Source organism: Ovis aries, chromosome 26, assembly GCF_016772045.2.
Source record: "Ovis aries strain OAR_USU_Benz2616 breed Rambouillet chromosome 26, ARS-UI_Ramb_v3.0, whole genome shotgun sequence".
Taxonomy (NCBI): Eukaryota; Metazoa; Chordata; class Mammalia; order Artiodactyla; family Bovidae; genus Ovis; species Ovis aries.
In genome coordinates this window covers 32,322,143-32,373,245 of record NC_056079.1, presented here as the reverse complement: position 1 = coordinate 32,373,245, position 51,103 = coordinate 32,322,143, and the positions used below count along the sequence as shown (strand labels likewise).

The following is a 51,103-nucleotide window of genomic DNA, read 5'->3' as shown; positions in this document are numbered from 1 at the left end:
GGGATCTTCTGGACTCAGGTATCAAACCCAGGTCTCCTGCATTGCAGGCAGACTCTTTACTGTTTGAGCCACCTGGGAAGCCCATTGTTTCACCGTATAAAATAATTATTATTTTAGATGAAATTAATAAGTTTAAGAAACAATTATTTTGACTGATGTCATTTCTGGACTTGTTTTTGTTTTTGGCAGTGCTGCATGCCTTACAGGATCTTAGTTCCCCAACCAGGGGTGAATCTTTGACCACTGGAGGATTCCCCAAATTTCTGGACTTGAGAATGAAAAAGGAGATAAAAATAAAAAAGCAGTATTACACTGTGATCCTACTTTTGTACGTATTTGTTGGTATGCATATGCACGCTCAGTGGTGTTCAGCCCTGCCGCCATCACTCCAAATGTTGCCTTTAAAAACTTCTTCCTGAAAAGCATCTGGGAGTGTGGGTCTTTTGAGCCCAAACCACCTTTTCTCCTTGCTGGGCCCTGCAATAGACCTTTTCTGCTCCACACTCCAATGTCTTGGTTTGTGTGGCCTCACTATGTGTCAGGCACATGAACTTGGGTTCAATGACAGTACTTCTATTATCTTTAGAGCAGAAAAAAAGATGTTTCAGACCCTTATGGAACCAAAGTTTACTCATTTAAAAAAAAAACACAGGGAATTCCCTGGTGGTCCGGTGATTAGGACTCCATGCTTCCACTAAAGGGCACACAGGTTTGATCCCTGGTCGGGTAACTGAGATCCTGCAAACTGCATGGTCCAAAAAAGAAGAGATATGGATTCTAATTCTGCAGAAACGGACCCAAATCTGTGTCCATTTTATGTCTGTCTATCAGCACCCATGGGCTTGTAGTAAAGAACCTGCCTACCAATGCAGGAGATGTAAGAGACACAGGTTTGATTCCTGGGTTGGGACAATCCCCTGCAGGAAGGCATGGCAACCCACTTCAGTGTTCTTGCCTGGAGAATCCCATGGACAGAGGAGCCTGGTGGGCTATAGTCCATGGGGTTGCAAAGAGTCAGATACAACTGAAGCAACTTTAGTGTCAGCATACATGCATACATACATACATACACACACACACACACACACACACACACACACACACACACATCAGCACCCATACTCAGCCCTTGCATGAATATTGTCTTGCTGAGCCTTCAAAGAAGAATGAAGGTTTCCAGAAAGTCCTACAACTTAACAACCTGCTTTTTGACCTTCTTCCTCCTCCCAGGAGCCTGCCCTTAGCAAAATAGAGTCATCCTTTGGAATCTGATGTGGGGATGGTTCCAGGACCCCTGAGAAAACCAAAGTCTTCAGATGCTCAAGTTCCCTTAAATAAAATATAATATTTGCATATAACCTACACAGATCCTCCCATATACTCTGAGTCGTCTCTAGATTACTCATACCTAATACAACATCAATGCTATGTTAATAGTTGCTGGTGCACAACAAATTCACATTTTGCTCTTTGGAAGTGATGAGTTTCAGGAAAACGTTTTTAAAGGGCAAGGTGAGGGACGGGAAGTCCCAGGATATATGGTCAGCGTGTGCACAATTCACTAATTGGTTGGTGAGGTAATAGGGCAATGTCAGGGCTTAACAGTTCTTAGGCTCCTGTCGATCTGGGCGCTGTGTGTTCATGGTCATCAGTTCATTTCTTCCCCTGGGTGGTGGACAGAGCATCTGCAAAAGAACTCAGGAAATGTGCATCAGATACTGTGATCTAGGTGCCGCAGAGAGGAGCTAAAGCAGAGGATATGGGGGAAGGCCTGTTCATCCTCACACCGCCCCCCAAACCCCTGGAAGGCCCCATGGGCTCCTGCTTGGTTACCACGGGGCTTTGTATCAAGCTCACAATATGGCAGATGTAGTGGAAGAGTTTCTGAAGTAGTAAATTTCCCCTCTTCTCCCTGTTTAGTCTTCTACCAGTTTCCCTCCCTCTCTCCCTCCCCACAAAGTGCTTAACCCTGGCTTTGCATTAAAATCATCTTGGGAGCTTAAAAAAAAGACACTGCCCTTTAAAAAAAGACAGTATAATTGAACCCTGTAAAAGAGGGGTCCCGGAACTGATAGAGTTAAGAAAGATTCCTACATGGTTCTACTGTGCCTTGCTGCCTCCAGGAGACAGGGCAGAGGGAAAAAGAAATGGCCTATTATATCTGTTCCTTAGAAGCCCAGAAAGGGCTCAGAACATAAGTAGAATATTTGGGATAAATGCTTTTCCTTCCCCATGAAGAGACTATCCAGGAGATGAGAAGGGGTGGGCCATGATTGTGTAAAGTCTAGGTGGAGGTAGCCTGGGACTCAGCCTTGCAGACACCTTGGTGCCTTGGTGTGGCTCAGATGAGGCAGGAAGACTCCTGTGTCCTCTAACCTGGCCCGTATGTAGCAGAGGGAGTAGCAGGAGCTCAAGGATCAAGGCTCCGAGGATGCACAAGGGCCCATAACGGGACACCAGGTGGGGCAAGGGAAGGCTCGGTGGATGCCCAAGTGCGTAGGTAGCATCAAACACCAGCTGCCCCCGCCCTGAACACTGGAATTCCTGTCCCTAGAGACTTAAACACAAACTCCTAGGAAGAGAGAGGAGCCTCAAATTAAACGGATATATAGCCCCCAACAGAATACAGTTCAAAAGAAATCCTGTGTGGGATTATATGAAGAAATGTAAAGAGAAGGTAAACAGGAAATTATGTTCGATCATGTAGAAGAAAAGATGTCACCTGCCATATCAGTAAACAAAGGACGTTGCAGCCACCACCATCGCTACTAGAGTCACCCTGAAGGTGCACCCTGATGGGACTCAGGATGAGAAAGGAGGATGCTAACCTAGATAGTTAAGATGCATATCAGTTCAGTTCAGTTCAGTTCAGTCGCTCAGTCGTGTCCGACTCTTTGCGATCCCATGAATCGCAGCACGCCAGGCCTCCCTGTCCATCACCATCTCCCGGAGTTCACTCAGACTCACGTCCATCGAGTCCGTGATGCCATCCAGCCATCTCATCCTGGGTCGTCCCCTTCTCCTCCTGCCCCCAATCTCTCCCAGCATCAGAGTCTTTTCCAATGAGTCAACTCATTGCATGAGGTGTCCAAAGTACTGGAGCTTCAGCTTTAGCATCATTCCTTCCAAAGAAATCCCAGGGTTGATCTCCTTCAGAATGGACTGGTTGGATCTCCCCGCAGTGCAGGGGACCTTCAAGAGTCTTCTCCAACACCACAGTTCAAATGCATCAATTCTTCAGCGCTCAGCCTTCTTCACAGTCCAACTCTCACATCCATACATGACCACAGGAAAACCATAGCCTTGACTAGACGGACCTTATTCGGCAAAGTAATGTCTCTGCTTTTGAATATGCTATCTAGGTTGGTCATAACTTTTCTTCCAAGGAGTAAGCGTCTTTTAATTTCATGGCTGCAGTCACCATCTGCGGTGATTTTGGAGCCCCAAAAAATAAAGTCTGACACTATTTCCACTGTTTCCCCATCTATTTCCCAGGAAGTGATGTGACCAGATGCCATGATCTTCGTTTTCTGAATGTTGAGCTTTAAGCCAACTTTTTCACTCTCCTCTTTCACTTTCATCAAGAGGCTTTTTAGTTCCTCTTCACTTTCTGCCATAAGGGTGGTGTCATCTGCATATCTGAGGTTATTGATATTTCTCCCGGCAATCTTGATTCCAGCTTGTGTTTCTTCCAGTCCAGCGTTTCTCATGATGTACTCTGCATATAAGTTAAATAAGCAGGGTGACAATATACAGCCTTGACGTACTCCTTTTCCTATTTGGAACCAGTCTGTTGTTCCATGTCCAGTTCTAACTGTTGCTTCCTGACCTGCATACAGATTTCTCAAGAGGCAGGTCAGGTGGTCTGGTATTCCAATCTCTTTCAGAATTTTCCACAGTTTATTGTGATCCACACAGTCAAAGGCTTTGGCATAGTCAATAAAGCAGAAATAGATGTTTTCTGGAACTCTCTTGCTTTTCCCATGATCCAGTGGATGTTGGCAATTTGATCTCTGGTTCCTCTGCCTTTTATAAAACCAGCTTGAACATCAGGGAGTTCACGGTTCACGTATTGCTGAAGCCTAGCTTGTAGAATTTTGAGCATTACTTTACTAGCATGTGAGATGAGTGCAATTGTGCAGTATTTTTGAGCATTCTTTTGCATTGCCTTTCTTTAGAATTGGAATGAAAACTGACCTTTTCCAGTCCTGAGGCCACTGCTGAGTTTTCCAAACTTGCTGGCATATTGAGTGTAGCACTTTCACAGCATCATCTTTCATGATTTGAAACAGCTCAACTGGAATGCCATCACCTCCACTAGCTTTGTTCATAGTGATGCTTTCTAAGGCCCAGTTGACTTCACATTCCAGGATGTCTGGCTCTAGATTAGTGATCACATCATTCATGATTATCTCGGTTGTGAAGATCTTTTTTGTACAGTTCTTCTGTGTATTCTTGCCACCTCTTCTTAATATCTTCTGCTTGTGTTAGGTCCAGACCATTTCTGTCCTTTATCGAGCATGAAATGTTCCCTTGGTATCTCTAATTTTCTTGAAGATATCTCTAGTCTTTCCCATTCTGTTGTTTTCCTCGATTTCTTTGCATTGATTGCTGAAGAAGTCTTTCTTATCTCTTCTTGCTATTCTTTGGAACTCTGCATTCAGATGCTTATATCTTTCCTTTTCTCCTTTGCTTTTCGCCTCTCTTCTTTTCACAGCTATTTGTAAGGCCTCCCCAGACAGCCATTTTGCTTTTTTGCATTTCTTTTCCATGGGGATGGTCTTGATCCCTGTCTCCTGTATAATGTCACGAACCTCATTCCATAGTTCATCAGGCACTCTGTCTATCAGATCTAGACCCTTAAATCTATTTCTCACTTCCACTGTATAATCATAAGGGATTTGGTTTAGGTCATACCTGAATGGTCTAGCGGTTTTCCCTACTTTCTTCAATTTAAGATGCATATGGAAGGGATGAATTCAATGAGCCTGTGCTAAGTTGCTTCAATCTTATCCAACTCTTTGCGAGCCTAAGGGCTGTAACCTGTCAGACTCCTCTGTCCATGGGATTCTCCAGGTGAGAATACTGGAGCGGAGGCCGTTTCCTCCTCCAGGGGACCTTCCCCACCCAGGGATAGAACCTTGGTCTCATGTCTCCCGCACTGGCAAGCAGGATCTTTACCATTAGCACCACCTGGGAAGCCCTTTCGATGAGCCCAGAGTCTTGCACCTTCCGTGCACAAAAAAGTGCACTAAATTCCTTAACTTGAGGTGTCTGTTTTCCTTTCATTAATAGTAATCTTTTCATGCTCCAACTACCTGGTTTTCATTGCAAAAACTATATATCCTGGCTCTTCCCTTACTTTTTTCAGAGCAGCCTTTCAGAGCTGAGAGACCGTCTTTTGAGCTTAAGTTTTGTCCATGAAATAGAACATAATTCTCAGCTTTTAGGTTGTGCTCTTTTTTTTTTTTAGTTGAGAATTATAAAAAGAAAGATAAATTCCTTGCCAACTTGAGCTGTGGCCCAAGAATCTCATCTGTGACACTGGTCAAGATGAAAGTGTGAGCCTCCGAAAGAACTGTATTTGTACTTTATAGAGAGGATCCTGGGCTCCCAGAAGTCTTCAGCATCTGAGAGAGAGAGATTGTATGGACTCAAGCATGTCCCATCCCTGAACCAGCCTTGGCCAAGAGTCTCCGGACCCTTTCCTAAAAAAGAGCATCTGGTTAGATGCCCAGAACTCTACAGATTCCTAGGGCTTCCCCCTGCTCACCCCATCCCCACACCAGCCCATGCCCCAATGTTTGTATCATCTATAAAGCAAAACAAAGCATTTTGTGTTCATTATAATTGTCACAAAGATGGAGATAATTATTGTGGTGCTTCATCTCACTGGGGCATTCCTTTAGTCTCTGCTGGAGCTCTTGGTCCTTAATCTCTAGTGTGTATAAACTGCTTTGACTAAAGACTCATGATTACTTCCAGTAACCAGATACCTGGGTCCTTCTCAACTCATTTTAAGAAAAGAGTTCTACTCTTCCTTTTATTAGAAAGAGGTAAATCTCCACGTGGGCAGGGATTATATATATATAATATATATAATATTAACAAATTATTAATACATGTGACTATATATTAAATATATTAAATATACAATATATTATATAATTATATATACTATTTAATATAATTATATTATATACAAGTAAAATATTTAATATATAATATATTAATTCTATAGAGATAATTATATAATTCTATGTAATTAATATGCATTATATATTATAATACTATATGTTATTTAAATTAAAATATAATAATTATCCTATAGTATTATATAACTCTATAGAATTTATATTGAATGATATGTTATTTATAGTTCAGTTCAGTTCAGTTCAGTCGCTCAGTCGTGTCCGACTCTTTGCGACCCCATGAATCGCAGCACGCCAGGCCTCCCTGTCCATCACCAACTCCCAGAGTTCACTCTGACTCACGTCCATTGAGTCCGTGATGCCATCCAGCCATCTCATCCTGGGTCGTCCCCTTCTCCTCCTGCCCCCAATCTCTCCCAGCATCAGAGTCTTTTCCAATGAGTCAACTCTTTGCATGAGGTGGCCAAAGTACTGGAGTTTCAGCTTTAGCATCATTCCTTCCAAAGAAATCCCAGGGCTGATCTCCTTCAGAATGGACTGGTTGGATCTCCTTGCAGTCCAAGGGACTCTCAAGAGTCTTCTCCAACACCACAGTTCAAATGCATCAATTCTTCAGCGCTCAGCCTTCTTCACAGTCCAACTCTCACATCCATACATGACCACAGGAAAAACCATAGCCTTGACTAGACGGACCTTAGTCAGCAAAGTAATGTCTCTGCTTTTGAATATGCTATCTAGGTTGGTCATAACTTTTCTTCCAAGGAGTAAGCGTCTTTTAATTTCATGGCTGCAGTCACCATCTGCAGTGATTTTGGAGCCCCCAAAAATTAAGTCTGATACTGTTTCCACTGTTTCCCCAGGAAAGAGTGAGAATACAGGAGACCTAGGTTTGATCTCTGGGTTGGGAAGATTCCATGGAGAAGGGAGGGAATGGCTACCCACTCCAGGAATCTGGCCTGGGGAATTCCATGGACTCTATAGTCCATGGGGTCGCAAAGAGTTGGACACCACTGAGCAACTTTCACTTTCACTGATGATGGAGTTCCAGCTCTTGGCTCCCCTGATGACCTGGGCCTGGCATTTTTAGGTTTCCCAAAGTCTCCTCATTAACTTCCCAGAAGACACCTTTATTACTCTCATCACAGGAAATTCCAAGGTTATCAGGAGCTCTGTGTCAAAACTGGGGCAAAGACCAAATATTTGTTCATTTATGCTGCACCGCACAGCTTGCAGGGCCTTAGTTCCCCGACCAGGAACTGAACATGGGCCATGACAGTGAAAGCAGTGAGTGAGACCTAACCACTGGGCCACCAGGGAAGCCCCTATATTTATTGAAATCACAGCATCCAAGCAAGATGCATCCTTCCTCCTACAGCTCCCTTGGGAGTCGTGATAGAGCCTGTTGAGAATGCCTGGGTCAGGCCCTGGGGAGTCCTCATGGAGAGCTTTCTGCAGGAGACCAGGAAGGTGGGCCGGGGGAGTGAGGGTAAACTACGTTCCCCTCACTCTAGCCCTACCAAGTTCTGCCATGACGTCGCAGACGCTCCTTCTGTTGGAACTGTGGGGGATGCGCCGCAGTGAGGAGCTGAGTGTGAAGGAAGCTGCATGGTGCAGGGCCCCCGTCTATCTGGGGAAGGACAGCAGTTGTCAGAGACTCCAGTAGGGAATACCTGACAGCAAGCTGGCCTCATCCTGGGGTAAGAAGAGACCTAAGGGTTTTTTTTTGTTTTGTTTTTTTTAGCCATGCTGTGCGGTTTGTGGGTTTTTATTTCTCACACCAGGGATTGAATCCAGGCCACAGCACTGAAAGCTCAGAGTCCTAACCACTGGACTATCAAGCAATTCCCTTTTTTTAAGTCTTTTTTTTTTTTTGACCTGGCTTTTAGAATCTCAGTTCCTCAACCAGGGATGGAACCAGTGCTCCCTGCAGTGGAAATTTAGAGTCCTAACCACTGGACTGCCAGGGATTACTTTTTTAAACATTTTTTGGCCGTGTTGCATGGCATGTGGGATTTTAGTTTGCCAGCCAGGGATTGATCCCATGCCTTCTGCCTTGGAAGCAGTCTTAACCACTGAACTGCCAGGGAAGTCCAAAGAGATGAAATCTTGACCTGTTTCCTTTCCCCTTCTCGACAAAAGGAAGTTTCTGAATGAACCATCAACTTGCATGCAGTTACTCCAGGATTTAAATATTCATGGTGCAGGCCCAAGAGCCAGGGTCCTCTGCTACCCACCCCACACCAGACCCAAATACCCCTCTGGTCACTACAGAGTGTAGCATCCATGTGTAGTTCCACACATGCAGGTCGGCTATCTCACGGGTCAGGATCAACATTGTCCCTCCTGTTCTCAATAACCCATGCTCAACCCTGCAGGAAGGCAGTTGTAAGTCCAGGGACGGAGTTAAAGTCTCCAGGAAGCATTGGCTGAAGGTTCTGGGTGGAGGTGCTAAACAGGACATCTTGTCAAGGGAGGGACTGTCCATTCACTATTGAGTAGTATTTCCAATTACATTCTTTTTTTTTTTAAGCTGCACAGGGCAGCATGCAGGATCTCAGTCCCATGGCCCGGGATCAAACCCATACACCCTGCGGTGGAAGCAAAGAGTCTTAACCACAACACCACCAGGGAAGTCCTCAGTTAAATCTTGCAGAAAGTGAAGAACTAAAGAGCTTCTTGATGAAAGTGAAAGAGGAGAGTGAAAAAGTTGGCTTAAAACTCAACATTCAGAAAACTAAGATCGTGGCATCCGGTCCCATCACTTCATGGCAAATAGATGTGGAAACAGTGGCAACAGAGACAGACTTCATTTTCTTGGGCTCCAAAATCACTGCAGATGGTGATTGCAGCCATGAAATTAAGACGCTTGCTCCTTGTAAGAAAAGTTATGATCAACCTAGACAGCATATTAAAAAGCAGAGACATTACTTTGCTGACAAAGGTCCATCTAGTCAAAGCTATGGTTTTTCCAGTAGTCACATATGGATGTGAGAGTTGGACTGTGAAGAAGGCTGAGTGCCGAAGAATTGATGCTTTTGAACTGTGGTGTTGGAGAAGACTCTTGAGAGTCCCTTGGACAGCAAGGACATCCAACCAGTCCATCCTGAAGGAAATCAGTCCTGAATATTCATTGGAAGGACTGATGCTGAAAGCTGAAACTCCAATACTTTGGCCACTTGATTCGAAGAACCGACTCATTGGAAAAGACCCTGATGCTGGGAAAGATTGAAGGCAGGAGAAGGGGACGATAGAGGATGAGATGGTTGGATGGCATCACCGACTCAATGGAGCTGAATTTGAGTAAGCTCCAGGAGTTGCTGATGGACAGAGAGGCCTGGAATGCTGCAGTCCATGGGGTTGCAAAGAGCTGGACACGACTAAGCAACTGAACTGAACCGAACCGAACCGAACTTATAGCGAAGTGGTGGTGCCGTCTTGTTCCTGTAGGGGGCGCACTTCCATACACACGGCTGAACAGAGGGAGGGGCGAAACCCAGGACGCTCACTCTACAAAGTGCCCACCCACGAAGATCTCTTTTTCCTCTGTGCAGGGGGATGGCTCCTCGCCCGGAGAAGGCTGATCTGCCATCTATGGAGCTAACCGAGAGAGGAAGTCATACTACTCTTTCTCCAACTCAGATCAGCTCCACACTGGCACAATCGGTCAGTGAACTGAGTAAAGAAAGGTGTGGCAAGTTCATCGGGGTGCAGAATATTTGGGTGTCAGTGTCCCTCTGTTGGACACGGCGCTTTCTAACACGCTGTCAAGGTTCCTCATCTGAGTTAGAGGCTCAGCTCGGGAGCTGTTGGGGGCTCCCGGGTGGTTCTCAGAGGGCTCAGAAGCAGAAACTGTCCCAGGAGCTGGGAGATTACCTGAAAGACAATCACACTTGTATCCACGGTTCCAATGCAAAACAGAACCGCTGTTGTAGAGACTAAGAAGTTTCAACAGTTCCAAGCCCTGACTGTCCTTTGGAGGACAGTCTTGCTTCTCTGGTGGTTCAGATGGTAAAGAATCTGGCTGCAGTGCAGGAGACCTGGGTTTGATTCCTGGGTCAGGAAGATCCCCTGGAGGAGGGCATGGCAACCCACTCCAGTACTTGTGCCTGGAGAATTCCGTGGACAGAGGAATCTGGCGGGCTACAGTCCATGGGGTCACAACTGAGCGACTAACGCTTCTCCCAGGTTAGGGCAGAGGGACCAGGAGTTTGAACACAGGCACCACTCTCGGTATCGACTCAACGGACATGAGTTTGAGTAAGCTCTGGGAGTTGGTGATGGACAGGGAGGCCTGGCATGCTGCAGTCCATGGGGTCGCAAAGAGTCGGACACAACTGAGCGACTGGACTGAACTGAACTGAACCACTCTTGGCTTTTCATCTAAGGGAATTGTAATGGAGTCACTTGGAGAGGAATGGTCCCTTGTTTTAACAAAGCCTTCCAGCAGGAGGCAGCACTGAGCCAAACACAGCAACTGGAAACTCAAACATGCCTCTTCAGAACCTTTGAGTAAGAAACAAAAATAGATTGGCGAAGGGGACCGTCGCGGGGAGAGGAGCCCTGGAGGGAGCCGATTATACAGAGTGAAGTAAGCCAGAAAGAAAAACACCAATACAGTATACTAACACATATATATGGAATTTAGGAAGATGGCAATGACGACCCTGTATGCAAGACAGGGAAAGAGACACAGATGTGTATAACGGACTTTTGGACTCAGAGGGAGAGGGAGAGGGTGGGATGATTTGGGAGAATGACATTCTAACATGTATACTATCATGTGAATTGAATCGCCAGTCTATGTCTGACGCAGGATGCAGCATGCTTGGGGCTGGTGCATGGGGATGACCCAGAAAGATGTTATGGGGAGGGAGGTGGGAGGGGGGTTCATGTTTGGGAATGCATGTAAGAATTAAAGATTTTAAAATTTAAAAAATAAAAAAAAAAGTAACTTAAAAATTGAAAAAAAAAAATAAAAATAAAGGAAGTTAATCCTCAAAAAAAAAATAAATAAAATAAAAACTGCAAAAAAAAAAAAAAAAAGAAACAAAAATAGCAGCTCCAAGTCTTCCTTTTAGAACGGTCTCCCTGCACGTAATAACTTTTAACTCAGAATTACCAGTCAAGAAATTTAACACGCATACTTCTGGAGGATTTGGTTTTCTTTTGTCCTGTTTTTCAGTTTCTTGGTCTTTGCTAGACTTTTTTTCCTGGAGAAATGTATTATTTAAAATATGAAAACTTTCAAGATAAAGATTTTTATATTTGTTATTAAAAGCACACTTTAATAAATTACTTAGATTTACCTCATCCAAAAAAAAAAATCTGTCTCCCTGTCCTCTGACTTCTGAACAGTTGGGGGGAAGACTGCTGCACCTCCACTCTGGCCAGGGGGCTTCCTCTCTGCAGGATACATTTAAGTCCTACTCTTTGGAATGTGTGCATCAAGAGAACCTAATCTGTAAGGGCCGTACTTTTCCCCAGTTAATCTGCAGTTTCCTTACCTTTTCATATGCATTTAATTGGCTGCAGAGAGAAGGGAGGCTTTATTCTAGTTAATTCCAGAAACTGAGGTGTCTATTGCCCGTCATTGGGGTGCTGTCTCTTCCACTCGAGATGAATTGCCCTGAGGCAAGGGGCACAGTCCTCTGCTTAGGGGAGTCAGGGAGGGCTGTACGTGTTAAGTTCTGAAACTCAAAGCACTGATTTTGTCAGTATTTACAGGATTGGCCGATGTGTGGAAGCTGTGTCAGTGCCATGAGTTAGGAACTAAACTTCAGGGAGAAGGGACTTGGTTGGACAGGTAGGGTTTTGATGTAGGGAGGGCCTTCCTGGATGGTGGATGACCTGAGGTACAGGGGGCGCCAAGAGAGCATGTTAGACGGAGGAACATCGGAACAGTTGGATTTTCTAGATGAATGAAGAGGCTGCCCCAGGGCAGTGGACTTGGGAAGAGGTGCTGTCTCTGATCACTTGGTGAGGTGCAGGAAGTCATGGAGGTTTCTGGTCTGACCACACAGGAATCCGGGGCATTAACACAGCTTCCACGCAACGGCCAATCCTGTAAAGAATACTTTAAGACATTTCTGGGTGTCCTTCTCCAGAGTAGTGCTTGTCTCCAGATCAAGTCAAAAGATCCTTGGGACACACACACCGTAGCTTAAAACAGTTCCTTGTCCTTTCCTAGCTCATAGCGTGTGGCCTCTGCCCCATAGCTGTCCCTGGGTTTTCCCTTGACTACAAAATCAGAGCTTTGGGTGATGCCTGAGGCGGGCAGGCCCAACTGTGAAGGTTTCTCAGAATATTCCTGTGGATGCTAAATTGGACCACAGGAGCTTATCTCCCCAAGATTTTCCGTTCCCTGAGGACCAGGACTGTGTCACAGACCTTTCCCACTCCACAGCAACACAGCCAGGGTGATGCTCAAGAAATACCTGGGTTTTCCAGAGGAGATACTTCTGTTCAATGGGAAAGGCTCACAACACGTAAACAAATTTCTTATTGTCGGAGAGGCCAACTTTCTACCCTTGGACACTGGGATGTGACCAAGGAGAGGACTGGACTTGTGATCATGGCCTCGGGCTGGACATCAGAAGGGGAGAGAGTAAGAGGTTTTTAGGGGAAGTTGTGCCAATCTCTAGTTTGATCCTAGTTGGGGCTTTATTTGTTGTTGGGTTGGTTTTATTGAATGGTTTTTTTTTTTTGGCCATGCCATGCAGCACGTGGGATCTTAGTTCCCTGACCAGGGCTTGAACTCCTGCCCCTGAATTGGCACTGCAGTCTTAACCACTGGACCATGAGGGAAGTCCCCTAGCTGGGGCTTTAGTTGTTGTCTTTGCTCTGGTGGTGGCTCCTCCAGTCTCACTTCCTATCCATAGGAAAAGTACATGCTGCATGCCTGAGTCAACCTGCCCCGGATCCTCCCACACTCTGTCACCAGGCACAAGGCTTCCAGCTGCCGTTGCAATCCAGGGAGAGGAGGAGACTCCAACTCAACTATAGGGAAAAAGAAAAGAGGAAAAAACAGGCAAGGGACTCAGCCACTAAGGCCTTCTGCTCCCCAAACAGCAGGCTGATGAGTGCGCTGAGTCCAGAACTGGTGAGCTCCGGGTTGGCCGTGGCCTCTTGGTCAAGGGCCATCCGCCCTTCAGCACACCCTGTATATGAGATGAGAAACACCTGCTGCTTCTCAGTGGGCCCCTCCGCCTGGCATCTGAGGCCCTTAGAAATCTGAACCCCTTTGTTATTTACGAAAGGTATCCCCACCCTCACAAACTGCCTGCTCTGGCCAAAGCAGGCAACTTGATGCCCTGTCCTGGTACAGCCTGTTTCTCCAGGACCACCTGCCCTTGGCCACCCGGGCCCCAGCCTCCTCCCAGCCAGGTATTCTCAGGACCCAGCTGTAGCATCAGCTCCATGAAGCCTCCCCTATGTGGACCACTTGCTGGAAACCAATTCCTATGCAGTCTCTTTCATGCTACCTTTTCTATGGGCAAATCTTACATTTCAATGAAATCCCCAAGGCAGGGAGCTTCTTCAGGGGTCTGTGACCCGCTAGCAGTCACACAGGGACACTTGACGAACACCGGGGGTCAGGCCTTTGATGCTTGCAGTGTGGGGGCTGCAGAGCAAAGGGGACTGTGCCACTGGACACGTTTGGGGGGGGGGCACCCAGACTAGAAAAGAGGCAGCCTCCAGCACCAAAAAACAGCAGACGAGAGTAGCATAGCTCAACCCTTGCCAGGACGACACCTGTGATGGAGTGTGTGGGGTTCACTTCCTGGGCTGGACTGCGAGGGTAACCCATGTCCTACTCACCCGCCCCTCAACAAGGGTCCCTCGACCATCAACTTGAGAGGCCAACAGGAAGTGCTTGAGAAGCATTAGCCATCCATACAGAGTTGAAAAGAGCTCAGACAGGGGCCAACTCTTGGCCCTAGGGCGAAGGTGGCTTTTATTTCCTTTCTCAGGAAGGGAGGGGGTGGGGAGCTTTCCCCACACACCAATCTAAGTTGGGGGGGTGGGGGGGGGGGGCGTGGGTGCTCCCCCAGAAGAGGGGGCCGGGAGAGCCGGAGGACCATTCAGAAGGCCTCCTCCGTGTCCACTTGCCGACCCTGGGCTGCGGGATGCGCCCGAGGTCACTGCCCTCCAGGTACTAGTTCCTGCAGAGTTGGAGGCACATGGAGGTATGTGCTGGTGTCCACGAAGAAGAAGGGGGAGCAGGGGCCCTGAGTGAGGGAGCAGGGGGCTGGGGTGGCTGGCCCCACGCCCACCGCCTGCCCAAGATGGTCACTTGCATAAGGCCTGGCTGGTGTGGCTTCTCCCAAGAAGGGCCGCTGGGGCCCGGAGGCATGGCTCGCTCTGATGGCTGGCCCTTTAAATGTCCATCTCAAACTGTGACTCTTCACCTGGGGAGAGAAGGGGCAGAGGACCAGGTGAGCCATGGGCAAATGGTACGGCTGAACCTTCGAGAGGCCGGGAGGGGGTGCTGTTTCCCGTTCTGTCGTTCCAACAGGGAGAGCAGGGGCCAGGGGCATGCCGCGGAGGATAGCGGACAGAGGGCAGGCCCAGGAATTCCCAAGCCACACGTCCAGCTGTGCTCGCTCCCCCGATCCCAGAGCAGAGACCACGTCTCCCCACTGGACAGCTGACAGCCCTGTGTTCTGGATCACTTGTATTTTCTTTAACAAGAGTGAATGGCTCCTTGTGATTTGAAATGAATATAATTTCACAGACACATACTCCTTAAAACATAAAACCTTTCTGAGCACGTGTCCCAACTTCTGGGTTAGGACATGGTACCGTAACCTCCTCTGCCTACACCCGATTCCCCAGAGAAGAGCCTGACCCTGCAATACAGTAGCTATTTGGGGAATTCAGCTGCTCACTGCCGTCGCCCATCTCTCACCATTAGAATTTCCAAGTAATTCACACAGCGGCACGTTGTTTTCCTTTTTAATGAAACTGCCTTGTGCCTGACCTCCTGGCCAAGGCTGCTCCAAGGTTCTGGAGGGCAGAAGGCCTGCTCTGACCCCCTATGGGGGAACAACCGCCCTTGACTTCTGGTTATGTTGACACAAATATGCGTGTCCAAGGGCAGGAGCCTTGGTTTCTTACATCCAGTGAAGCAACATGGAAAACCACGTGCCTCCTCCTTCAGCCCACCCCATCCCAACAACCGTGTGGCCTATGAGGCTGCCACGGTGGGGTCAGAGCCTTTGTTGTGGGCCAGTACGGCTTGAGAGGCTGGGAGGGGCGAGGGTATGCAAGTGCAGGCGGTGGACAGCCTTCAGGTTGTGTTGACAGCCCCCATCCGCAACGGCCAGTCTGGTTTAAGGGGAAAGAGGAGTGGAGCACCAACCACACGACTCTGTCCATCCTTCTGTCCTTTTAAAAAATACTGGTCTCTTTATTTTTGGCTGTGCTGGGTCTGGGTTGCTGCTCGGGCTTCCTCTAGTTGCGGCCAGTGGGGGCTCCTCTCTAGCTGCAGGGCTCACGCTTGTCTCTCCAGTGGCTTCTCCTGTTGCGGCTCTGCGCGCACGGGCTTCCGGAGCTGAAGCATGTGGGGGCATTAGCTGCGGTTCCTGGGCTCTAGAGCACAGGCTCCCTAGTTGGGGGTTCATGGGCTTACTTGTTCTGAGACATGTGGGACCCTCCCAGGCCATGGATCAAGCCGGGTGTCCTGCATTGGCAGGCAGGGTGTCTACCACTGAGCCACCAGGGAGGCCCTATGCATCACTTATCACAGGGCAGGGAACCTCACTGCCTGGGCCGTCCTTCCTGCTGGGCTCTGTGGGTCCGTGTCCACCTCTCTTTTGCCCATGGATCTCCAAGTGCGGCCCGCTCTGGGAGGTGGGGCTCCTGACTTCTTGATGAACCACAGCCTGCAGGCCCCAGGGAGCTGGGTTCCATGCTGTCAGCAAGACCAGCCAAGCTCGAGGGCCCAGCTGCTTCCTGTCTGGGCTTGGTTGCTGCCTTCAGGTGAAGGGTTAGCAGCTTCCAGGCTCTGCCAGTGCTTATGGTCCCTCCTCCCACCAGCAAGAGCTCAGATACTCTGGCCAGCGGGTCCCTGATGCTTGAAGATGGTATTCAAGCACCTCTGCGGGGGTGGCTGCTCTGATTGATGGTGGGGGGGGGGGGGGGAGGAAGGACCCAGCCTCCCCTTGTCCACTACAGAAACAACTGGTTGCACTGTTTCCACGGCCTGATCCACTAGGACACCTGACATCCCTGTCGCCTTTCTGATTCCGCTGCTGCTGCTGCTGCTGCTGCTAAGTCGTGTCCGACTCTGTGCGACCCCATAGATTGCAGCCCAACAGGCTCCTCTGTCCCTGGGATTCTCCAGGCAAGAACACTGGAGTGGGTTGCCATGTCCTTCTCCAATGCATGAAAGTAAAAAGTCAAAGTGAAGTTGCTCAGTCGTGTCCGACTCCTAGCGACCCCATGGACTGTAGCCTACCAGGCTCCTCCATCCACGGGATTCTCCAGGCAAGAGTACTGGAATGGGGTGCCACTGCCTTCTCCTCTGATCCCGCAGACGTGTAATTTCCTAGAGGGCAAGGACACTGTGCTTTTGATAAGCAGCTTCCTGCACAAAAACATCCTGGGTGTGTTCCAAATTGCTGCAGACACACAGAAATGCCTCAGGGACAATTGTATAAAGGTTATCCAAGGGCTTATGAAAGCGGCCGCCTGGATGCCATCTCCTTTCAAGCAAGCTCCCCGCTAATGAGACTATCTGATGAGGCTGAATGGCCTTGCCTGGACTTCCTGGGCCCCTTTCCTGGGGAAAGTGGGTTCCAATGAAAGTGCTGCACCCCAGACCCTTCCCTCGCCCTCTGGACTGCTCCACGGGGCAGGAGGATCCTCGTGCTCCCTGGACCACCCACCCCCACGCCCGCTCTTCCGCTTCCTGGAGGGAGAGCCCAGCGGTTCCCAGCCACTCACCGCCTGCCGGCTTGTCCTCGGGGCTGCTGCGCAGGTGATTCTGGCTGGCTTCCGTGGGGGGCTCATCGCCTGTAGGGCTAGTGACCCCGGGAATGGTGGGCAGGTCCCGCGGGGGCGTCTTGGTCACAGGTGAGTTTCGACACTCCATCAGGAACTTCCGGTCATAGATGATCCTGGTACCTGCAAGGGGGCGGGGACACGGATAAAGCCACAGACAAGGCCCTGGCCTGCTTTTTCCCCGAGGCCCGGCTCCAGCAAAGGTGGCAGGCTTTCCTGCAAAAGCCCGGGCGGAGGTGTGAGGCTCACTCACTGCCTCCTGCAGCCCCGGACTCTGCTGTCGCCAAACCGCCCCATCTCCCCGGGGTCAGCGGGTACTCTACGGAGAAAGTTTTTGTTTTGTTTTTTTAATTTTTGGCAGCACCCTACCAGTGGCTTGTGGTTAATTCCCTGACCCTGCCCCCTGCATTGGAAGGCTGAGTCTTAACCACAGGATCCCCAGAGAAGTCCCCAAAGTGGGTTTTTTATGCGTTTTTCAATTCTGTCCTTACACACCGTTGGGGAATATCCAGCATCTTTTAACTCCATTTGGCAAAGAAGCCAAGAGAAAAGTAAGTGATTTCTGCACCCCACCGCCCCTCTAACCACTCCCCACCAGTTAAATATGAGAACTCCTCCTGTCTGGTCTTTGTGGAAAAGAGTAACAGGGAGCACCCCCAGCTTCACCGCGGCTCTCTCAACTCAGTCCACCTCTGCGGAGACGCCCTGCTCCGCCCAGCATCCGGTTATCCATCCTCTGTTCAGGTGTCACCCGAATTCAGGGTTTCTCCTCAGTCTGCCTTCCATTCCTTTAATTTTCACTCTCCTTTCTCAAGTGTCACCCTAGGGTGAGGGACCACGTCTTACAGAATCATTCACTGTCCTTAAGCCTCCCAGGAGCCCTCCTATGAGGGCAGCTGCCTGAGAGATTCCTTAAAAAAAAAGGAGTGTGTTCTCAAGCACAGGAGCCAGGGAGGAGGCCTGCTGATTCACAAATAACGGTGAGGAGTGAGAAGGTGACTCCCGTTGGGCCCCTGTCTAAATCCTGATCATCTCTGCAGCCCCACTGTGGTCCTAGTAACATAACACCTCCAGAACATTCGCTAGTGGCTCCCTTCTCCACAAGGAGCAGGCCCCAGGCTCAGCCTTCAACAGGCAGAGGCATCTAGCTAGAATTTAAAACTGTCTTCTTATCATTATGTTCTTTTTATAGCTACTTCTATTTATGGCAAGTGACTGGTTTTCCATATATAGCTGTGATAGCAAACTCCCTTTTAATATATACAACAGGATATAATTGAATATGGTAATGGTACATGTTATATATCACATAACCTGTAATCTACATAATAAAAGCTAGGGAATTCCCTGGCAGTCCAGTGGTTGGTTAGGTCTCTGAGCTTTCACTGCCCAGGGGGTGTGGGTTCAATCCCCGGTGAAGTGAAGTGAAGTGAAGTCGCTCAGTCATGTCCGACTCTTTGCGACCCCATAGACTGTAGTGTACCAGGCTCCTCTGTCCATGGGGTTTTCCAGGCAACAGTACTGGAGTGGATTGCCATTTCTCGGTAGGGGAACGAAAGATCCCACAAGCTATGGGGCTCAGCCAAAAAAATAAAAAACAATAGATTTTAAAGGAGAGGTGATACAAAGATAAATATTAAATATATGTACAAGTAGAATGCAAAGTATGATAGACTGCAGAAGAGGGGGAGGGATAATGAGGAGTTTGGGATTAACACATACACACTACTATATAGAAAACAGATAACCAACCAGGACCTACTGTACAGGAAGAGCAATACTCAATGGCTGATAATAACCTACTGCTGTTGTTTAGTCGCTAAGTCCTTTCCGACTCTTATGACCCCATGAACTGTAGCAAGAATGATTTTCCAGGCAAGAATACTGGAGTGGGTTGCCATTTCCTCCTCCAGAGGACAGAGAATCTGAAAAACAATAGATTTAGACATATGTATAATTCAATTACTCTGCAGTATTCCTGAAACTTAATATTTAGTCCTGAATATTCATTGGAAGGACTGATGCTGAAGCTGAAACTCCAATATTTTGGCTACCTGATGCGAAGAACTGACTCATTGGAAAAGACCCTGATGCTGAGAAAGATTGAAGGTGGGAGGAGAAGGGGATGACAGAGGATGAGATGGTTGGATGGCATCACCGACTCAATGGACATGAGTTTGAGTAAGCTCCAGGAGTTGGTGATGGACAGGGAGGCCTGGCATGCTGCAGTCCATGGGGTCGCAAAGAGTCGGACACGACTGAGCAACTTAACGGGAGCCAGCATGAGGAATTCCACCCGTGACAAGGTCAGGCGGCAGAGCTCTGATGGCAAGGCTAATCAGACCTCAGGTTTTCCCCCTGGAATTTCCTGAGCATCCACCCCCCAAAAATAAGAATCTGCCTGCTTTTCCACTCTTCTGACATTCTCTGGAAAAAGTCAATTCAGGGCTTTAGTCTTCTGCATTTGAAAGAGTGTTTCAATCCAAAAACCCTCTGATGGCTTTCTAGCCTGCCTGCAGGACTCGCACAGCTGCGCATGTGATTGTTTGAGGCCTCCTGACCGCAGGAGGCACAGGAAGCTTAAACATCCTAGGAATGTAGGGGCTTCCGAGGAGTCAAAGTCACTAGAATAGGACTGATTAAAAGTTTCATTTGTTGAGCCAATACTTGCTGCCAAATTTTCACATCCTTTATTTTTAGATATAGTTGGTATATAGAAAAACAAGTAGTAGACCTGGTATTAGCAACATTAGATCTTTGAGTTAAGTACCTTCTTTGTTATAACCCACTGCGCCTTTGTTCTATTGAGATGTAACTTTAGTGCTTTAAGGAGATGCAGATTAAAGAAAAACACTTAGGGGAAACGGAATTAACATTCATTAAGGAAGAGAGCCAAAGAGAGTTAACAAGCCTCTTGGCCAGAAGATAATGTAAATCACCTGAGACCTTTTGCATACAAAAAGATATACAGAAAGAGTCTGGGCTGCTAACGCTACATAATTTTGTATTACCCATTGATCTCTATGTATAATCAAAAGTATAAAAGGCCTTGAAGGACATTAGAAGGAGAGCCAGTCGCTGGACTGGTTTCCCCCGTGTCTCCTCTTTACTCTAATTTCAGGCTGAATTCCCATCTGGGACGTGGAGGCTCACTATGTCTACTTACTTGTCCCGGCTTTTAAGATCCGCAAGAGAGAGAGCCCAAGGCGGGGTACTCTTCGATATTCAAACAGGCGCTGGCGGCCTAATGTAGATGGTGCAAGCTCCTTGTCTGGAACTTTGTTGGTTTTCCACGTAACCCAAGTTAATCAGCCTCTTCTCTCCACTTAATTTTCCTACTACACTACAAAGTTTCATCAGCTTCCCATTTTATACTTATTTATAATGGCCATTGTTTTTTTTACTAATACTGTAAAACTATGAAAATGAATAAAGTACTAAAAGTTTCATATAAAAAAAAAAAAAATGAAGACTAGGAGGATGGTGAATGGCCTCAGTTTAGAAACCAGGACGCAAGGACTCCAGGAATGCCCATCCTCATCAATAGCTCTGAAATATGTCCCTCATTTAAGGGCTCTGCTGATCGACATTCCAACAGCTGACATTCGTTTCTCGATGTTGAGCACTGCCTGTCTACTAACCCCGGAGACAGGAGAGAGATGGATGGGCTTGCATCTCTGAGCTCTGATGTGAGTTAAGATTGGGCTCCTGGTGCCGAGGAGGACCCATGATGCTGAAGAGCAGGGGTTGGTGAGAGAGACCCAAGGATGAACTTTGCCTCCTTGCTCGTGTTGGCCTGGTCTAACCTCGGCCTGGGCCAGGCAGCCACCTGGGCTTGCTCTCCTGGTCTGGAGCAAATAATGCTGAGGTTGGCAGCCCTGCCCCTCATCACCAGGAGGACTACAGTTCAGAGCTCATGTTTTTAAGGGGGAGGGGTGGACAGCAAAGGACACAGACCTGGGGCTGTATTTTAGGCCCTGCTACCAACCAGCGCTCTCTGGTGGCTCAGATAGAATCCACCTGCAGTGCAGGAGACCCGAGTTCTATCCCTGGGTCAGGAACGTCCCCTGGAGAAGGAAATGGCAACCTACTCCAGCATTCTTGCCTGAAGAATCCCATGGACAGTGGAGCCTGGTGGGCTACAGTCCATGGGGTGGCAGAGTCCGACACAACTGAGAGACTATCACTTTTACTAACCAGCCGGGCAGCCCTGTGCCCCTTCCACCTTTGGGCCTCATCTGTAAGGGCAGTTTCCTCACCTGTAGCATGAAGGGCTGTGTGCCGACATGCCCAGCGGGCTCCAAATGGACAGCAGCAGTGCCCTCTCTGGAGGGAGGGCATCCTGGCTTCAGAGATGGGCCCATTTTTCTCTGTTTCTTAGTCATCGTGGCGTGGGCACCCTACCCCCTTATCTCCTTCCCACCGGCCACCTTGGCATTTAAAAAAATTTTAGTTATTTTTATTGAAGTCTAGTTGACTTACTATACTGTGTTAGTTTCTGGTGTCCAGCAGAGTGATTCAGTAATATATGTATTTCTGAATATATATCATGTGCCTCATATTTTTTCCCATTATGGTTTATTACAGGTTACTGAAAATAGCTCCTTGTGCTATACAGTAGGACTTTTGTCTGTTTTATGTTGGCTGCACTGCACAGCTTGTGGGATCTAAGTTCTCTAATCAGGGATGGAACACTGGCCCTCAGCAGTGAAAGCAGAGTCCTAACCACTGGACCTTCAGGGAATTCCCTGTTTACCTATTTTAAATATACAAATTTGTATCGACTGATCCCAAACTCCTAATACCACCTTGGGTTTTTTTGTTTCTTTGTTCACCACGGCATAGAGCGACTGACCCTATCAGAGCTGAACCTGAGAGCTAGAGATTTAATCATCTCAAAAAAGAATTTGGAGATCAGCAGCTTCTGAGGTTCTTTAAAGGTCACGAGCCCCCAGTGGTTTTATGTTGTTTGTTTTTTTAACAAGTGTGGTAAAACAGAAATAACATAAAACTTAGCATCTGAAGTAATCTTAAATGTACAGCTGAGTTGTTTAAGTACATCCACATTGTCATACAACTCATCTCCGGGCCTGTTTTCATCCTGCCAAACTAAAACTCCATCCAGGAAACAAGACCACTCTGCTTCCGTCTGAATTGGACTGCTCTGTTGAGTTAGTCGCTGAGTCGTGTCCGACTCTTTGCGACCCCATGGACTGTAGCCCTCCAGGCTCTTCTGTCCATGGAATTCTCTGGGCAAGATATACTGGAATGGGGTTGCCATTCCCTTCTCCAGGGTATCCTCTCAACCCACGGATGGAACCTGGGTCTCCTACATTGTAGGCAGATTCTTTACCATTTGAGCCACCAGGGAAGCCTGGACTGCTCTAGGTATGTCATGTAAGTGGAATCTTATAGTATTTGTCTTCTTGCAATTGGTTTGTTTCACTTAGCATAATGTCCTCAAGGTTCATCTACATGGCTGGACTCTATGTGGGAATTTCCTTCGATTTAAAGCTGAATAATATTCCATTGTGGGCTTCCCTGGTGGCTCAGTGGTAAAGAATCTGCCTGCCAATGCAGGAGACTCGAGTTCAGTCCCTGGGTTGGGAAGATCCCCTAGAGAAGGAAATGGCAACCCACTACAGTATTCTTGCCTGGGAAATCCCATGGACAGAGGAGCCTGGCGGGCTACAGTCTGTGGGGTTGCAAGAGTCGGACATGACTTAGTGACGAAACAATATTCCAGTGTATGGATATACCAATTTTGTTTACCCACAGACATTCAGGTTACATCCACCTTTTCGTTATTGTGAATCATGCTACTAGTGTGCAAATATCTTGATAATCTCCTTTCAATTCTTTGGGGTACATACACTGAAGTGGCCCCCAGAATTTTAAAAATCAGTAATTACACTTAAAAGAGAAAAAGAAATAGCCTCTGCACCCTCTATCCTATGGCTAGGGAACTTATTTAAAATAAAAATCCTCACAATCTAAATGCCGGTAGGGGTGGCACCTTAAACACCCACCCCTGGACTTCCCTGGTGGCCCAGTGACTAAGGAAGATTGCACTCTGAGCGTAGGGGGCCAGGGTTCGATCCCTGTTCAGGGAACTAGATCCCATATGCTGCATCTGAAAGGTCCTGCATGCCACAATTAAGACCCAGCACAGCCTAATAAATAATATATATTAAAAAAAAAAAATACCCACCATCAGAGTAATTCAGCCAGAGAGGGAGGGTGTGTGTGTGGGATAGACAAAGGGGTAAACAGTGGCGTCCAGAAAGTCAGCTGACAAGGCACCGAGCCTGGGATAAGACCACAAAGTCACCACTGACTGGCTAATTTGGGGCCTGTGAGGAATAGGAGCTGGAGATGGAACCGCTTTGGCTTTTCAACTCTTTCTTCTTCTAAGCCTTCATGGGACCCACCTCCGTGGCCAGTGATCTGGAAATTCCCAAAGCCTCCCACAGATGAGGCAAACCTAACAAAACACACACAGGCCCGTATTGTTGAAAATAGGAACCCCTGGCTGACGAGACTGCAGCGCAGCCCCGGAGCTGGGACCTGGCCTGCACATGGGGACAGGAAGTGGGGACCAGCAGGGATGCTGAGGACCCTATGAGGCTGAACAGTGGCGGCCGGGGGTGCTGGTCTGCTGTGGTCCTCTGGGGAACGAGGGTGTCACACTAGGCGGCCCCCCATAACACTCTTTAGCTGAGGACCCACTTCCTCTCCATGCAAGGGAAAACAAGCCCCCTCTACAAGGTGTCTATGCAAGCTTTTGAGGATCTGGGCAGCTTCCAGGAGGCAGAAACAAGACGGGTTCTTCCTTCTGCTTCTCTTACAAGTCATACAAAACACCAAGAACTAGAAACAGAAGCACCTGTGCCCACCTGGATGCCAACGGGGCTCCGACTGTTCTCCACATCACGATATACGAAGACAGAAAGTGAATGGAGGAATGGCTCTTTTCTCCCCTTTCCTCTTTGTTTTTTTTGAGGGGGGCCTCCCTCTGTGGCATGTGGGATCTTAGTTCCCCAACCAGGGGATGGAACCCAGGTCCCCTGCAGTGGAAGCACAGAGTCTTAATCACTGGACCACCAGGGAAGTCCCAGGAATGGTTCTAACAGGGAGGAAAAGGGGGACAGCTAAAGGTAGGAAGGTGGCGATCGAGGTGGTAACAGCAAGCAAGCGGGGTCGAACCCAGGAAGTTTCGGGAATTAGAGCCATCAAGGAAAAGGGGGCTGGGGGCTGAGAACAGGGACAGGTGCCACCTGTCTGTCACCCAGGAGGAGGCCAGGCAGGCAAAATAAGCTGACCTCCTGAATGGTGGCCTCAAACCCTTTGCGCTCCTGTGCTTCAAAATAAAGAGCAAAGATAAAGACCTACAGAGACAGATTTTGGGAGGGGGTTATCTCAAATGAAAAAAAACCCAAATAGCCACTAGATTGAGTGCTTTGGTCTCTGGAACAGACAAGGGACTTCTGGCCAGGTCTTGGGCAACTCCTCACTCTTAAATAATAAAGGGAGCAGAAGACAAAAAGATAACCAATTAGAGACAGTACCCAAATCCTGGATAAAAGGAAATCAAGAAAAAGAGACAAGAGAACTTGATCAAAAGAATTACTTAAAAGATCAAAAGAATTAATTAAATACAAAAAGAAGAAGAAGATACTTTTGCTGAATTGAGAGAGATGAGTCTTGAAAGACTACTTGACTATCCAGTGCAATGAATTAAAAACCACCAGCTTAAGATTCATTATAAATCATGAAATCTTCCAGAAAGGGTTGAAAGACAACAGATGCCCACTGAGGATTGGGAGTAAGAATGTATCAAAATTTTCAACGGTTACATGGAAAGCCTGAAGACAGTGGGTCAAATACCTTCACTATCCTGGGGCAAAAGTCATCTTGACCTAGTTTTATACCCAGCCAAACGATGAGCAGGGATTGAACCCCGGCCCCCTGCGCTCAGAGTGCAGTCTTAGTCACTGGACCACCAGGGAAATCCAGGGGTGGGTGTTTAAGCTGCCATCCCTACTGGCATTTAGATTATGGATTGTATTAGCTCAAATGAGGATTTTTATTTTAAAATAAGTGCTGTAGCCATAGGATAGAGGGTGCAGAGCCTGGCAGTCTGCAGTCAATGGGGTCGCTAACCAAATAGAAGGAGAACAGAGCCATCTGCAGAAAGTGCCAGGAAGATGGAGTCTATAAAATCACAGAAAGAGCAGAGGCTCCTGAGAATCCCATGCCCGCAGCTGTGTGGCAGGTCCCGAGTCACCAAACTGCTCAGAAAAGAGGGAAAATGTATGGAGAAATGCAGAGGTCTGAGTGTGAAACCATACTGAGAGGCACTTCAGAGGGACTGGCGGGTGTGGGAAGACTCACCTGAATGAAAACTAAGCACATTTTATTTTTTTATAGTTACACTTTTCAAAATTGCTCTTTTAGATTTAATTAACACGTTGTATTAGTTTCAGGTGTACAGCAAAGTGATTCACATGTATCTCTTCTTTTTTAAATTCTTTTCCCATTAAGGTTATTGCAGAATATTGAGACTATTACAGACTACTGTAGAAAGAGGGCGGCAGAGGATGAAATGGTTGGATAGCATCACTGAGTCAATGGATATGAACTTGGGCAAACTCCACAAAATAACGAGGGACAGGGAAGCCTAGCATACTGCAGCCTATCGGGTCAAAAAGAGTCACACATGACTTAGTGACTGAACAAGACTGTTGAGCAGAGTTCCATGATTTCAGGATTTGGGTACTGAGCATATTTTAAAGTAAAGAAATTAGTAATTCTACTTTAAAAAAAATAAGGTAAAAAATGGAAATGCTATCACTAAAATCTACATGGCTCATCAAGAATCATAGTATTAAAAACAATAAATAGGTAATTAGAAGCAACCTGTGTCCATCAACAGATGAATGGATAAAGAAAATGTGAAATACATATACACAATGGAATACTACTCAGCCATAAAAAAGAATGAAACTTTTGCCATTGGCAACAATGTGGATAGATCTGGAAGGTATTATGCTTAGTGAAACAAATCAGAGAGAAAAACAAATATTCTGTAATTGCTTATGTGTGGAATCTAAAAATAAAACAAACAAATGAATATAACAGCACAGAAACAAACTCACAGATAACAGAACAAACCTGTGGTTACCAATGGGGAGAGGGAAGGGGGCAAGGCAGCGGTAGAGGATTAATAGGTATGAATTACTATGTATAAAATAAGCTACAATAAGGATATATTGCACAACATTGGGAAACATAGCTATTATTTTGTAATAACTTTATTTTTTATTATTTTGTAATAACTTTAAATGTAGCATGATCTATAAAAATATTGGGTCAGTATATTTTACACTGTATAATGTTACAAATCTCCATTCATATTTCTTCAGGAATCCTGTCTGATCCCTTGAATCTAGTTGTCACCTCCACTGTATAATCATAAGTGATTTGATTTAGGTTATACCTGAATGGCCTAATGGTTTTCCCTGCTTCAATTTAAGTCTGAATTTTGCAATAAGGAGTTCATGATCTGAGCCACAGTCAGTTCCAAGTCTTGTTTTTGTGGACTGCGTAGAGATTCTCCATCTGGAGAAGACTCTAAAGAGTCCCTTGGACTGCAAGGAGATCAAACCAGACCATCCTAAAGGAAATCAATCCTGAATATTCACTGGAAGGACTGATGCTGAAGCTGCAATACTTTGACCACCTGATGCAAAGAACTGACTCATTGGAAAAGACCCTGATGTTGGGAAAGATTGAAGGCAGGTGAAGAAGGGGATGACAGAGGATGAGATAGTTAGATGACATCATTGACTCAATGGACATGAGTTTGAGCAAGCTCCGTGAGATGGTGAAGAACAGGGAGGCCTGGCAGGCTGCAGCCCATGGGGTCGCAGAGTCAAGACGACTGAGCGCGCAGGCGCGCACGTGCGCATACACACACACGCACACACATACAACTTTGACTTTAAAAAAAGAACTAAGGGACAGGTTAAATAAACTATGGATCAGACCCACAGTGCAGCGCAGGTACTACTTGGGATAAAGTGTACACTGTCTGGGCTTTCTCTGTGGCTCAGTTGGCAAAGAACCCGCCTGCAATGCAGGAAACCTGGGTTTGATCCCTGGATTGGGAAGAGCTCCTGGAGAAGGAAATAGCAACCCACTCCAGTGTTCTTGCCTGGAAAATTCCACGGACAGAGGAGCCTGGCAGGCTGCAGTCCATGGGGTCACAATGAGTTGGACACGAATGACTAAACCACCACCACACTGGCCACAAAAAAAAAAAAAAAAAAAATCACACCTGTATTTTTTGTTTACTTATCTCTAGGGGTGAGATAAGGATTAAAGCAAGAAATACACCTTTTATACTGAATAATTTTAAAATAAAAAAATACAAGGATCTGTGTGTTAGTTGCTCAGTCATGTCTGACTCTTTGACATGTAATAAAGATACAGGGATAGTAAACAAATAAATAAGGATATAGGGTCAGAATCTCCTTTCCTAGTAAGTCAAGTTAAAACTGCCATGGTTGGAACAAGACAGATTCCCCATGTCCTGAAGGCTCTCTGCTGGGCTGGGGAAAGAGTGGTGAGCTCACCCTTCTAGCATCTCCAGGCCACGTGCACCAGCCCTGTCCATGCTAGACTCCAGGAACTGTATTCAAGGATCAGGACAAGCATTAACACCCACCCACACAACTGCCAACCTTTGCTCAATCACATGCCCTGAGAGTAGGGGTGATGGGTCATATATTCCCTCACTGAACCCCTCTGGACCACAGCAAGCCAGGTGTGACAGATGCAAGGGACCATTAGATACAGGACAGCCCCCTGATCTATACACGCTTAGTCGGAGAAAAACCTGGAAACAAGTATGTGGAGTCTAGAGACATAGATGGGGACTACAGAGGGGAAGGGAGAGGTCTACCCCGTGTGTACCACTGGCAACAGGGGATCCAAGCCCCCGACTCTTATCTCAAGCCGGAAGCATCCTTGTCAACCCCAGTTCTGCACTGACCCAGAGTGGGGGGTGGTCCTTGGATGATCCAGATGGGAGGGACTATAAGCGCAGAGCCAGGGAATCCAGAAACTGCCTCCCACAGGGTGGGGGCAGAAGAGAGATGAACCTCGCCCCCAACTCTTCCAAACACTTGTGTAGCTGAGATCCCACTGGGTTCTGAGTTCAAGGGTGTGTCTCGAACTACATGTAGAGAATAGCTGAGGCTGTCTTCCAACTGGAAGCCCATGTAAATGCATCACCCTGAGTCCAGCTGGCTGCCAGAGTTCTCAGCTACGGAGAGAGGCGGGTGGGGACAACATAATGGGGGCGAGGTGTGAATGCCTGCTGTTCTTATTACAGCCTAGTGGTTAGAAGCCCAGCTCTCCTGCTTGTTGGTTCTATCCACTCTGGGCATTATTACTCCATGTTTCTGTGCCCTGATTTCTTCTTTCTCTTTTATTTATTTATTGGCTGCGTCAGGTCTTAGGTGAGGCACGAGGGCTCAGTAGTTGTGCATGTGAGCTTAGCTGCCCCTTGAAGTGTGGGATCTTAAGTTTCCCAACCAGGGTTAGAATCTGCATCCCTTTCACTGGAAATTCTTGACCACTGGCCCATCAGAGAAGTCCTCGTGATTCGATCTCTTCCCCTGAAGAATGAGGGTGATGGTGATGATGGCAGGTCAAGCCTCCCGGGGTCACGACGTGGGTCAGCACCGTGGCTCACACAAAGTCAGCCCGAAACAAGCAAGTTCTCGGCATTGCCACGACCAGTGTGACTTCGGTTATATGGAGGTAAAAAAAAAAAAAAGCTGGGATAAACAAGAGGGGAGGTAAGAACCCTGAAAAGAGACTTGGAGAGAAGGGGGTGGGGTTGGGGGGGGAGGGTAAGGGCATTCTCCCTCCTGTTTTGGTCCACAAAGAAACAGGCTTCAAGCACCACCATGAGCTGTGGCATGTTCGGTAATCAGTGTCATCTGGGATTTTACATTCCAGGTATGCACCAAATGCAAGATTTGTATTTTTTCTTCAGGCAGGCTTTAGGGGTGAGGACAGCTTGCTTGAACATATAAAGCAAGGCACACATGCCCCGGGGTCTGGTTTCCTCGCCTGTAAACAAGGACTTGTTCTGGGCTCATTCAAACTATTTTTAAAGCCCCAACCCTAGGCCAGGCTTTAGAGATAATCTCTCGGGTGCGTTCCAGCTCTGATACCAACCATTTATTTTTAGGATCCCCTTGTGGGCAGGTGCTTTTAAGTTGAAAGTAGTGCAACTAGCTTGGGGACGGGAGGCAGCAGTTCTGGGCTCAAAATTGGATGTGACATTGCACCAGCCCTCACCTCCGAGTCCCAGTTCTTCACTCGGTGAGCATAAAAGCCTCACAGGAGTGTCAGGCTGTGAAAATCATAGCGCCATGTGAGCCCTGCCTGCCACAGCCTGACCTGCTAGGTCGCCGTGGACCCCCATGAAGGAGACACCTTATTCTGAATTCACAGGCAGGAAACTGAGGTTCAGAAAGGCCAGCCCCTTGCAGCCATCCCAAGATAGACCCAGTCTGTCTCACCTCCCACCCCAAAGACCAGCCTCCGTTTACAATGAGCCAGGCAGCCTGGGCCCCCGTGCCAGCCAGCTCTGGCCAAGGGGAAGCCACCAGGGTCTTCAGATTTCTGCCTCTTCTTCCGCCTGTTTGAGGACAGGATGTTCCCCGGGAGGGAGGCCTCCTACATTCCTCCTCCATCTCCCTGCGGGAGGCCCAGAGGCGGCTGGATGCGGCTCCTGTAAGTTGAGACGCTGGTCCCGCTTTCTTCCCAGGCCTCCGCTGGCAGGAACGCACCTCCCAGGGGCCGAGGACGTGAGGCCCAGCAAGAGTACAAGCACGGAATTCCTAGAACTGCTGTTCCACTTCCAGGGGCGGGAGAGCATTTCATAACAGGGTCAGACAGAGGGCTGAACGCCTGTGCTGGGACGCGGGCCAGTCGCCCGGGAGAAACCCATTGGAACGAGCGTACGCTCAGCTCAGCAGCAGTGCCCGGCTGTTTCTTGCAGGACTGTCTGCCTGGCAAACCCAGCTGACTGGCCGAGGAGTGGGGGTTGGGGGGAGTAGCTTGGTAAAGAAGCAGAGCTCACTCACTCCAAGACTGCCCTTCCCCTCCCACCCTGCCAGCTCTCCGGGGAGAACCAAGACCCCTACAATCCTCAGACTTCCCTGATGGTCTAGTGACTAAGACTCCAGGCTCCTAATGCAGGGGACGCGGGTTCCATCCCTGGTCAGAGAACTAGATCTCGCAACTAAGACCTGCCACAACCAGATAAAAAAATATTAAAAAAAAAAATAATAACCCCCCAACCCCTGAACAAAGACCCTTTAGGCGTCTTATGAAGGCCCTGGAGTAATAAAGGGACCATCAGCCAGTGGCAAATGGCCCTTCCTTCAGGTCCCATGAGGGAACAGGCAGGCTGATTTGAAAATTAAGCAGAAGGGACAAAGTTTCTCCGGAGACAGAACAAAACAGCTGACCGACTTCTAAGGCTGGCCAAGCTCCTCCCCTTTCCCTCTGCACCTGGCATAGCCAAGTAAGGCTGCCCCCTGAAATGCACTACCAACAGTGAGTGCCCTTCTGAAATACACCACCCCCCTTGCTGCTGGAAAGTGAAGGAGTCCTGCTTTTTTGTGTGAATGGCACGCCCCCAAATTCACATGCTGAAGCCCCAACTCCTAGTACCTCAATGTAACTGTATTTGGAGATAAGGTCTCTTAACCAGGCTATTATGTGAAAATGAGACCGTTAGGGTGGAGCCCTAAAACAATGTGCTGGTGAGCCATTCTACAGAAGGATCACAACCTCGGAAAGGGGCAGCAGGAGGCGGCCTCTGCAAGCCACGGAGGGGGCCTCAGCAGAAACCAACCTGTCCACACTTGGATCTTGGCCTTCCAGACCAAGAAGAATATAAATTTCTGTTGTTTAAACTACCCGGTCTATGGATTTGGTTACAGGAGATCTATCAAATCCACACAGGCCCACTGTCCCCTTTTGTTTGGAAGAGAGAAGAGGGAAACCCATTCATACTCCTTAAGGCAAGAGACCCAGTTCTGCAGCTGCCACTTCATTGTGCATGTGCTGAGTGTGATCCTGCCCACACCAGCGGTAGTCTCCCTCCCACTCACCTGTGGACCCCTGGGCTCAGACACCTGCCTCTTGCCAGTACTCCAGAAAATCAAAGATGTTCAAATGCAAGTGGTGGGCAGAGGAGGCCATACCTGAAGCCTGGCCATTTGAAGGGGAAACAGGAGGTAGGCTGGGTGGCAGTTAGTACGCGTCACACCAACTGAATATACGGCCCAGAGCCCTGGCACCATGTCCACCTGTGTGTTTTGCTTTGTGGAGCTGAATAGAAGGGCTTGAAAGCAGGACATGGGATCCATGACTCAATGTTTTCAGGAAGGTGTCCTCTGTTCTTAAACCAATAGTCAATAAACACATAGGCTCGTGATTCCTGTCTCCTACACCTGGCTGGATAAAGCACAAGCTGGCATCAAGACTGCTGGGAGAAATATCAATAACCTCAGATATGCAGATGACACCACCCTCAATGGCAGAAAGTGAAGAGGAACTAAAGCGCCTCTTGATGAAGGTAAAAGGAGAGTGAAAAAGTTGGCTTAAAGCTCAACATTCAAAAAACAAAGATCATGGCATCCAGTCCCATCACTTCACGGCAAATAGATGGGGAAACAATGGAAACACTGAGAGACTTTATTTTCTTGGGCTCCAAAATCACTGCAGATGGTGACTGCAGCAATGAAGTTAAAAGACACTTGCTCCTTGTAAGAAAAGCTATGACCAACCAAGACAGCATATTGAAAAGCCGAGATATTACTTTGCTAACAAACGTCCGTCTAGTCAAAGCTATGGTTTTTCCAGTAGTCATGTGAGAGTTGGACTATAAAGAAGGCTGAGCACCGAAGAATGAGTGCTTTTGTATTGTGGTGTTGGAGAAGACTCTTGAAAGTCCCTTGGACAAACCAGTCAATCCTAAAGGAAATCAATCCTGAATGTTCATTGGAAGGAATGATGCTGAAGCTGAAGCTCCAATACTTTGGCCACCTGATGTGAAGCACCAACTCTTTGGAAAAGACGCTGATGCTGGGAAAGACTGAAGGCGGGAGGGGAGGGGGACGACAGAGGGCACGATGGCTAGATGGCATCAATGACTCAATGGACCTGAGTTTGAGCAAGCTCCAGGAGATGGTGAAGGACATGGAAGTCCTGGCACTCTGCAGTTGCAGAGTTGGACAGGACTGAGTGACTGAACATCAACATCTGGCCCTGGCTCTGCTGGCCACTCAGCAGGACAGGCAGTTAAACCCCCTCAAAGGACTGTCCTTTGAGGCCTGACCCTTGCTGAACATCGTCTCAAAGCATGGCCCACATAAATCCTCCTACCCCTGTTTATACCCAGCTTCTCTCATCAAAGGAGTCATTTCCCTTCTCCTAGAATCTGGGCTAGCCTTGCGGCTTACTCTGACAGACAGAATACTGTGTAGGTGACATACTGTGACTTCTGAATAAAGGCCTTAAGGGGCCTTGGAAGCTGCCATGTAAATAACTCATATTCTGAATGGTGTGAGGCCATGAGGACAGAGAGAGAGCCCAACCTTCCAGCTGTCCCCAGCAATACCCAGACAGGTGGCTAAGGCCACCTTGAAACTTCCAGCCCAGGACAATCCAATGGCCAGCTGTATGCAGCCAGATGAGTGGGCTCAGGCAAGATGATCAAAAAATGCCCAATTTGCCCAAAGAATGAAGAGAAATAACAGATTGTTGTGGTGGTGGTTGAAGTTACTAAGTTTGGGGGGTTGCTTGTTACACAGCAGTAGCTAGCTGATACAACCCTGCTCATAGAGACTAGATCTCTGGGTCTAGTATCTGAGCTCTCCCTGTGAACCCTCATGAGCATAGGCAGTGGATTACAAGGCCCATGTCCTAAGCATCCAAATGCCATGGGCAGATGTCACCTATTTCTGCTGAGTCAGCAATACTGGCTGCAAACAAGTCAATGAAGACCATGAATCTCCCAGTGTCTGAGACGTAGGCCCCAACACTGACTAGTTCACTATAAAAAGTCACCTCCTTCCACAGTCTGCTTCATAGTAACTTGGAATAATACTGGGATAAGTGGGAAAGTTCAGAGAAAGTTAGCTTCTGCTTCTGGGACATTCCAAGATAAATAGCTATACTTGTAACTAAGAGGACAGAAAAGAAAATTTAAACATTGTTATTAAGCCAGCCCAGACCCAGGCCTAGTAGTAGAGACACTAGGTCACCCTGAGAATACTCTCATCACAGGAGTTTTTCACCCCTCACCTTTTAGACATCTGATGTGGCTGGCCACACCACAAAGATGAGTAAGCCATCTCTGAAAGAACTTCCTGTCTAATCTAGGGAACAAATATGTAAACAAAGACATGTGAATCATTGTTGTGAATCACAAAAGAGGAAGAACACTGGCATGGATCTCAGTAAAACGAGAAAGTAACATGTTTTTCGTTCATACGTTTGAACACTGAAGAATCAAGAATCTATGTGTATAAATGAACACTTTTCATTCATTTCACCCTGGGAAGCAATCCTTGTTTCAATAATGCTGCCTTTTCCTAACTTGACGTCAAATAAAGTCCCTGACAAGCAAATGCCTCACTACTTTATACCAATAGTCAATATGGCACCATCCTGCTGGCCCTTTCTCCAAATTTGGTAATGAAGGACTTTTTTTTGCTCTTTCAGGAAAAGAACAAACAAACCCCTTTATCAATAATGAGGCCTTGCCACCTTTGAGGATATTGGGGAAAAAAAAAGTAAGGTCTGAAGGCAATTCATATCCAACAGCTGTGTTTACATTGTTAGAATGTAAGGCCAACCACGCTGGCTACTTGGAGTGGGCAAGTCTCATTTAATATCATGTAAGGCTTCCCTGGTGGCTCAGAGGTTAAAGCATCTGCCTGCAATGCGGGAGACGCAGATTCGATCCCTGGGTCGGGAAGATCCTCTGGAGAAGGAAATGGCAACCCACTCCAGTATTCTTGCCTGGAGAATCCCATGGATGGAGGAGCCTGGTGGGCTACAGTCCACGGGTTCGCAAAGAGTCGGACACGACTGAACGACTTCACTTTCACTTTCAAGTTTTCGGGGGTGGGGTGAGTGTCTGTCTAATTACTTTAGATACAACTCTGATGGTTATAATTCCATTTCGGGTGTGTTCATCTTTCTAGCTCGCAGTGGAAGACCTCGAGGTCACACTTTGTTCCAATGCCATGGCCGTAAGATTAGGAAGGCTATGGGTGCTCTACACCAGGGTCCCTGCCAGTCTTTAATGAAGCACTTAGTATGGAATGTTCTAAATGCTTTAAAAGGAAGCTCGGGTCAGTATAAAGAGACCCATTATAGTTCCTCTTTGCCTTAATGTCAATGTCAAGTTCTCTTGACCTGTAATAAAGAAGCAGTGTAACTGAGGCCTGGGGACACTGGCCACACTCCGGCTTCAGTGCCCAGCCTACCCTATCCTCTTCCCAGCACTCTCTGTTCCAGCGCCAGACTTGGGAGCTGCCCCAAGGTAAGCTTCCTGGGCGCAGGCTTTGTTTGTCTAACCAAATAGGATGCCAGTAACACCTGCAGTCCTAGCAGCTTACCTCTGATTAACCTTATCCAGACCCAGGGCTTAGGTACGACTACCACCCAAGCCACAACTCCTGTAGCTTTGGGTCAAACATCCAGTAAGGAACTGGGAATGTAGAGGTTGGTGCGGGAAGGGTGGATGAAGGGTTCTGACCCACTCAAAGGTTCTGGTGGTTTAGTGTTACTTAAGACTTTTAAGACTCCACAGATACACAGAATAGACTTGTTGCCAAAGGAAAGGGGTCGGGGTGGGGAAGGTAAGGGTTGGGAGTTTGGGATTAGCAGATTCAAACTGTTATATACAGAATGGATAGACAACAAGGTTCTCCTGTATAGCACAGGGAACTATATTCAATATGATAAACCCCAACAGAGGGACTTCCCTGATGGTCCAGTGGATGCTTCCAAGGAAAGGGGCACAGGCTTCCACTTCCAGGAAAGGGGCACAGGCTCAATCACTCATCAGGAAACTAAGATCCTGCAAGAAGCATGGCACGACCAAAAAAAGGGAAAAAAACAAACACCAAAAAACCTAATGGAAAAGAATATGAAAAAGAATATATAACTGAATCATTTTGCTGTACAGCAGAAATGAACACACTGTCAATCCACTATACTCCAATAAAGTTGGAAAAAACAAAATCATAAGATTCCACAAACTTGAGTGTTCATCAGTGACACTCTCTTAAGTAATTTTCTTACGTAAATCACTCTTCAGTTCTCCAGACATCTAACTTCTTCAGATCAGTGGTTCAGCCTGTGTAGGGTTAATGAGCATGGAAAGCAAACTGGAGTCAGAGGACTGGAGATGGCTCAAGTCATCTGCTCTTATTTTCCCCCAGGACACACACTGCAGAGCCATTCCCAGCAAGAGTGACCAGCGGACAGTTTACTCCAGTAGCTTCTGACACTATCCAACCACGCAGACTCTGCCGAGAGCCTGGCTCTCCAGAGTCTGGTTTAAAGACAGACGCCAAACCCAACCTCAAGAGAAGTTTACCCGGATGGACGCATCACCTTTTTTGTCAGACCACAGAGGAGAGCCTGGTGAGGGCTGTCACATTCCAATTCCTGAGAGCTCGGAGAATAGTCCTTAACACCAGTCACTGGGAGCTAGTTAGAAATGTGGAATCTTAGGCCCTACCCCTAACCTACAGAACCAGATGTGGTCCCCAGGTAATTCATGTGCCCCCCAGAAGACTGAGAAACAGCACTCTTGACCGAAGCAGAAGGGGGCCAGGAATGACCTTTACTCATTAGGTCAAGCCCCTCTGCCCAGGCAAAGGGTTGTGTTAAAGTGGGCTTTGGAGGAAGACTCCACACCTTGGTTGTGCAGAGGCAAGCTTGGATTCTCTGGGTTATGGACTGTGAGCTGCGTCTCCCCCGCTGGTCACTAGGCTGGTCACTCTCTAGGCTCCTGGCACTGCTAGCTTCCTTCCAGTTGGCCTCAGAAACTGTTACACTGATGCAGAAGCCCCTTGCCCCTCTCCCAAATGAACACCTTCAAAAGGAGACTGGCTGAGGTCTGCCCCAAACCGCAATTTTCCAGTACAAAGGGAGAAGTGGAAGAGAGTTTCCCATTAACAGCACCCCGGGCTGTTGCTTCCAAGCTGATCCACCCCATTTGGTATCAAGGGTGCAAAATAGGGCCAGCTAAGCCTTCAGGCCTGAGTCAGTGCCCACCCTGAACAGATGAAGCAGTGGCTCACACCTTCACTGGAGGGGACCCCAAAATTGTCCCGAAAGGTCCCAGTAGACACATCATAGCACAGAAAAAGCGGAGTAGCATGGACTACATAAAGTCCAGCATGGAAAGAGAATCTGAGTCAAAAGAGACAGCAAGAGTCACTGGGAACTTTCCCTTGGATCATTTTTAATAGACGCGGCAGCATTTTTTTCCCCTCTGCGCTTGGCGACTCTTTCTTGTTCAGTTTGGGAAATCGGGTGTTCGATTGGACCGTGGGCACGTGTTTGGGGGCCTCGGTGCCGCGTCTCATAGAAAAAGGCGGCCCCCGCTGTCCAGGAACCACTCAGCTGGCAAACAGCTCGCACGCTGTATGTTTTGAGTGAAACAAAACCTGGGCTTCGGATCTGGCTGTGCTCGCCGGGGGTGGGACAGCTGCCTGAGAAAAGAAGCAAGTGGCCCCCGACGCTGCCAGGCGACAAGGCGGGCAGCCCCGCCCGAGTGCGTGCGTCTCAGCCGGGACGCCAGGATGTGCGGCGCTTTTCTCGAGTAGTTTGGGAAGCGGCAGAGGGCGTAAAGGGAAGGGGAGAAGGGCAGGAGCGGGTGAGGACAGAGTGAGGGAGGGAGCGAAGCGGCGAGCTCGGGGATTTCATCACGCAAACGCGCGGGCAGGTTTCATCAGCACCCAGGCTCCGGAGCTGGGAGCGAATGCCAGGCTCCCGAGGGCAGCGCGAAGCGGGCCCCCACCCGCGCCAGCTCAGCTTCCTCTTCCTCATCCACGCTCCCGGAGGTCACACGGTTCCCTCCCTCCCCTCCCCCCCGGACAGAAGAACGTGTTTTTCTGCATAGCGCGGCTCGCGGCCCCAGGTCCCTGAGCAGAGAACCGCCGCGCGCCTGAAAGAACCATCTGGTCCCCGTGCCGCCGAGGCGCCGCAGGGGCAGGCGAGCACCCTCCGCCCAAAGCTGGGGCTGGGGGTCGGGTGGGGTGGGGGTGGGGGGCCTCGGGAAGGAAGAAGAGTTCTGCAAGGGTCATTGATTCCAACGTCCCATCCCACAAAACCCTTAGCCCGGCCTCTCCGTGGTGCGTGGCCCACCCCGACCCCACCCTATCAGCCTCAGAACTGCCCCCAACACCCGCAAGGGGCAGCACACCTCAGCATGTGGTGGTCTTGGAAGCATGCGTTTGTGCGTTTGTCGACGATCGGGGGAGTCAGGAGTCTCTCCCAGAAAGAAGAAAACTCCTGGCATTGGCAGACGCTGCAATGGAGTTCGCACCCGATGGCTGGCGATCGCAGGCGACCCCCATGCTCGCTCCCTGCGGCCACCTCCCGGACTCACTGCCTCCCTGATACCCCGTTCCGTTCTTCCCAGTCACCGCGCCCCGGAACTCGGTCGCCCCGTCCAGCTGGCGGCTCCCGAGCACTCCCTGCTCCTGTCAAGTCCAAACTCCCCACCGCCCGCACCCAGAGCCGGGGCGCAGGGGGCCACCTCCCCGGAGCCCGCGCCTACCTCCGGGGGTGGTGCTGAAAAGCGTGCCGCCGGGGGTGGTGCTGTAGTCCCCGGGGGGCAGCTGCACGCCGTCGGCGAGGACCACCCTCCGAGTGGTGGGGATGGCCCGGCTCGGGGTCTGGCTGCAGCTGCTGCCTCCGGACATGGTCTCCCCGAGCGCTGAGCCCGCAGCCGGGGCGTGGCCCTAGAGCCCCTCGGGCCTCGCTCCGCCCCGCCCGAGACCTCCCCTTCCGCCTCTCCGGCAGACGACCCTTGGGATTTGTAGTTCCCGCCGCGCCGCCGCACCGCCGCGCCTCCCTACCTCTCCCCTCGGCTGCGGGCTCCCGCGCTCCTCGCCCCCAGCGCAGGCTCCCGCTCCCGGGCGGCCGGAGCCTGCGCCCGACCACAGTTCCTTCCAGATCCCTCGCAGCCATGCCCCTAGTCGTTTCGGGTGCCCGTTGACACGCCGGCAGGGACTGGTCGAATGGGGGTGGTGGTCGCGAGCTTGCCCGGGTTAATGCCTTGCTGCTGGATCCGGGGCGCGTCTCAGGCTGTGCGGGGATCCTAGCCCACCCTGGTTAGTTTCAACACTGGGACCTCAGCGGAAGGCCCCCTTCAGTCCGCCCCTGTTCCGCGTTCTAGTTCCTCAGACCAGAAGGTGGGCGTTGGTCGGTAGGTCATTCATCAACTGGTTGAACATCCGTCATGTGGCAGGGGTGGAAGAAATGGCGAGAAATACACATTCCTTTGCCCGAGGGTGGGACGAAGGACCCGGGAATCAACCACCCAGTTGGTTGACCGAGAGCTAACCTTGGAGCTAGATGGGGCGAGGTGGGGTTGAACCTCGGTGAGGTGGGTGTTGCGGGGAGGCTTAAGAGTTGGTCAGAGAAGATTCTTGACACCCTTTGGGTTGGGTCCGTCGCCCACCGCGCTGCCTGAAGTTTGGTAGGTACTCCTTGAATGAATGAACCAACGAATGAATCTTCAAGTGTCCCCAAGTGAAGGACAGAAAAGCCTGCAGTGATCACCTCTTGGAGGGGAGAGAAAAGAAAGAAGTTTAAAAGGCAAATCTGGGTGGATTGTGAAGGGTCTTTCACACCATGACTCTGTGTTGCAGACCTTGTCCTCCAAGAGCAGGAGATATCAGAGATCTTTATTATTTATTTATTTATTTATTTATTGGCCACTCTGCATACCATGTGGGATCTTAGCTCTCTGACTGGGGATCAAACCCATGCCCACTGCATTGGAAGCATGGAGACTTAACCACTGGACCACCAGGGAAGTCGCTCGGAGATCTTTTGAGCTGGGGAGTGACACAATGATCTTCTTAGAATGGACTACGGGAGAGTGAGGCCTGAGGTAGGAAGACTGGTTGGATGTGGTCACTCCTGAGCTAAACCCTAGGCCTACGCTGTCCAGCATGGTAGCCACTGGCCACGAGTGCAAAATATCTCAATAATTTTTTTATACTAATTGAATGATGAAATAATATTTTGAACATATTGGGCTAAGTAAAATCTATTATTAAAACTAATTTCACCCGTTTCTGGTTTTTTTTGATAGGACTAGAAGAAATATATATATATATGGATCATAACGTATTTCTATTAGACAACCTTGCTCTAGAATGAGGTGTTATGAAAGCAATACTTAAGTTCTCAAAACTTCTTCCCCGAAAACTATGGACTCATCAAATGTTAGCTCTGGCCAGGTACGTTATAGCTCATCCAAGACGATACTTACCTCGATCATATTGAAAAACAGAACAAACATAAAACAGAGGCCCAGAGTGTTGCAGGAAAGAAAGTCGGGCCCAAGAGGATGGTCATGTCCCCAGGTCACATCCGAGTCCCTGGGATGGTCTCCAAGTGTGGGTTCTTGGCTTCTTACAGGAAAGAATTAAAGAGCAAGTCACAGTAAAATGACAGAAGAGTTCCTCAGGGACTTCCCTGGTGGCGCAGTGGATAGGAATCACCCGCCAGTGCAGGGGACATGTGTTCCATCCCTGGTCCAGGAAGATTCCACATGTCTCGAAGACACTAAACCGGTGGGCCACAGCTACAAGCCTGCGAGCCTAGAGGCCACACGCAACAACAGAGTAACCCCTGCTCACTGCCATCAGAGAAAGCCCACACCAAAAAGGAATGAAGACCCAGTGCAACCACAATTTTTTTTTTTTTTCCAAAAAGGGTTATTTAGGAAGGAAACACACTCCTTAGAGAGAATGTGGGCAAGTGAGGCCCGAGGGCATGGGGTTGTCAGTTTTTATTTTTGCTGTTGTTAAGTCACTAAGTCCTATCCAACTCTTTGCCACCCCATGGACTGCAGCACACCAAGCTTCCCTGTCCTTTGCTATTTCCCAGAGTTTGCTCAGATTCATGTCCATTGAGTCAGTGATGCTATCTAACCATCTCATCCTCTGCCACCCTCTTCTTTAGCCTTCAATCTTTCCCAGCATCAGGGTCTCTTCCAATGAGTCAGCTCTTCATATCTGGTGGCCAAGGTATTGGAGCTTCAGCATCGGTCCTTCCAATGAATATTCCAGGTTGATTTCCTTTAGGATTTGACTAGTTTGATCTCCTTGCAGTTCAAGGGACTCTCAAGAGTCTTCTCCAGCATCACAATTTGAAAGCATCAGTTCTTCAGCGCTCAGCCTTTTTTATGGTGGAACTCTCACATCCATATATGACTGCTGGAAAAAACATAGCTTTGACTAGGCGGACCTTTGTAGGCAAAGTAGTGTCTCTGCTTTTTAATATGCTGTCTAGGTTGGTCATAGCTTTTCTTCCAAAGAGCAAGCGTCTTTCAGTTTCATGGCTGCCATCACTACAGTGATTTTCGAGCCCAAGAAAATAAAATCTGCCACTGCTTTCACTTTTTCTTCCATCTATTTGCCATGAAGTGATGGGACTGGATGCCATGATCTTAGATTTTTGAATGTTGAGTTTTAAGCCAGCTTTTTCACTCTCCTCTTTCCCCCTCATCAAGAGGCTCTTTAGTTCCTCTTCACTATCTGCCATTAGAGTGATATCATCTGCACATTTGAGCCTGTGGGTATTTCTCATAGCAATATTGATTCTAGCTTGTGATTCATCCAGCCCAGCATTTCACATGATGTCCTCGGCATATAAGTTAAATAAACAGGGAGACAAAATACAGCCTTGTTGTACTCTTTTCCTAATTTAGCACCAGTCAGTTGTTCCATGTAAAGTTCCTATTGTTACTTCTTGACCTGCATACAGTTTTTCAGGAGATAGGTAAGGTGGTCTGATATTCCTATCTCTTTAAGAATTTTCCACAGTCAAAAGCTTTAGCAGAGTCAGTGAAACAGAGGTAGATGTTTTTCTGGGATTCCCTTGCTTTCTCTGTGATCCAACGAATGTTAACAATTTGATCTCTGGTTCCTCTGCCTTGTCTAAACCCAGCTTTTAATCTGGAATTTCTTCGTTCAGGTACTGCTGAAGCCTAGCTTGAAGGATTTTGAGCATAACCTTGCTAGCATGTGAAATGAGCACAGCTGTACATTCTTTGGCACTGCCTTTCTTTGGAATTGGAATGAAAACTGATTTTTTCCAGTCCTGTGGCCACTGCTGAGTTTTCCAAGTTTGATGACATATTGAGTGCAACACTTTAACACCATAATCTTTTAAGATTTGAAATAGCTCAGCTGGAATTCCATCACCTCCACTGGCCTTGTTTGTAGTGATGCTTCCAAAGACCCACTTGACTTCACACTCCAGGATGTCATGTTGAGTAACCACACCATGGTGTTTATCTGGGTCATTAAGACCTTTTCTGTATAGGTCTTTCTGTGTATTCTTGCCACCTCTTTTTAATCTCTTCCACTTCTGTTAGGTCCTTATCATTTCTGTCCTTTATTGCATCCATCCTTACACAAAATATTCCCTTGTTATCTCCAATTTTCTTGAATAAATCTCTAGTCTTTCCCATTCTATTGTTTCCTTTACTTATTGGCACTGTTTATTTAAGAAGGCCTTCTTATCTGTCCTTGCCATTCTCTGGAACTCTGCATTCAGTTGGGTGTATCTTTCCCTTTCTCCCTTGCTTTTTGCTTCTCTTCTTTCCTTAGCTATGTGTAAAGCCTCCTCAAACAAACACTTTACCTTCTTGCATTTATTTTTCTTTGGAATGATTTTGGTCACTGACTCCTGTACAATGTTATGAACCTTTGTCCACAGTGGTTTTGGTCATTGACTCCTGTATATTGTCACAAACTTCAGTCCATAGTTCTTCAGTCACTCTGTCTACCAGATCTAATCTCTTGAATCTATTCATCACCTCAACTGTATAATTATAAGAGATTTGATTTAGGTCAAACGTGAATGGCCTAGTGGTTTTCCCTCCTTTTCCAATTAAAGCCTGAATTTTGCAATAAGAAGCAAAGGGGTGGGTATTGCTCAAAATTTTCCAAGTAAGACTTCGACAGTATGTGAACCAACAACGTTGAGACATTCAAGCTGGGTTTAACGAAAGCAAAGGAACCAGACATCAAATTGCCAACATCCACTGAATCATAGAAAAAGCAAGTGAGTTCCAAAAAAACATCTACTTCTGCTTTATTGACTATGCCAAAGCCTTTGACTGTGTGGATCACAACAAACTGGAAAATTCTTCAAGAAGTGGGAATACCAGACCACCTTACCTGCCTCCTGAGAAATCTGTATGCAGATTCTCAAGAATCTGCAAGAAGCAACAGTTAGAACAAGACATGGAACAATGGACTGGTTCCAAGTTGGGAAAGGAGTATGTCAAGGCTGTATATTGTCACCCGGCTTATTTAACTTATATGCAGTGTACATCATGAGAAATGCTGGGCTGGATGAATCACAAGCTAGAATCAAGATTGCTGGGAGAAATATCAATAACTTTGGATATGCAGATGATACCACCCTTTCGGCAGAAAGAGAAGAGGAATTAAAGAGTCTCTTATTACTTTGCCGACTAAGGTCCGTCTAGTCAAGGCTATGGTTTTTCCTGTGGTCATGTATGGATGTGAGAGTTGGACTGTGAAGAAGGCTGAGCGCCGAAGAATTGATGCTTTTGAACTGTGGTGTTGGAAAAGACTCTTGAAAGTCCCTTGGACTGCAAGGAGATCCAACCAGTCCATTCTGAAGGAGATCAACCCTGGGATTTCTTTGGAAGGAATGATGCTAAAGCTGAAGCTCCAGTACTTTGGCCACCTCATGCGAAGAGTTGACTCATTGGAAAAGACTCTGATGCTGGGAGGGACTGGGGGCAGGAGGAGAAGGAGACGACAGAGGATGAGATGGCTGGATGGCATCACTGACTCGATGGACGTGAGTCTGAGTGAACTCCAGGAGATGTTGATGGACAGGGAGGCCTGGCGTGCTGTGATTCATGGGGTTGCAAAGAGTCAGACACGACTGAGCGACTGGACTGAACTGAACTTGATGAAAGTGAAAGAGGAGAGTGAAAAAACTGGCTTAAAACTCAACATTCAGAAAACGAAGATCATGGCATCTGGTCCCATCACTTCATGGCAAATAGATGCGGAAACAGTGGAAACAGTGACAGACGTCATTTTCTTGGGCTCCAAAATCTCTGCAGATGGTGACTGCAGCCATAAAATTAGAAGATGCCTGCTCCTTGAAAGAAAAGCTATGACAAACCTAGATAGCATATTAAAAGGCAGAGACATTACTTTGCCTACAAAGATCCATCTAGTCAAAGCTATGGTTTTTCCAGCAGTCATGTATGGATGTGAAAGTTGGACCATAAAAAAAGCTGAGCACCGAAGAACTGATGCTGTTGAACTCGTGTTGGAGAAGACTCTTGAGAGTCCCTTGGACTGCAAGGAGATCCAACCAGTCCATCCTAAAGGAAATCAGTCCTGAATATTCATCGGAAGGACTGATGTTGAAGCTGAAACTCCAATACTTTGGCCACCTGATACGAAAAGCTGATTCATTGGAAAAGACCCTCATGCTGGGAAAGACTGAAGGCAGGAGGAGAAGGGGACGACAGAGGATGAGATGGTTGGACAGCATCACCAAGTCAATGGCCATGAGTTTGAACAAGCTCTTCGAGTTGGTGATGGACAGGGACGTGCTGTAGTCCATGGGGTCGCAAAGAGTCAGACATGACTGAGCAACTGAACTGAACTGAATGAGTGGAAGGAGTATTCCAGCTATTTGGGGGAAGGGATGGGAATTTCCAGGATTTGGGCCACTGCCCACTTTTTGACTCTTTGTGGTCATCCTGGGGATGTCCTGGCACCTGTAGGCGTGCCATTCAGTTTGCTGCTGTGCTACAATGAGCGTGTGCCGAGGCTCAAGGTCTAGGGGAAGTCAACTCTATGCCATCTTGAACCTACTTGTCTCTTATTGGCTTATGTCTTGTCCTCATGTGTCTGTGTGTGTGTGCGCTCAGTCGTGTCTGACTTTGTGACCCCATAAACAGTAGCCCGCCAGGCTCCTCTGTCTCTGGAATTTTCCAAGGAAGAATACTGGAGTGAGTTACCGTTTCCTCCTCCAGGGGATCGTCTCAACCTGGGGAACAAACTTGCATCTCCTGCATTGGCAGGTGGACTCCTTACCACTGAGCCAACTGGGAAGTCTTGTTCCCAGGCTGTGTCATTCTTTTAGGGGTTGTGCCCTGTCCCCTTCCCGTCTCAAGAGAGGAATGTGGGTTTGCTCAAGATCACAAAGCTGTGAAATGCTTGAGGCGGGAGCAGGACTTGCCTCCCTTCCTGGCCAGCCCCCTTCTCAGCCCACAAGAAAACACAGGGGCCCATCCCCCTCCCTTGGGGAGTACTGTTTTGGGAAGATCTGTTTGGTTGCCTTATCAGACGGGCAGGTTTGGCTACAGTGGAAGCTTTAGGGAAGGGGCCTGCTTAGAGAACTCTGCACTCACTATGACCTCTCTGCACGAGGGCTGTCAGAGCTGCAGAGGAGGGTCTGAGGACTGCAGCGGAGGCAGAGGGCTGGGGCTAGATAGACCTGGGCCCCTCAAAGATCTAGGAAGAACACTAGCATGGGCCTGGTGCGAGTGTGCACGTGTGTGTGTGTGTGTGAAGTCACTTCAGTCGTGTCCGACTCTGTGACCCCATGGACTGTAGCCCACCAGGCTCCTCTGTCCATGGGGATTCTCCAGGCAGGAATACTGGAGAGGGTTACCATTCTCCACTCCCCGCCCCCAGGGGATCTTCCCAACCCAGGGATTGAACCCACCTCTCCTGCATGGGCAGGTGGGTTCTTACCCAGGAAGCTGCAACCTGGGCCTGGTGCCACCAGCAAATAACTCTTTAGTCCTGGACCAGACTGAAGAGCTATTTCCCTCTCTGGGCCTTTTTTTCCCCAGCATCTTTGTTTTCAGCATCTGTCAGATGGCAGGGGATGCGGCCAGTGTTTGAACTTCTCTGAGGACCCTCAGTGTTTTATGATATTTTATGTCTTTGATAAACTCACTGCTGAATTCTGTTTCCTGCCCAGACAGTTCACCTCTGGTGATTTCTGCTTCCTCACAGAGTAGGGACTCGATCAGAGGAAGCTTTGTCATCAGGTGTAAGCTCCCACAGGCAGGGACCAAGGGTTTACCCTCACTCGTTCTTGTTTTTGTTTTTAGTATTTATTTATTTGACTGCACGTGGTCAAATAAATAAGATCCCAGCATGCGGAATCTTCGTTGTGGCATGTGGATTCTTAGTTGAGGCATGTAGGAGCTTGTTTCCTAACCAAGGATTGAACCTGGGCCTCCTGCATTGGAGGAGTCTTAGCCTCCTGCACCGAGTCTTAGCCACTGGACCACCAGGGAAGTTCCTACTGTCGCTGTTGACGAGGCCATTGGAATGCTTTTGGGTGCTGCTACCAAAAGCCAGACTTATCTATTTCTGTCTTCCTTTCGAGCAAGGGAAGGTCAAAAGAAAGAAAACAGAGTGAGCCAAGGATTGTTTTCTAGAAGAAAGATAAGGAGGGGATGGGGGGAGGGAGGGAACAGTTTCCCCTCCCAATTTGCTCTTCTTGATCTACAGGCAGGAAAGGCCAAGGGTCCCATCTTATCAGTTGAAGGAAGTGGAATTTCTCTGAATAGCAACCAGGCACACAGGCCCAGCCCTTCTAGGATGAAATGCTTTGTGAGGTTAACAAGTAACATCTGGGGTAGTCAAGGAAGGCCCTAAGTGGGCACTGGCCCTCCCTAGCATCTATCTCAACACTGGTTGAGTGGAGCTGGACCAGAGTGGGGAAAGAGTGCTGGGAGGGGGTCCTGGGACTGGTTGTCTGGGGAGGACAAAGCAGGGTCCACAAGAGGAAGTAAGGCTTCCAGAATCTGGGGGAAGTCACAGTGGAAGCCAGGGGTCCTGGGGATGGGGGAGTAGTGGGAGAGAAGGGAGCTGGTATGTTTGTCTTTGAATCCACTCCTCATGTTATTTGATGCTGTAAATGGTCCCCCTTTGTTAGGGGAAACGCTTGACTGAAACCACACCAGCCTGGCCAGGCACTGGTGTAACCATTTGCCTGAGGTGTTTTAAGACCAGAGGCAGGGAATACGCGAAACTCCCAAGTCACCACCAACGGGAAGAATTTGAGAGAGGTCAGAAGGAGTTGCCACTGGTCCTACCAACCTTCCTCATCACTGGGATCCATCTTGGCTGGACAATGTGTGCACCACCAGGAAGGACCCTGACTCATCAGGGTCAGCATGACTCGGCCAGAGACCACCCAGAAACTAATCCCACCCCCGTAAAACCTGAGACTGTGAGCCACGTGGCAGAGCTGTTCTCCTGGGTTTCCTTACAACCCCGCCCAGGGCCCCCCTCTCCCCCAGAGTCTCCTGCTTTATCAGCACGCATGTCCCCTGAGACTCTATTAGCGAGCGTGTCCTGTCGCCAAGCCCCCAGCTGCCTGTGGAGGCTCCTATCCTTTCTTGTCCAGTTCAGGATTCTCGGCTCCTCTTCTGTACATCCTGCCCCAGGCGTAGGCACAACCTTTTTTCCCAGAGCTCTGGTTTCCGTTCCAGACACATCTGTGCACGCCTGACCGGTGGGGCTTCCATGGGCGGCTCCTTGTCCTGGTGGCTGCTCATCCTGATTCTGGCTGGCCTCTGTCTGTCTCTCGTCCTGCCTGTCTCTTGTTTCATTTTTGGACGGCCCCACCGCCAAACCTGAGCTGGTGGCAGATGCGCGCCTCCATGCCGCGCCTCGGGTCACCCCACAATTTAGCCCCTTTTTGGTGCTCCTTGCTCTCAGCAATGCTTGGCCTCTGATGAACTCGATGGCGAGACTATTTCTTATACTAAGAGCTCTTTCTTTGCAACGGCCCTGTTATCCTCTTGTCAGTGGAGAATCTGTTTTCCTTTGTATACTTTTTTTTTTTTTTTTGGCCACATGCAGGCTCTTAGTTCCCCAACCAGGGACTGAATGCCCACCTTCTGCAGAGGAGGTTTGGCTGGTGGGGTTCCGTGAGCAGCTCCTCATCCTGGCGGGTGGAAGGAAGCGTGGAGTCTTAACCATTGGGCCACCAGGGATGTCCTGCCTGTTTTCTTCAACGTGCCTTTTTTTTTTTTTTTTTTAAATTTTGGTACCTTTGGACCTCCTTCACCCATTTTTCCCACACCCCACTCCCTCCCTCTGACAACCACCCATCTGTTCTCAGTAACTCTGAGCCTGTTTGTTTTTAAACATCTCTTTTGTCAATGGTTGTATCTCCATCTGAGGCGGGAAGTATATAGCAAAGGAGCGTCTAAAGGACACAGGGCCGTGGGGACAGGACACAGGAGTTGACATGACAGGTTCCTAGTGATGAATTTAATGTTTTAATATGACTTCAGGGCTAAAGAGTTTACCAAAAAATTTTTTAAAAAGTCACTCTGCCATCTGCCATCAGAACTTGCTCTGCCATCTTTACCTGGACTTTGAGAGCATCCCTGGGGAATGCTCTTCTTCTGGGTGTGGGAACAATGCAAGGCACTGGAGAGGCTGGGGGGTGGCCTCTGTGGATGACCCTCTGTGTGTTTACCTGAGCTGTGCGCATGCAGGCTTAGAAGGTGTTATGTGTTGGCCAGGAGAGCGGGACAGCTGAGAGTCTTTGGTGGCAGCTGAAGGAGCATGGCCTGGAGGCCACCAGGGACCAGTACCAGATCCGTGGTCCTAACCAGCCCTCAGGGATGTATCTGTCAGGGTCACTCACACGGGGTAATTCAAGGAGAGTTTAATAGAGGGATGATCTGCAAAGGTGTGGGCGGGAAGTTGGCAAACCAGAAGGGAAGTGGTGGGACCTGGGGGCTGGGCCTGAAGGAGTAAGAGAGGTGTGTTTACTGGAATCTAGAAAGAAACACATGGACAGAGGTGGAGAGGAGAGGCTCACAGGAGCTGTCACCTGCTGTCCAGGCTGGAAATAGCTGGAAAGTAGACCTGCCCTCTTGCCCTTGCTGGCAAGCCACCGGCCCTGTCTAGCCAGAAGACAGAGAACAAGGGAGCCCACTGATGCTGTCCTATGGGCTAGCCTCCTGGAGCACTGAGCAGGGCGGAAGAAGGTGGAGAGTGGATGGAAGGGGCAGCACAAGGCTCTAGGAGGGGTGCGTGAGGGGCAGCCCGGGGCGTAGCAAGTGAGTGTGTGTGTGCGTTGAGCCCCACAACACACTCTTCTTGCTTTGAGGTGAAAGTGGGGACCCCCAGAACCCTTATGTTCAATGTTCTCAGTCCTTAAATATTTTCCTCGGGAACTGGGAATTCCCTGATGATCCAGTGGCTAAGACTCCCAGCTTTCACTAATGAGGGCCCTGGGTTCAATCCCTGGGTCAAGGAACTAAGATCCGCAAATGAAAAATATATAAAATAATAAAAGGAAAAGCTCTCTGCTCCGAGCTAAAGGTTCTGCTAACTGTGAAGTGACCTCCAAGACAACAGCAGCAAGGGGGAAGAGCAGCGGACGCTTCCTGTGTCCTTTCTCTGGGCCTGCACTGAGTGAGAGAGATCTGACTCGATGAGACAGGTACATGGTCCCATGGCCTTGCAGGACAAGTGTTACTAATTCACACATGAGGCGCGTGGGGCTGGGGGGCCTAGCCAGCCTCACACCACGGCCCACATCTAGATGTTTTTATAACCCGCTTAGTCCAAAGCCCATACAGGTCACCACCACCCCTGTGATCCCCAAACTCCACAGGAGCTGAGGAGCTGGTCTGAGGTGAGGAGAGGGGAACCATCCCAGAGAACAGGAAAGGCTACAGTGGAGGCAAGGGCCAGCAAATATTGACTTCTCATTTCCGGGGGCTGGAAGTCCAAGATCAGGGTGCTGGCAGACAGAGCTCTGGGTGAGACCTGGCTTCCCGGTTTGCAGACAGCTGCTGTCTCAGTGTGTTCTTACAACCAGGAAGCGCTAATTTTGAATTTGCACTGGATCTGCTTCCAGGACTTTAACTCTTTTTGTTATTATAAGCATACATAATGGCCTGCCTGAGGGAGATAACCTGACCCCGCCCACCGGTGATGGACTGTGACATTCTTGAATCCTTTGTGTGGCAAATGGCGCTGGGCCCGGTGCCCACTGCTTACCAGCGAGACTCAGAAATTCACATTTGGGGAGGCCAGAATCACAGATAGATTTGACATCTTTGTTTGTGGCTGTGACAGGGAATTTTCCATTTCACACCACCCATGAAATGACTATAAGGAAATGAAACTAACATATCCCCCCTATCTGAGGCTTGTCATTCTAGGAGATACTTGCAGGAATTAAATGGCCTTTTTACTTCGTTTCCTCACCTCCCACCATCTCTGATCCATAAAATAATCTGACATCCAGGCACCAACTAGTTGGTTAATTGGTTATTTTGAGGCGCTAGCCTGCTCCCAAATAAAGTCCATTCCTTGTCCCAATACCTCATCTCCGACTCATTGACTTATCTTGCGGCAAGCCAAGCGAACTTGGACTGAGTAACATTATCACATGGTGTGGGGAAAGAGAACTCTGTCTCTCCTTCCTTCTTATAAGGACACCATTCCCATCGCGGTGGGGGTAGGACACCCTTATGACCCCATCTAAACCTAACTATAACCTCCCGAAGGCCTAACCACTAAATACCACTAAATATCTCCCATCACTCCATTGGGGGAGCTACCATCACACATGAATTTGGGACCAGACACATTCAGTCCATATCAGAAAGGAACCTTGAAGACTTTTGCCCAGGGTGAGTTCACCCTGCTTTTCTGGGTGGTGACTGTGCCTCCCTCCAGCCCCCCAAGAAGGGGTCCAACATAACTGCCTCTCTTTCCCTTCCCTGGACTCAACATTCACTCTTCCTAAATCAGTAGACCCCATAGAAAGCAGTGCTTTCAGTAGCAACATCTTTGAACTCAAAGTTGATGGCATAGTGTCAATTCCACAAGTTTTGTAAAGAAAATATCATGGGCTCACAATCCACTTATGATCTATGTGACCTGTGTCGGTCACTCTGAAATGCAGTTTTCTGTAGCATCTTTTTATAAATTTTTATTTTATTTATTTTATTTTTGGCTGCACTATGCCTCCGTGGCTTTTGCCTGGGCTTTCTCTAGTTGCGGCTGGAGGGCTTCTCATTGTGGTGGCCTCTCTTGTTGTGGAGGACCAGCTCTAGGGCATGCTGGCTCAGTAGTAGAGGTGCCTGGACTTAGTTTCTCTGCAGCATGTGGGACCTTTCTGGACCAGGGATCGAACCAGGGTCCCCTGGATAGGCTAGGTGGATTCCTATCCACTGCTCCATCCGGGAAGTCCTAAAGTACAACTTTCTTATATGTAGAATGGCTGTCCTGGTAGCTCAGATGGCAAAGAACCTGCCGGCAATGCAGGAGATCCCATTTGATCCCTGAATGGGGAAGATCCCTTGGGAAAGGGAATGGCAACCCACTCCAGTATTCTTGCCTGGAGAATTCCACAGACAGAGGAGCCTGGAAGGCTTTACAGCCCATGGGGTCACAAAGAGTCAGGCTTGGTGACCAAACAACAGCAACAAAATGGAAGTAATACTAGCCACCTGGGTTAAAACGGGTAGCACAATCTTTGGGACTTGGTGGACTTCCAGTGAGTGTAAAGAGCTGTCTAGAAGC

At 48.4% G+C, this 51,103-nt stretch overlaps 1 protein-coding gene across 6 annotated transcripts; it reads right to left on the bottom strand.

The window, feature by feature from the left end:
* Positions 1 to 14,053: 14,053 nt before the first annotated feature.
* Positions 14,054 to 38,653, bottom strand: EIF4EBP1 (eukaryotic translation initiation factor 4E binding protein 1). 6 transcript variants are annotated; one of them, XM_060406962.1, is made up of 4 exons: positions 38,056 to 38,216; positions 17,100 to 17,279; positions 16,612 to 16,701; positions 14,054 to 14,560 (listed from the first exon to the last, which is right to left on the bottom strand). In XM_060406962.1, exons 1-4 carry the CDS (start codon positions 38,198 to 38,200, stop codon positions 14,529 to 14,531), a joined length of 447 nt encoding a protein of 148 aa, XP_060262945.1. In that variant the 5' UTR covers positions 38,201 to 38,216; the 3' UTR covers positions 14,054 to 14,528. The 6 variants fall into 6 exon arrangements, with proteins under 6 accessions (XP_060262945.1, XP_060262944.1, XP_004021825.1 ...); XM_060406960.1 differs by lacking the exons at positions 14,054 to 14,560; positions 38,056 to 38,216 and adding exons at positions 15,092 to 15,705; positions 38,357 to 38,653; XM_060406959.1 differs by lacking the exon at positions 14,054 to 14,560 and adding an exon at positions 15,092 to 15,705.
* Between the last annotated feature and the right edge of the window lie 12,450 nt (positions 38,654 to 51,103).

Bases quoted from the DNA above. Each gene is read 5' to 3' on its own strand.
- EIF4EBP1 (XM_060406958.1), bottom strand. From the start codon at position 38,200: ATGTCCGGAGGCAGCAGCTGCAGCCAGACCCCGAGCCGGGCCATCCCC. The intron at 17,280-38,055 runs GTAGGCGCGGGC...GCCCCCTTGCAG, and splicing joins TTTCAGCACCACCCCCGGAG to GTACCAGGATCATCTATGAC.